Source organism: Zingiber officinale, chromosome 8B, assembly GCF_018446385.1.
Source record: "Zingiber officinale cultivar Zhangliang chromosome 8B, Zo_v1.1, whole genome shotgun sequence".
NCBI lineage: Eukaryota > Viridiplantae > Streptophyta > Magnoliopsida > Zingiberales > Zingiberaceae > Zingiber > Zingiber officinale.
The window spans coordinates 46,879,781-46,951,869 of NC_056001.1; the positions used below are offsets into that span (position 1 = coordinate 46,879,781).

At 35.6% G+C, this 72,089-nt stretch overlaps 5 protein-coding genes across 5 annotated transcripts; 3 read left to right on the forward strand and 2 right to left on the reverse strand.

The window, feature by feature from the left end:
• The first annotated feature begins 6,422 nt into the window (after window positions 1–6,422).
• LOC122016718 (chloroplast envelope quinone oxidoreductase homolog) lies at window positions 6,423–11,877 on the forward strand. Its single transcript, XM_042574107.1, has 4 exons — window positions 6,423–6,574; window positions 7,024–7,165; window positions 8,425–8,516; window positions 10,942–11,877. Exons 1-4 carry the CDS (start codon window positions 6,500–6,502, stop codon window positions 11,626–11,628), a joined length of 996 nt encoding a protein of 331 aa, XP_042430041.1. The 5' UTR covers window positions 6,423–6,499; the 3' UTR covers window positions 11,629–11,877.
• Window positions 11,878–19,136: 7,259 nt separating this feature from the next.
• On the forward strand, window positions 19,137–24,904 carry LOC122016803 (chloroplast envelope quinone oxidoreductase homolog). The gene is made up of 4 exons (XM_042574203.1): window positions 19,137–19,507; window positions 19,951–20,092; window positions 21,178–21,266; window positions 23,786–24,904. Exons 1-4 carry the CDS (start codon window positions 19,433–19,435, stop codon window positions 24,479–24,481), a joined length of 1,002 nt encoding a protein of 333 aa, XP_042430137.1. The 5' UTR covers window positions 19,137–19,432; the 3' UTR covers window positions 24,482–24,904.
• A 9,267-nt stretch (window positions 24,905–34,171) lies between these two features.
• On the reverse strand, window positions 34,172–35,780 carry LOC122013405 (E3 ubiquitin-protein ligase COP1-like). Its single transcript, XM_042569678.1, has one exon. It carries the CDS (start codon window positions 35,409–35,411, stop codon window positions 34,593–34,595), a length of 819 nt encoding a protein of 272 aa, XP_042425612.1. The 5' UTR covers window positions 35,412–35,780; the 3' UTR covers window positions 34,172–34,592.
• Window positions 35,781–36,507: 727 nt separating this feature from the next.
• LOC122016972 (cis-3-alkyl-4-alkyloxetan-2-one decarboxylase-like) lies at window positions 36,508–51,321 on the forward strand. The gene is made up of 13 exons (XM_042574415.1): window positions 36,508–36,793; window positions 36,869–36,923; window positions 36,990–37,045; window positions 41,149–41,249; window positions 41,382–41,451; window positions 42,826–42,895; window positions 44,886–44,942; window positions 45,022–45,089; window positions 45,179–45,259; window positions 45,401–45,478; window positions 45,550–45,705; window positions 50,280–50,432; window positions 51,099–51,321. Exons 1-13 carry the CDS (start codon window positions 36,677–36,679, stop codon window positions 51,174–51,176), a joined length of 1,140 nt encoding a protein of 379 aa, XP_042430349.1. The 5' UTR covers window positions 36,508–36,676; the 3' UTR covers window positions 51,177–51,321.
• A 1,187-nt stretch (window positions 51,322–52,508) lies between these two features.
• Window positions 52,509–66,877, reverse strand: LOC122013762 (trafficking protein particle complex II-specific subunit 130 homolog). The gene is made up of 11 exons (XM_042569990.1): window positions 66,695–66,877; window positions 64,563–64,792; window positions 64,277–64,458; window positions 63,864–64,047; window positions 63,637–63,727; window positions 58,663–58,823; window positions 58,531–58,599; window positions 57,481–57,605; window positions 56,338–56,414; window positions 52,885–52,988; window positions 52,509–52,746 (listed from the first exon to the last, which is right to left on the reverse strand). The coding sequence occupies exons 1-11, from the start codon at window positions 66,756–66,758 to the stop codon at window positions 52,705–52,707; spliced, it is 1,329 nt and encodes a 442-aa protein (XP_042425924.1). The 5' UTR covers window positions 66,759–66,877; the 3' UTR covers window positions 52,509–52,704.
• Between the last annotated feature and the right edge of the window lie 5,212 nt (window positions 66,878–72,089).

Consider the following 72,089-nt stretch of genomic DNA (forward strand, 5'->3'; position numbering starts at 1 on the left):
AAGTGTATCATGTGCTCATCCAATCATAAGGAACAATGTAACATAATTAATTTGGGTACTAAGCTTCCTAGTCCTTTGGATTCTTATCTTGGCCGAAACCCTCTTAGGTGCCAATTTAGGTTTTAAACAACATCCAAGCATGTACAACCTAATTCATCCACATATCATTTTCATAGGAAGTATTATAAACAAGATTTACTTGGACTCTAAGTTCTCCAAGTCCTTAAACCTCATTTGGCCGAACCTTAACAAGTGTGAAACAAGGTTCTAAATGACATAAAGCATGGAAACTTTAACCATATTTATAGCATTTGTTTCAAGGAATATGGTAAGCACAATTGAGTTAGTTCCTAAATCCTTTAAGCCCTTAAAATTATGTCATGGCCGAAACTTACAAGTACTCATTTAGGTTTTCAAGCAAGCATACAAGCATGTGAACTTACTCTAACATCATGTATAAATTTATAAATGGCATCATACAAGTGGTCATGGCCGAAACTTCCCTTAGCATCAATTTAGGTCACTAACAACATATAGCATGTGAATTTTTAGCTTTCTACATTTCATATTCCATGGAGAGTGACATGAGCATGTTCAATGTAAGTTCTAGGGTTTCTAAGGCATGTATCCCTTCATGGCCGAGACTTTAAGATGTCCATTTGAATCATAGTTAAATATATAAGCATGTGAACACAATCAACATGTTATCTTAATTTCATAAGAAGCATCTTTAACACATGAGGTCTAAATTTTAAGGTTTCTAGGTCTTTAAACCCTACATGGCCGAACCTCATCAAGCATGAAATTTGTTCAAATCGCATAAAAGCATAGAAAGTCATAACACATTTCATAACATGTATAAAAGTCAAGCACTATAAGCATACATTTAAATTGTGTCTTAGGTTTCCTAGGTTTTTTCTTTCTTTATCTCATAGCATATGTTTGGCCGAAACCTTCCAAGTCTTTAAACTAGGTTTTAGGTGGCCTAAAGTATGGAAAACCTAAACAAGTTTTATGGCAAAAATATCAAAGAAACTATACATATAAGTTTGGTTCACAAACAAGCTAGGACCCTTGTGGTCATAATTATCATATATCATGCAACCAATTTTCCTATACTCTAATTAAGTATGGGAGCATCAAACAACTTTCATATCTTATTGTCATGGAGGTTTTGAGCATGTAAAAAAAAAATTTGTTTAAGCTATTCTAAACCATCCACCTTATCATGGCCGAAACATTAAAAGTGATGTTCATGAGTTTCTATCAACATACAAGCATGCAACTCTTTAAGAAACTCTATATTCTATCATATAAACATGGTGAGTTTAAATTCAAAGTCTTCCTAACCCTAAACCCTTCCTTGGCCGAAACTTGTGAGTGGGGTACTTTTGGTTCCAAGTAACCTTCAAGTATGAAAACAATAATGGATCCTTAACCATTTATTTAAAGGGTTTTGTGCAAGTTAGGTAAACAAATAAATTCCCTAGCCCTTATAAAACCTTTTTGGCTGAAACTCTAGGGTTAGGTACATCTCTAATCCAGCATCACATATATATCAAAATATGAGAGAAAACCTTCTTACAAAGCATAGAAAAATTATTATGAATCAAGGCTTATATTAAACATTCCTAGGATCAACAAGTCCTTTCTTTGGCCGAATTTTCACAACTTTGTTTCTAAGTTTTAAAATCCTCATAAAATCCAAAAACACATTAAACCCACTTGTACCACAGGTGAGGGGATACTTACATCCTTTTCGCTTGTGGTTCTAAAGTGTGGTGATGGAAGAAAGGGTCTCTTCTTCTTGTTCTCCTCCTTTGATTTCCCTTGGTAGCCTTCCTTGTATCCTAGGAGGAACCTTGTTTTGGGGGCCGAAAATGGAGGAGAGGGGGCTGAGGCTCTCGGTGATGGAGAGGAGAGAATGAGAGAAATGAGAGAAAAATAAAATCTTCTCTTTACATGCTCCCTTTTATGTTAAGGGGGAAGAGGTAGCAAAATTGGTTTTTGCTTTCCTTCTCCCTTAGCCCCCTTTTTTTTTTATTTATTTATTTGTTCTCATCATTCATGATGAAACAAGGGGGAATGAATCCCCTTAATTGTCCTCTTTAAGTCACGGCAAAGGGAGAGGAAGAGGGAGAGAAAAGAAGGAAGGCAAGTTGTCTTTCTCTTGCTCTTTTCTTGCTTTCTTTTGGCTAGCTTTTACTCTCATCCTTATCATGAGTTTCCCTCCTTTGCTATCAATATATTATTCCTATCCCAACTGGTTATTACCCATTAATCCTATCATTTACATCATGAGAGGTTCAAGGTTCAATCCTTGACCACTCCCTATTTTTATTTCTTTTTGGTTCAACATTCTACTAATATTTTTCTAAGGCAAATTCATCATTCTCATATTTATCTTAAAAGCTTAGTGGGTGTTACATTTACCATGGTAAAAACTCAACATAATATTGTTATTGAATGCTTTTGATGTGATTTGGATGGTGAATATATATCTAATCTTTTTTCTGAATTACTTACCTCATATTGTACATTTATCAAAATTCTTGTACTGACACTCTTAAACAAAACGGTATTGCTGAAAGAAAACATAGACATATTATTGAAACTGCACGTTCTCTCCTATTATCTGCATATATTCCTAGCGAGTTTTGGGACGAAGCTATTCTTATTGTAGTCCATTCTATCAATAGAATTTCATCTTCTATTACATCTGGTCTGTCTCCTTTTGAAAAACTATATGATTATGTTCCTGATTATTTTGTCTTACCACATGTTTTGTCCTTCGTCCTCATGTTGAACGTTGTAAGCTTAGTTCTCAATCCGCTCTTTGTATTTTTAGTGGCTACGGCAAAGTCCAAAAGGGATATAGATGTTATGATCCAGTTAGTCAAAAACTCTATGTTTCACATCATGTTATTTTTCTTGAATGCATCCCATTCTATTCCATTCCTTCCGAGACTCCTACTCTTCAAAAAACTGATCTCACTCGTATTGATCCTGTTTGCACCGACTCTGATGATGTGTCATCTCATGTTTCCCCATAATTAGATCACCCTAGCACTTCTTCTTCTAATGATGCTACTTGCAGGATTGCCACTCATATAGATTCTGATCTTCAACTCCTCGATGATCCCTCTGCGCCTACTACTTTCCATGATGCTCTTGTGATAGCAAATCCTCCTTCTCGTTACCCTCAACGATCTGGTAAGTCTACTCATTTACCTAATTTTGTGTATTCTACTTATTCTGGTTCTTTTTCTTCTTTTTTAGCTTCTATTCACCAATTGTCTGATCCCTCCTCTTATGGAGAGACTATTCTTGATCCTCTTTGGTAGCAGGCTATGGCGGAAGAACTTTCTGCTTTGTATCAAATAGGTATTTGGGATCTTGTTTCTCTTCCTTTAGGGAAGTGTGCGATTGATTCTCGATGGGTGTATAAGATCAAAACTAAATCTGATGGGTCAATTGAGCAGTATAAAGCTTGTTTGATTGCTAAAGAATTTTCCCAATAGTATGGTACGGATTATGAGGAAACCTTTGCTCTAGTTACCAAGTTTGTTATTATCCATACTCTCATTGCAGTTGCATCAGTTCGTCAGTGGTCTATTTTCCATATAAATATTAAAAATATGTTTTTAAATGGAAATCTTTAAAAAGAAGTCTGCATGGTGCTTCCATCAGGTGTCACTCACAACCCTAGTAAAGTTTGCATACTAAAAAAGGCTCTTTATAGCCTTAAACAAGCTCCTCGAGTTTAGTTTGACAAGTTCTCCATTGTGATTGGATTCTTGTCTTTCTTCCTAGCTAGCATGACTCTGCTCTTTTTGTTTGTTGTACTTCGTCAGGTCGCACATTACTCTCTCTTATGTTGATGACATGCTTATTACAAGGGATGATTTAAGTGGAATAGAAGAGTTGAAATTGTATTTGGCTCGTGAGTTTGATATGAAAGATTTGGGTCATCTGCGTTATTTTTTTGGGACTTAATGTAGCTTATTCTCCTCGTGGCTATCTTCTCTCGCAATCTAAATATATTGGTGACATTTTAAAGCAAGCTCATCTATTTGAGACTCGCACTATTGATACTCTAATTGAGGTTAATGCTCGGTACTCTTCTATTGATGGTGTTTCTTTACCAGATCCATCTTTATATTGCACTCTAGTTGGCAGTGTAGTATATCTCACCATTACTAGACCTGACATTACTTGTGCTATACATATTGTCAGCCAATTTGTTGATTCTCCCACTTCAGTACATTGAAGAGCTGTGTTTCACATCCTTCAATATTTTCGAGGTACCCAGTTTCAGTCTTCTTTATCCTTCTATTTCTACCTTAGAGTTGCGGACCTATTCAGATGAAGATTGTGGTGGTGATTCTACATATCGTAAGTCTACCACAGGATATTTATTTTCTTAGGAGATTCTCTAATTTCTTAGAAGAGTAAAAAGCAATGTTGTCTCTCAGTCTCCTATCGAAGCAGAATATCGTGTTATAGCTTCTACAACTGCTGAAATTGTTTTATTACGTTGGCTACTTGCTGATATGAGTGTTTTTCTCTTGAACTATACCCCTATGCATTGTGACAACTCCAGTGCCATTCAAATTACTCGCAATCCCGTCTTTCATGAGCGCACCAAGCATATCGAGATTGATTGTCATTTCACTTGTCATCACTATCAGAATGACACCATCACTTGTCATTTGTCCCATCTTCCATGCAAATTGTAGACTTGCTCACCAAGGCACATTCCATGCACGATTTTAATTTCTGATTAACAAACTCTCAATGCTTTCTATTGGTATATCGTGAGTGGATATTAGTATATGATAAATTATTATTATATAAGGGTAGATTAGTCTTCTATTATTATTTTTATTGTCTATTTATATTTCTTTTTTTTTTCTTTGTAAATTTAAGATTTTGTAATCCAATTTGCTAGCCTCCTTTTTTTATTATGGTGGATGGGGCGGTGGCTGGAGGGATGTTCTGTTCCGGGAGGTGGCGGCTGCGGCTGCAGCGACGTCGGCGTTGGCATCGGCGTCAACGTCAATGCCGGTAGAGGCAGAGCGCAGATTGGAGGGAAAGGTATTTGGCAAAAAAAATTTTTGGGTCACGGGCACTTTTTTGAATAAGTAGAAAGTACGGGGCGCCTATTGGAAATATGAAAAAGGGCTCCCTGACAATTTTGCCAAAAACACGCTCCAGCCGGTTGTTTCTATAAGGGCATCTCCAATCCATCACCAAAACACCAAATTTGGTGTCAATTTGACATCAAATTGCTCCAACCCATACACCAAAACCCATCCCAAATATGGTGATGTGAATAGTGCAACACCATATTTGGTGTTGCACTATTCACATCACCATATTTGGTGATGGAGAGATTTTTTATTTTTATTTTTATTATATTATTATAAAATCAAATGTAATTAATTAATAATTATTATTTTCTTTTTCTTTATTTATAGTATAATTAAATGTAATTATTATTTATTATAAATTTAAATTAAGTGCATTTAATAGAATATTTAAATTTTATTATGTATATTTGTAAATATTTAATTTATTAAAATTATTATTTTAATTTTATTTAATATATTTTAATTATAATTACATTTATAAATTATCACTAATTTCATAAACATAATTACAATTGTTGCAGGACCTTCACGTTTCTGACAGAAAAATATTTTACATGATATACTGACATCATGTATTATTATGCATAATATGATAATTGAAGATGAACGTGATTTAAATGCACCAATCGTGGAACACTTTGAGGTGCCGACTCCAGATGTTGAGCCCGCAAGAGATGATGGTACTCGATTTGAAGAGTTTCTAGCTCGATACAGACAAATCAAAGACAAAGAAGCTCATATTGCCCTTCGAAATGCATTAATTGAGCATTTATGGGAACAATATAGTAATTCTGAAAGTTAAAGTCTTGTAATATTGTATTTTCAATTAAGTATCCTTGTTTGTTTTAAATATTAAATAGTAAAATATTTTATCCTAATTGTGTGTGATTTTATAATATTTTTAAAATATATTTATGTCTGAGTAATTATATAATAAAATTAAAAATAAAAATTATATATATATATATATATATATATATATATATATATATATATATATATATATATATATATATATATATATATATATATTAATTAGTTGGATACTAAATTTTAAAAAATTTAAAATATCAAATATTAAGAAGTATTAATTTTAAATATAATAATTATCATATAAAAAAATTAATAAGAATTATAAAATATTCTAAAGAATATTTTTTTTTGGTGTGATATGGTGATGATGGGTTGGAGCTAAAATAGTGTTTGGTGTTGAAATAGCACCATTTTAGTGTGAAGATTGCACCAAATTTGGTGATGTGCATTGGAGATGGTCTAAGTAACCATTTCCGTCTTAATTCATTCCTATCTCGCCATAGTTCCTCCCTTCGTTCCTATCTCAACCTCGAATGGCGGCGGAAAAACCAAGCACCATGAAGGCTGTACAGTACGATTCCTACGGAGGAGGTGCCGCCGGCCTCAAGGTAAGCATGCCGCATTCGGTTCTTGTTTAGCTTTTAAAATAGTCCAAATTTTGGCGAAGCCAGTGACAGAACGGAAAATACTTCGTCTGCTGGATGGAGGATCCAAGGACAAAAAGATATTCTGACTCTGCTTGCTATTTACTTATCGATTTCTGACTCTGATTTACTTTGACTGATTGATTAGCGAATCAACTGGATAAAATTTTCAGGTATCGGCAATTCTTGATTTATTTGACTGTTTGGTTGTTCGCCAGATTATGAGCATACAACAGATGGAAGTTATATATATTTTTATAATCATACTCTTTTACCCCGGAAATACCATGGATATTGTTGTTTTGCCGAAGTTTATAGGATCCTTTTTCGTGACCTGTCCTTTGCAGCACAGTTATTGTATATTTTCCTGATTTGCGTTCATTTGCATTTTTGTGTTAATTCTGCTTATTCAGCATGTTGAGGTTCCTATTCCTTCGCCCAAGAAAAATGAGGCTTTGTTGAAGTTGGAGGCAGCTGCTATAAACCCAGTAGACTGGAAAATCCAGAAAGGCATGCTCCGCCCGTTTCTGCCACCCAGATTTCCATTTACCCCTGGTAAGAAATGGACTACTCTATTTGTTTGTGAATATGTGTGTATTTTGGTAGCGATCAAAGGGATTAGTAAGGTTAATCAATGCCCCGATCTATAGTGTGTTTAATTTGAAACTGAATTTGCCGACACGGGATAATTCCAAGATGACTTTTATAAAGGTGATTTTGGAAAACGTCCTGATTTTTGCACCAATAGATACAAGTACTAATTGAGAACAAAGTTGATTAAGCCAACACCATCTATCCAGCCAACCTGGTTTTATTCCTAGATATGATTTATTGGTGAAGGAATTGTGTTATGATGTCTTATCTTTTTAAATCCAGGGACAGTTATTAGAAGGGTTTTTGATGCTCTAATTGTGTCCTTTGAAGCTGGCATGTTAGAGGAGTTTAGCCTATTGATGGTTCGATAAATTGCAAAATTGTCCAATCACATAGGAATGAATGTCAACCAAGATATAAAGATTTTAATGTCAGGTCTATTTATGAGGTTTTTGGCTTGCCCTGGTGGTGGCAATAGTCATCATTGATTTTGTTAATAATAGGTGACTAATTATATTGTTTCAATTTTGGGATGATAAGTATAATGCTGTAGTAAGCAAAGTTTCTTTAGTAATCGTATCTTCCCTGTCATGATGTCGACATAAATGAATCATTGTATTAGTTATTTTCGAACATCATGTGAAGTTTAAATAGTTTGAAGGAGCCTTGGCGCAACGGTAAAGTTGTTACCATGCGACCAAAAGGTCACGGATTCGAATCGTTTCCAGCCTCTTGCAAAAAGCAGGGTAAGGCTGCGTACAATGGATTCTTCCCCGGGACCCCGCATGGCGGGAGCTTCGTGCACTGGACTGTCCTTTTTTATGTGAAGTTTAAATAGTTTGAGAATTATCTTGAGATTGCATAAGTAATAATCAACATTTTGCATTGTCATAGTGTCTGGGAATTACAGTTGACAGTGGGGAAATTGGACTGTCAAATGTTAACCTATGCCATGACATTTGATTTCCTACTATTGCTTGGCTTTTTGATTTGTATAGTTGTTGAGTCTCTCTTAAGGCTGCCCACTTTTCTTGGTGTTTCAGTAAGTATGAAACAAAAAAGTTCCAAGAATTCCATTGTGGATTCTCGTTTTATTTAACCAGATAACAGATTTATTCATCTAATAGTGATTCACATCAGTTCTGTGTAGGTGTGGTAACTGATGGGGACTTACTTTCAATGCTGCATATATAATGACATTTTTTTTTTTTGTGAAACAGTTTCTGATGTTGCTGGAGAAGTTGTAGAAGTAGGTTCTGAGGTCAATTCCTTTAAGAAGGGGGACAAAGTTGTTGGTCTGCTAAGCTTTCCAGTAAGTGCTTGTTGTTCTTTGTTTGATGTAGAATTTTATTTGAGCAAAATAATTGTTGCTAAGGCTTATGACTTTTTAGTAAATCAAAAGAATCCAAATTCTCCAAGTGAAGCTCTTTCAAATAATAAGAAATCTTGAGTTCCAATTATTTAGATTGACTATGAATCTTATGTCATTATTGAATTTAATGTCAGGATATGTTGATAGTAATATTATTCATATCTTTGAAATTCCTCTTAATTTTGTTGAATATAGTTTTTTTGGTCCCTCTTCATTTTTCACTCCTTCGACTCTAATCAAATTAGCTTTCCTATTTACATAAACTCTTGGTCATCTTGGAACTTATCTATATCATCTTAATCTTTTTCCCTCTCATTTAATGAAAATTGTACTCTATCTTGAGGAATCATTACTGGTATTGATGGATATAAAATGTAGATATCAATTGTATTTGATTGGTAGAATAGGTAAAATTGTAATCCTAGAAGAAGTTCAAAGAACAAGAATAAGATAATTCTATTTAATTTATGATATCTAAAATTAAAAACTACTGACCTTTGATAATAATATGTATTATGCTTTATTAAGTAGCAAAAATGTTTTAAATTATTGGGTCTGAGAGGAAGAGGTAAAGGAAACCACCAATTCCTATCCATTCCATAAGAAAGGTTACACAATCCTTCCTCCTTTCATGCATAGGGGAATAGGGATAGTGTGCGGATTCATTTGCTCCCTCTAACTTATCCTCTCTAAAATGATCAAACCAAACCAATTTCTCCTTTGGTGTAAGCATTTGACAAAATGGAGGCTAAATGACTATGGTCCAAACAAAATCCCATTATGTTGAACCTTTAACCGCAATTTAACACCCAAATAATGCTCAAGAGAATGCAAAAATTATAATAATCCAATGCAAGCAATTTAATTTTTTGCAAGAAGAAAACTTAAATAAGTAGTGATGGGCAATTCTTGGAAAACACTCACAATAGCTATAGACCAACAATTTTACCCGTTCATGTCCTTTTATTACATTGATATAATTCAATATTATTTTCTTATTTAAAACTCAATTTTGTACCAGTAAGTTCCATGATATAGTAATATAAAAACTCAATTTTGTACAGGTTCTCGTCAAAATAGCTTTCATTGTTTACTCCAATTTATCTTTTTGAATGTGGAACCTTTTTGACATCACAACAAAAAAATTCCAGAAGGTGGCAGGGCAGTGGGCAGTATGTGTTTGAAGTAGAAAACATGCAGATAGATGCATTAGAATGAATGTTTGATCAGTCCATACTTCATAAACAATGATATAGCAATTAACCCCATGGAAATAATTATTTCCGTTCATAGCTGTGGAAATAATTGATTTTTGGTGCATACCTGTAGCTGTGGGCACATATTGTTGCATAAGATGGTGATTGAATCCATGAGACTGAAACTGCCTCTGAAAGTAGTGATTATACTTTACTCAAGGATTTTTTGTTGCAAACCCCATGATAACGCATAGGCTATATAAGGTGGCAATGAAATCAAAGTTAAAGATACAACTTACCTGACTGACCAGCCAAGATGGAATCTTCTGTCAAATGACCTTCTTCCAACCCCCAGCATTACACCTAGAAATAGCTGACTGAAAACAGAAAAGCTACTGAGCTACTGGTCTTAACACTGACAGAGGATAAAAACAAATGTTAGAAGAAGATAGAAATGACAGAATCATAACTGACTCCATTGGAACAAGGTGTACCACCTGTTGCTCTGGCAGTGATTCTTTTTGTCCAAGCTCTGAATAAATCTTTGCTTCAAATTTTGATTTAGACCAGTACCTGTGATCAGAATAAGATTCTCCTCTTCACTACCTTCGGCATACCCTTTTACCCTATATCAACTAACTGAATCATTTCTATAATCACCTTCTGCTTAGAATGTGCCTTCCCTGGTACTCTTGATGTCCAACTCTCTATCAATTGACATTTCTGGATGCATCTTGGTCCACCTGCTTACCCTCAAATAAACATTGGTTTCTTTCAATCCAAATTATCCATATTGAGACTTAACACAGAATGTTCATCCTCCTGCTCCCCTTACATTTCTGCATAGGACTCCCTATCAGAGATGATCATTCAAAAACTGTTCAAGGCACACTTCTTCTCCCATTCGCAATTACACTGATGATGATCAAGGTTACAATACATCGTTAGTGTTGCAAAATTACACATCCACATTGTTAAATTATGAAAATACTCTCTTGCTCCTAGATCTATATCTGTATAATCGACAAAGCTTCTTAACCTTCTTTGCTAGACCAAGCTTCATGTTTGGTGTTGGGTTTGAGGGATAGGATATGTCAATATCACTTTTTCCTCTCCAATCTGTCATGCATGTTTTATCCTTCTATTGACTTTGATTTTTCTTATTATAGAATGGTGGCGGGCTTGCCGATTTTGCTGTAACAACAGTGGCTGCAATGGCCATTAGGCCGCCTGAGGTTTCACTATCTGAAGCTGCAGGCCTACCAACGGCAGGCCTGACTGCTCTCCAGTCACTGAAGGCTATTGGGATTAAATTTGATACTCCCAACAAGTCATCCAATATTCTGATAACAGCTGCCTCTGGTGGTGTGGGGCACTATGCTGTCCAGCTTGCCAAGTATGCAGGACTCCATGTTACAGCAACATGCGGCGCTCGCAATATAGAACTGGTAAAGAGTCTCGGAGCAGATGAGGTGGTGGACTACAAGACTCCAGAGGGTGCGAAACTGAAGAGCCCATCAGACAAGAAGTACGACGGAGTCATCCATTGCGCCACCAATATTCCCTGGTCCACTTTTGGGCCCAACTTGAGCAGCAGTGGCAAGGTCATTGATATAACTCCCAATTTTACAACTATAGCTGCTTCCATTCTGAAGAGGATCACATTTTCAAAGAAAAAGCTTATACCACTGATGTTGGTACCAAAGTCCGGTGAAATGGAATTCTTAGTCAATTTGGTAAAGGAAGGTAAGCTCAAGACAGTTATAGACTCCGTATATCCATTAAGTAAAGCAGAAGAGGCCTGGGCCAAGAGCATCAGTGGTCATGCTACAGGGAAGATCATTATCGAAATATGAGCCAGTTATAAGTTACCATTCCGTCTCAACTATAGATGTAACTTGGCATGCTATCTAATCTTTGCTCTGGTCTCTTGCTACAACGTTCCACTCTTAAAATCAATGGTGAGTAAACTGTTGAATTTTCTGTTCTTTGTATATGGCTATGCATTAGTACTTTGTGAATGATGTTTATTCAGGCTGTCTAGTATACAGGACACTCATTTCGTTCTTCCTCTTAATAAAACTACAAATGCATGATCTGGCTGATCTAGCTGTGGCAATGTAGCTAATACTACTTTCAACTCATCAAAGTTATGTTGCTTAGTATTCAGCTTTCTGCTCAACTCTTTTAGACTTTAGGATTTAAAAGAACGAGTTGGCGTGCCCAACCCAATTGTTGTATTCCACACATTTGAAGCTTTGCATTCCAGTCATTGATTAGTGGCCTCATGTCTAGAACAGCTCAAAATTTTTCTGGCTCTGCACTAGTCCTTCCTTGGTGCACTATAAAATAAATTCTAGTTATGCAAAACATGATTTATTAATCAATCAATTGCGGAATTTTGCAATGAAAAAAAATTTAAGGAGGTTTTCAATAGTTTCCATGTGATAGGAAAATAAGACCTTATAATTAAGTTATGCCTTGAAATATTTTCCTTGGGTCTCACATTAGTCATCTATACAGCTCTTCTCAAGACTTTTTCCGACCTTTTCCACTGCTCGTGTTTAACTAGCCATGACAAGCTCCCTTAGCCTCTTTATTTATAACTTTCACGTTCATCTTGTAATCTATTGTTCTGCTTCATCCTAGACGGTTGCTCCTTTATTCAATTGACTATTTTTGTGATCACATAAGCTTTTGTACAAAAATGGATTCACCATTCCTCCATTTGCGTCCAGTTGATTGTTCTTGCTAATGAATACTTAAATCAATTGTTCTTGTTCCTAGTCGACTAACCTGCTGATCATGTAAGTCGGTTTAATGACTTTCGTATTCTATTATATCAACGGTCTTCTTCCAACTCTTGTTGAAATTTTAGTAAATTGTCTAGTTGATGATCTAAGTTATTAGTAGACTCTCCAGTCACTTGGAATTTTATGCCAAGAGGTTGTACCTCCAGGACTTGTAAAGTAAGAGGCATCACGTCCTAAACTTTTTGTCATATATCTACCAAGAGGTCTTACCTTTAGGATTTCATCATCTTGACAAGAAGCCTTACTTCTATTTATATGTCTATATAGTATTTAGTTAATCTTGACCAACTTTCAGTCACAAACATACAAGCCATCTTGACTTATTTGGAATATCTTTCACCAACTATTTAGGGACTGTTTACTTATCTTCTTCAATCACCAAGTATTTAATCATCCTTAATATACTTGAACTTAATCACTATTAATATTTTTTGAACTTCTCTTTGTTAACACCTATTAGACTTCTCCAATTATTAAGTATTCAATCAATCTTGATTTATTTGACAAATTATATTAATTTAATTTAAACCTTTGATTAAATACCAAAACTACTCCGTTGATTCTTCCTCTTTCGGGGTGGGTTTACCTCTTAAAAGACAAATCTATCCCTTAAAAATATAATTGTTGGCATTTTAAAGAACGTTCACCAATAATATTCTTAATTGAATTTAATAAAATTTAATATTTTTGGGTGAAATTACTAAAACTCTACTAAAAATAATTGCTTAATATTTCAAATTAATTTAAGTGAACTAAAAATTTCAATTAGTTGACTACATAAAGTATCAATTGATTGATACTTAACTCGGTCGACTGAGTTTGTAAGTGTCCAGGCGGAATTCTCTGGTCCATACTTTACGAACTACAGGATGAACTACAGAGATTGATTGATTGATTTGGATGGACCCTACCTATTTAATAGGTGGAGACCCTACCTGTTTAATAGGTGGGGATCGTCCAAATCCACCAATGAATATAATGGACCATCTTCTAGATCGTACTTTACGATCTCGAGGATCCGCTCTCTAAGTGTTAGCAACCAAATTTTAAAAATTTATTAAAACTTTTACAAGTGTAAAAAAACAATGATATTTAGTATACACACTTGTTATATCAATCTTTATCAACGAAAAACATAATATTTTGTATAGAAATAATTCCCTTTTTTTTTTTTTTGTGTGTTGAAGATTGGCCCAAAGTTGAAAGAAGTTGAAAAACTTGGTGTTTCAATCCGACTTTTGTCTATAAGAGTTTAAGAAAACTTTTATCCATAGATATATTTCTCTAACATTTCCAAAAAAATCTTCAATCATCATCATGTAAACTATTGATCATTACATGAATTCTATAACTTGATGACTTTGGCCTAATTAGATGCATATAACAAGCATGCTTAATCAAATTCATCATCCTACATGTCTCAATACATTGAAACAAATAGCTCCAAGTATATAGTGAGATTAAATACAAATATGATCAAATGTAAATGAAATAATTACTCATCATGATCAGTTGATTGTTCCATTAAATTCGAGCATTGTACAAGTAGAATAGCTCTTACCAATTCTGATTCATCATCCTACTTGTCTCAATGCATTGAAACAAATAGCTCCAAGTATATAGTGAGATCAAATATAAATATGATCAAATGTAAATGAAATAATTACTCATCACCATCAGTCAATTGCTCTTTTAAATTCGAGCATTGTACAAGTAGAATAGCCCTTACCAATTTTGATTTGACCATGAACAATTGATTGTTATTGTTCATCAATCGATTGATGCTCAAATAGTTGAGTGCTGCAACCGACTAAAATGTTTTTTGTTCTTTCCTATGGTGTCATTGATTGTTCAAACTTATCAATCGACTGATGGAAAAATCAATTGAGTCCCCAATTGAATTTTAAACTTTACATCCATTCAAATAATGACATTAGTTAACTTAACTGATCAACTCAACTATCGAGTTGATCAATCAATTTCTTAACTTTCTATTTTCTACATGAACACCAATAATCGACTGATCATGATCAGTCAAGTTGATCATTCATTTTCTACCTTTTATTTGCTACAATAACAATTGACTATTATTATTCATCAATCAAATGATACTATAGCAGAACTATTCACAATCGATTGATATATTATTCACAATGGTGAAAACAATATTCATGATACGGGATATTACGAGTAGACCTAGATATGACGTGGCTGTCAAAATCGAAGTGATGTGACAATCAAAGTCAAGGAGAGGTGGCTGCTAGTATTTCACTCTCAACAAGACTTCACCCCTCATCCATCACTAAGCCCTTCAATAGGAGGATGACCGAACCAAGAGTCACTCGGATTTGAGAGACCTAGTGCTCTACTCCTAGGTTGACACCTAGTATATATCTGGTCTGCCATAACACCGGTCGAACTTATATTTGACTTAACTCAGGGGATCTAGTTTCCCATTCTTATAGCGCAGCTTTTAGCATATGGTTGGTCGGCCCTAGAGCCGGTCAAACTTATAGAGCTCAATGCCAAGACATGTAAATTAAACCCGAACGGTCCTAGAACCAGGCGGGTGTACAACATAGTCTTCCATCGCTACAGTATGACTCTTAGTATATAATCGGTCGAACCTATGAGTCTTCACTACTCATGTGTCTATCCTCCTCCATATAGTCGGTCGGTTATAGTGTTGGTCAAATTTATAGGCCTCAGCATCCTTATCTCCTATGCAGAGTAAATATACAAGGCAACTCTCAGTGTAAACCCGGCATGACTTCCATGTCTCAAGTTATCATTTCAGGGATGAACCTCCAAGTATAAGGACGATCGGCTAAAAGCATCGATAGGGTCTCTCGAGACTCAGTTTCCCATTCTTTAGAAGCAAGTATCCTAGCATATGGTCGGTCGGTTATAGAACCGACCGAGCCTATGGGACTTGGCTCTATGTTGCTTTAATATCAGATCCCCAACTGCACACAATATATAGACAGCGGCCAAAGGGTCGGATGACCTTACGGGATTGTGTTATGCCTTTTATGTATTGATCTGTCAAATGTCAATATAATATACATCTGGTCAACTAAATATCCGGCCTAGATATATTCTAGGAATAACATTGTCAAAGAATCACAATAATCTGTTAAAGAGTAACCACCATTCGTTAGAGAATATTCTTCTATTATTATATAAGCATTCAATAGAACCTTCTCCGAATGTGACTATACCCCTTCCATCCATCACCCGATACATTATAACAACATATTCTCTCAACCGCCTCATTAATGATGTCAGTTACAAAAGAAGTGCACATATGGGTAACGGAAGATTCTTCGGGTGGTGACTGAACATCTCCCAAGATGTACATCTTCCCTTACTCCACAATCTCTGACACCCGACATTCTCTGTCGTCTCATGATTGCGAAGGTTATGAGTGGTAGTATATAAAGGGAGTAATCTCTGTTGGCCAGGTATGCTTTTATAATAGTCTCACTTATGCACACGCATTTACTGTTTCTTTTCTCCAATTTTTGCTCGGCCACTATATTGACATGAGCGTTAAAGTATCTGCGTCAGGGACCTTTTCCCTGGTTTTCGTTCTAACGTTCTGTTGGCTTAGTTTTCCATATGTGTAGAAAGGAGGAAGACGCTCGAAGCCCCTGCTTTACCTTGACTTACCAATGTATTTGCCAACTCAAAGTCTTCACCCACTCAACAACGCAGCCACTTGCCCGATGCATCATCTCCTCTAGTTTTAGACAGGATCAGTTCACAAATGCTAAAAAACCCCTCAAACCCTGATTTATGATCCATCAATTGATATACTCTATTAATTGAGTGATACTCCTATTTCAACTTTATCAAAGTTGAATTTTTGCCTTAGCATCTTGTTGATCTTAACCTACTGGGACTTTCTTTGTCTAACATCAGGTCAACTTTGACTTGTCGAGACTTCTTTTTGTCTAGCATCTGATCAATCTCGACCCATTGGGACTTCATTGTTGCCTAGCATTCAATCAATTTTGACCTGTCGGAACTTCCTCATTACCTAGAATTTTATCAACTTGGATCTACCAAGACTTCATCGTTGTCTAGCATCTGATCAACCTTAACTTATCTAGACTTCTTCATTATTTAGCATTTAGTCAACTTTGATCTGCTGGGACTTCATTCATTACTTAGCATCTAGTCAATCTTGACCTGCCGGAACTTCATCATCGTCTAACATCCGGTCAATCTTAACATGTTAAAACTTTTCATCTCTTGCCTAATATATGATTAATCTTGACCTGTTAGAACTTCACTTTCTCATACCTAACATCTCATCCTACACGACTTGTTAAATTTTTTCGTCGTCAAGTGTCCGACTAACTTCGATCCATTTGGATTTCACCTTTGCCAACTCTCTATTGGACTTCAAACCGTCAATTGTCCAGTTAATCATGATCCACTTGAATTTCTCTATTATCAAATATCTGGTCAATTTTGACCTATTGACTTTTCGCCCTAGTTAGCAAACATATTTATCGACGATTAAATTTTGAATCAATCTTGACCTACTTGACGTCTCACTCAACCAACTAATATATTGATTAAATATCAAAATTAAACTCGAGTTTGCTTAAACTTGATTAATCAAATTTGATCAATGTAATCAATCTTAATCAGAGGTCGATTGCACCAGTAATATGATAATCACATTTCGTATTGTATACGTAACAAATGATGTGGTCATTAACTTTTGAGTAAGAAGGAGTGATTTCCTTGGATGTTTCCTTAATTCTTCACTTGGATGCTTTTTTTGGTCCTATCCTTCTTCTTCGTGTATGGACAGCTACTCTTACAATATCCATTTTCTTAATTACCTCCAAAACATTTGATATCATCGTTAATAAAACATTTGATATCATCTTTATTATTAACGTTAGATATAGCTTTGGATGTTGACATTGTGTTTTGGCAAGTTCATCAGATTTCCTGATTTTACCAATATCAACTATTTTACAAGATGGCATTATTTTCCATCAACGTAGCACCTATAGTCATAATTTCATAGGTTAAAAAATCAATTCTTATGAATGATTTTTCCCTATGTTCATTTTTCTAAATTTTAAATCTTTTAAGACGATCAAATACTTTTGGTAAAAATTACGACTCAAAATCTAGAAAATTTAGATATACAAACTCAAAAAAAAATCACCAATTTACTAATGTTTATTTAATATGAACTAATATCCTACCTAGGTCTAAAAAGTGATAGATTTATTATAATGAGGTAAAGATTAATAATCGACTGAAGTATACCTTCAGTGAAAAACTCTCATCTCTAATTATTTAACAATCAATTATAAATCAATTCTATAATTTAACTCCCTTGGTATAATATGGAGATAGATTATGAGGAAAAGCTACACTTTGATATGAATTAAACTTTATAAAGCTATCAAACACAATTTGATAATTTTAAAGTGCTTAAAATATATTTAAAATACCATAAATAAATTCGAGTAATTCGAAAAGCATACTAGTATAAATTAGTATGAATCTAAGCTATTTTTATCATCAAATATATTTTTAATCAAAAGTATTTAAAAAATATTAGTCAATTGATGTCATTTTTGACTATTTATAATTAAATATTTTTAATCAAAAATAATTTATGATTCATAAAAGGTCGCAAACTTTTAAGCAGTCCGGAGCAAGGACATGGGGACCATACGAGGTAGTTATGAGGTATAAATGGTGTTTCCTGTTCGGATCATCACACCCGAGTGCGCTTTCTCTAACCGTTAGCGTTACAACAATTCACCACTACAGAGATGATGCCGTACTAACGATTGATAAAGCATGTCAAAAATTTCGAAAATGCCCCTACTTTTCCTTTTATTTGCAATGAACACATAATATTATTTTAATTATCTAAAAAAAGCCTCGTACTCAATGGCCATGGTTCCCGGCGTCGACCATCCCGCCGACCACGAGCCCGAATTCTGGCCACCACAGGGACCGCTCCGTGCCGGTTCCGGATCAGGGTCGACGCTGCTCATCTTCTGAAGGTGGTCGTCACAGGCCCGACTCGCCGCCGCAGCCGCCGGCTCAGTTCCTTCGCGGTGCGCAGGGCAAGCGCGCGGTGGAGCTCGTAGGCATGGATGGAGGGCGCGCTTCCGAAGGTGGTGCGCTGGCATTCTTGGTGGGAGACGCGGGGGATCGGTTTCGAATGGTCGATTGTGGTGGAATCTTTCGCGGAGCGGAGCGCGGTGAAGAGTAGTACGAGTCGAGCGGCAGCGGCGAGTACGAGCTTTTGCGGTGCTCTGGTTGGTGGCCGTCGCACTGTCGCAGAGCGCACCTGCGTCGTCTTTCTCAGCACCTACCACCACACCAAGGCCGAAGGCTCTCTCTGAGGCCCCGTCGTCGTCGACGCATCGATCGCTCTGGTGGCCTCGACAGAGTCACCTCCCTCGTCTTCGACGGCCTCCGCTAGATCACTGGCGCAGGAGGAAAATAGATTAGGCAAAGGAGGGAATCCCGGAAAAGGTATAGGCGATGGACCTGAGACAGATACAGGTGGTGCAGCGGTCGGGCAGTTGCCAGTGGGATGGTCGGTCCCGGGAGGCGGCGGCGTCGTCGGTACAGACAGAGAGGAGATTGGAGGGAAAGGTATTTGGCAAAAAAAATTTTGGCACGGGTACTTTTTTGAATAAGTAGACAGTACGGGTGCCTATTGGAAATAAGTAAAAGGGCTTCCTGGGAATTTTGCCAAAACAAGTTCCAGTTGTTCTATAAGCAAGCATCTCCTTCGTAGTTCATTCCAATCTCGCCACTGCTCCTCCCTTCGCTCCTTTCTCAACCTCGAATGGCGGCGGAAAACCCAAGCACCATGAAGGCCGTACAGTACGATACCTACGGGGAAGGTGCCGCCGGCCTCAAGGTAAGCATGCCCGCATTGGATTCTTGTTTAGCTTTTAAAATAGCCCACATTTTGGCGAAGCCAGTGACAGAACGGAAAATACTTCGTCTGCCGGATGGAGGATCCAAGGCCAAAATGATATTCTGACTCTACTATTTACAAATCGATTTCTGACTCTGATTTATTTTGACTGATTGATTAGCGAATCAACTGGATAAAATTTTCAGGTATCGGCAATTCTTGATTTATTTGACTGTTTGGTTGTTCGCATGATTATGAGCAGATAACAGATGGAAGTTATATATACAATGGATATTGTTGTTGTGCTTGGTGCTGTTGAGCATTGATGGACTTATTGTCGAAGTTTATAGGATCCTATCGTGATCTGTCCTTTGCAACACAGTTATTGTATATTTTCTAGCTTTTCGTTCATTTACATTTTTGTGTTAATTCTGCATATTAAGCATGTTGAGGTTCCTATTCCTTCGCCCAAGAAAAATGAGGTTTTGTTGAAGTTGGAGGCAGCTGCTCTAAACCCAATTGACTGGAAAATCCAGAAAGGCATGCTCCGCCCGTTTCTGCCACCCAGATTTCCATTTACCCCAGGTAAGAAATAGTTAGTCTAGTTGTTTGTGAATATGTGTGTATTTTGGTAGGGATCAAAGGGATCAGTAAGGTTAATCAACACCCTGATCTATAGTGTGTTTAATTTGAAATTGAATTCTCTGACACGGGATAATTCCAAGATGACTTTAATAAAGGTAATTTTGGAAAACGTCCTGATTTTTGCACCAATAGATTCAAGTACTAATTGAGAAAAAAGTTGTTTAAGCCAACATCATTTATCCAGCCAACCTGGTTTTATTCCTAGATATGATTTATTGGTGAAGGAAGTGTACGTGTTATGATGTCTTATCTTTCTAAATCCAGGGGCAGTTATTGGAAGGGTATTTGATGCTCTAATCGTGTCCTTTGAAGATGGCATGTTAGAGGAGTTTAGCCTATATATGGTTCAATAAAATGTCAAATTTTCCAATCACTTAGGAATGAACGTCAACCAAGATATAAAGCTTTTAATGTCAGGTCTATTTATGAGGTTTTTGGCTTGCCCTGGTGGTGGCGATAGTCATCATTGATTTTGTTAATAATAGGTGACTAATTTTGTTGTTTCAATTTTGTGATGATAAGTATAATGCTGTAGTTAGGAAAGTTTCTTTAGCAATCGTATCTTCCCTGTCATGATGTCGACATAAATGAATCATTGTATCAGTTATTTTCGAACATCATGTGAAGTTTAAATAGTTTGAGAATTCTCTTGAGACGGCATAAGTAATAATCAACATTTTGCAATGTCATAGTGTCTGGGGTAGTACAGTTGACTGTGGGGAAATTGGACTGTCAAGGACTAAGTGTTAACCTATGCCATGACCTTTGATTTCCTACTATTGCTTGGATTTTTTATTTGTGTAGTTGTTGAGGCTCCCTTAAGGCTGCCCACTTTTCTTGGTGATTCAGTAAGTATGATGCAAAAACGTTCCAAGAATTCCATTATGGATTCTTGTTTTATTTAATAGGATAACAGATTTATTCATCTAATAGTGATTCGTATCAGTTATGTGTAGGTCTGATAGCTGATGGGGTTTTATATTTCAATGCTGCATATATAATTTGACATCTTTTTTGTGAAACAGTTTGCGATGCTGCTGGAGAAGTTGTACAAGTAGGTTCTTGGGTCAATTCCATTAAGAAGGGAGACAAAGTTGTTGGGATAAGCTTTAAAGTAAGTGCTTGATGTTCTTTCTTTGAAGTAGATTTTTATTCGGGCGAAATAAGTGTTACTAAGGCTTATGACTGTTTTAGTAAATCAAAAGAATCCAAATTTTCCAATGTAGTTCTTTTGTATAATAAGAAATCTTGAGTTCTAATTATTTGGATTGGCTATGAATCTTATGCCATTATTGAATTAAATGTCAGGATATGTTGATAGTAATATTCGTATCTTTGAAATTCCCCTTGATTATATCGAATATAGTTTTTTTTGTCTCTCTTCATTGTTCACTCCTTCAACTCTAATCAATTTAGCTTTCTCATTTACATAAACTCTTGGTCATCTTTGGACTTATCCATATCATCTTAATCCTTTTCCCTCATTTAATGAAAACTGTACTCTTACCTCGAGGAATCATTACTGGTATTGATGGATGTAAAATGTAGATATCAATCATATATGATCGGTAGGATAGGTAAAATGGAAATCCTAGAAGAATTTTAAAGAATGAGAATAAAATAATTCTATTTAATTTGTGAGACCTGAAAAAAAAAACTAATGATCTCTGAGAATGATTGGATTTGTGCTTTATTAAATAGCAAGAATGTTTTAAATTCTTGGGTCTGAGAGGAACAAGATAAGGAAACTACCAATTCCTATCCATTCCGCAGAAAAGGTCACACAATTCCTCCTCCGTGCATAGGGGAGTAGGGATAATGTGAGACTCATTCGCTCCTCCAAAAACTTTATCCTCTGTAAAATGATCAAACCAAATCCTTTAATTACTAAACCAAACCAATTTCTCCTTTGGTTGCAAGCATTTATTCGAAAGGAGGCTAAACGACTCTTCCGAATTAACACCCAAATAATGCTCAAAAGACTGCAAACAATCCAATTTAAGCAATTTTAATTTTTTTGGAAAAGAAAAGTTATTTACGTAATGATGGAAAAATCTAGGAAAGCACTCCAATAGTCGTAGACCAACAATAATATTACCCACTCATTCCTTTTATTACATTGATATAACTAAATGTTATATTCATTTTTAAAACCCAGAACCAGTACGCTCAATGATATAGTAATACAAAAAATTCAATTTTGTACAAGTTCTCATCAAAATAACTTCCATTTTTTACTCCAATTTATCTTTTTGGTTGTGGATAATCTGTTTCACATCACAACAAAAAATTTCCATAAGGTGGCTGGGCAGTGGGGGGCCGGATCCTCTGGATCGGAAAATGCGATCCAGAGGATGGATCATTTCATTCATAGGTGGGATCTCATGGACCCCACCTGTTATATAGGTAGGGTCCATGAGATCTCACCTATTAGCAACCCCTGGTCCAAGAGTGGACTAGGGATTGTGGTCCAGAAGATCCCGATTGGGGCAGTGGACAGTATGTGCTTCAAGTTGAAAACATGCAGATAGATTCATTAGAATGAAAGTTCTGTTATGATCTGCCAATACTTCATAAACAATGATATAGAAATTAACCCCATGGAAATAATTATTTCCACAACTATAGTGGAAATAATTAATTTTTGTTGCATACCTGTGGGCACATATTGATGCATGTGGTGATTGATTGAATCTGTGGGACTGCATCCTAAAGTAATGTTCATATTGTACCCATATGTATTTTTTGTGGCAAAACCCATGATAACCCATAAGTTTTAAGGTGGCGATGAAATCAAAGGTAAATATACAACTTACCTGATTGACCAGCCAAAATGGAATCTTCTGTCAAATGACCTTCTTCCAACCCCAATATTACACCGAAAAATTTGTGACTGAAAACAGAAAAGCTACTACTGCTATTGATTACCTACTGAGCTACTGGTCTTGACTACCCCACTAACTGCTCCCTCTACAGACAAAAAAACACTGACAAAGAATGAAAACAAATGTTAGAAGAAAATAGAAATTGCAGTATCTTAACTGACTCCATTGGCAGCAAGGCGTAATCAGAATAAGATACTCCTCTCACTACCTCCAACATACCCTTGTACCTTATATCAACTAGCTGAATAAATCTATAAACACCTTCCAATGAGAATGTGCCTTCACTCTCTTGATGTCCAACTCACTATCAATTGACATTTCTGAATGCATATCTGGTCCACCTGCTTACCCTCAAATAAACATTTGTTTCTTTCAATCCAAATTATCCATATTGACACAGAATGATCATCCTCCTGCTCCCCTTACATTTCTGCATAGTATTCCCTATCAAAGATGATCATTCAACAAAATGTTCCAGGCACACTTCTTCTCCCATTCCCAATTCTACTGATAATGATCAAGGTCGCAATACATTGTTATTGTTGCAAAAGTACACATCCAAATTGTTTAATTCTGAAATGCTCTCTTGTTTCTAGCTCTGTATAATAGACAAAAATATTCATATCTTCTTAAGCTTCTTTGCTAGACCAAACTTCATATTTCGTTTTGGGTTTGACATCACTTTTTCCTCTCCAATCTGTCATGCATGTTGTATTCCTTCTATTAACTTTGATTTTTCTTATTACAGAATGGCGGTGGGCTTGCCGAGTTTGCTGTAATAACAATGGGTGCAATGGCCATTATTCCGTCTGAGGTTTCACCATCCGAAGCTGTAGGCCTACCAATGGCAGGCCTGACTGCTCTCCAGGCACTCCAGGCACTGAAGGCTATTGGGGTTAAATTTGATACTCCCAACAAGTCATCCAATATTTTGATAACAGCCGCCTCTGGTGGTGTGGGGCACTATGCTGTCCAGCTTGCCAAGTATTCAGGACTCCATGTTACAGCAACATGCGGTGCACGCAATATAGAACTGGTAAAGAGTCTAGGAGCAGATGAGGTTGTGGACTACAAGACTCCAGAGGGTGCGAAACTGAAGAGCCCATCAGACAAGAAGTACGATGGAGTCATCCACTGCGCCACCAATATTCCCTGGTCCACTTTTGAGCCCAACTTGAGCAGCAGTGGCAAGGTCATTGATGTAACTCCCGATTATACAAGGATAGCTACTTCCATTCTGAAGACGATCACAAATACAAAGAACAAGCTAATACCACTGTATATGGTACCAAAGTCCAGCGACCTGCAATTCTTACTCAATTTGGTAAAGGAAGGTAAGCTCAAGACAGTCATCGATTCCGCATATCCATTAAGCAAAGCAGAAGAGGCCTGGGCCAAGAGCATCAGTGGTCATGGTACAGGGAAGATCATTATCCAAATATGAGCCAGTTATCAGTTACCATTCTGTCTCACTATACATGTAACTAGGCATGCTATCTTTGCTCTGGTCGCTTACTACAACGTCCTCTCTTCAAATCCATGGTGAGTAAACTGTTGAATTTTCTGTTCTTTGTATATGGTCATGCATTAATACTTCGAGTGATGTTAATTCAGGCTATCTGGTGTATAGGACACTCATTTCATTCTTCCTCTTAATAAAACTACAAATGTATGCTCTGGCTGATCTAGCTGTGCCAAAGTAACCAATACTTCTTTCAACACATCAAAGTTAAGTTGCTTAGTATACAGCTTCCTGCTAAATTCCTTTAGCCTTTAGAATTTAAAAGAACGAGTCGACATGCCCGACCCAATTGTTGCATTACACCCATTGAATCTTTGCATCCCGGTCATTGATTAGGGGCCTCATGTCTAGAACAGCTCAAACTTTTTTCAGGCTTTGCACTAGTCCTTCCTTGGTGCACTATGAAATAAAATCTAGGTATGAACCTGAACTGGCCAAAATGATTCAACCTTTTCCTAAATTCTCTAAACGCCTCAAAAACCACCTTTAGATCTTTGACCTTCTCCTCTCTATTTTTACTCTGACTACCATATCATCAATTTACCTAGTTCTTCATCTTGTTTTGTATTTTGCTATTTGTTTTTACTGGGCACTAATTATAGTTGTAGATGACCAAACAATCACAAGTATTAGGTTATTCATCGCTCCTCTAGCTTCACCTATTGATCTAACCAGTGCTATCAGGGCAAGACCACTCCTCGGGGACTAACCACTAGATCCAAGAAATTATGATGCAAGAGGGCTATAGTATGTATGATGCATTCGTCTTTCTTTGACGACATAATTTTACGGATTAAAAAGATAGGATGAAATATTATGCTATGCATGATAATGATAATTGGTTTATTGTAATAGAATGTTTGGAGGTGTCCGTGAATTGATTTGGTTTGCAAATTAAGTCTAAGAACTGGATCACTAAAATGAAGAAGGCAAAGTGAGTCCATTCAATGACACTAATTGTGGATTATCTTTGGAATAATAGAGGAAGTCGGTCGTTCAAAAGTGTAATGAGATAAATTTATGTTCAAAGTGTAATGAGATAAATTTATGTTCACTAGTTTTTGAGGCGTAGCTGACGGTTGTGAGAGCGTAGCGGTGACTGCGTGTGAAGGACGACACAATGCAATGATAATTGAACTTTATTTTTTAAATTTAAACTTTAATTCATTGATTTATTAATATGATAATTTAAATAGTCTATTAAAATAATTGAATCAAGGATAATATAGAATATTAAATTAGATTATAGTATTACTTTAACCTTCATTATGATTACTTAATAATCATTATACGTGATAATTTAAATGAAACGTAGAGTTTCACTATAAAATACACGACTTTTTGCATTGCAAAACACAATTTATTTAGCAATCAATTGTAGTATTTTGCAATAAAAAATAATAATAAAATTCACGAAATATTTAAGGAGGTTTTCAATAGTTTAACTGTGGTAGGAGAACAATATTTCGTTTGCTTTGAATATTTTTCTTGGGCAATACTTTGTCATCTATCGTAGCTAGCTATATAAAAAATATCTTGAGATTGATTTATTATTAAATTATATAAATTATTTTATGCATTTGAATTTCATGAATAAATTAGCTTGACATCAAAAAGAAAGGTTTTATTTTAATTGTAAAAAAGAGACATCAAAAAGGAAGGACAAGGCAGTCTCCTCATCCGAATCAAGGAGCAAATTCGAAAGTAGTTTCACAAGCAAGATGATTCATTTTGTGAAGAAAATAATGAAAAGGAGTTTCACAAAAAACACATCAATAATACCTATCTAATCAGTTTTAAGATATTAAAAATATATTTAAATTAATACGAATATATGAATTTTCAGCCTTTAACATTAACAATTTTGACTAGACGTGGCCAAAGGGGTGGGCATGTATTTGGGCTTTAGCCCGGGGCGATGGCCATTTTAATTTTATTTTTTATATACAACTAAACCACTTTATCAATTCTAAATTTTCAAATTAAATTACCTTAATTTTATTATTTTTTTGTTAAAAAATATTAGTCGGAATAAATTATAATTCTTGACTCTGTCATTAAACATGATAAAATTGGAAGGAAATTGAAAAAAGAAACAGATATAATCAGTAAGCAGTTTCAGATGTAGTTGGGTTTCAGCCCAATAATTGGATGTTTGAGATCACAAAGGTTTGAAGCACGTTAGCTTTCGGTGCAATAGTGTAATGGTTAAGTCCTCTAACCCATAATTAATGAATTTAAGGTTTAATCTTATCTACGGTGTATTATATATAAGAGAAGACCTAAGAATATTGATCATCGGGATGAATCTTCATTAGTGCTTCTCGATTTATTCTGATGATCGATGAACAATTTTCATGAAACTAAACCAATCACCTCCAAAATTAATTAGCTCAAAGTTAGATTCATTGATGCTCCCTCTTAAGCTCCTTTTTGAATTATGCTTAGCAGGTCCACCAGCAATCAGATTTTCAAATAAAGTAGATCGACTGTAACCAACTTCTGGTCACTACTGAAACATGAGCCCTACACATTTTCTTTTTCTTTTTAACTATATTGCAATTCAGCCTTTTGAATACCTAATACATATTTTCCATTTTAATTAGTTTTCAGGGGACCAACTACATTTCCACAAATCAGTGTCCTCCACATTAGTGGATGCTGAACGTGGCTGAAAAAGTTAGCCCAACAAACCTGCCAAGCATCCTTTTAATGTTGCAGGAAGGAAGAAGACAGAATAGCAGGCGACTTTGCACCTCAGGCACAGAGCCGCAGCGAGGCTCGCGACGCTGTTCAGAAAGAACTGACTGACTGGGTTGAATGGTCCCCGTACATTATTCCACTACTAGTTATGAGATGGACACTGCTCCATGCTGCACTGGACCGTGCGAGATTTGATGAGGACTGCAATTAATTAATCTCCCAAGCAGCTGCCTATTCCAAAAATTAAAAAGAGTGTTCTCAAGATAAGACAGAAAAGTTTAACCTTTTGACAATCATTGATGGTCAAAAAAAAAAAAAGAGTTGTTTTTATTATTATTTTTTATCAAAGATCTTGTCCCTTCAATTCAATTTAATTTTTTTTATTTTCACGGATATTTAGTTGACTAGAAGACAATTTCACTATAATAAATCAAAGAGTCAATTGCTCTCAAGGAAAAAGAAATTATCTCACCTCCTAATCATTTAATAGTCAGTTATAAATTAAAATCATGATTTATTTTTATCACATAACTTGAAAACGGACTATGAGGATCATTTATCCTATTGGATAGGGGGAGCGAAGGTTCATTAATGGAAGGAGAAGAGAAAGAAAGGGAAAGAAAAGTAAAATATTTATATTCTCCTTTTTTTTGGAGAGAGAAAATGTTTATTAACGTAACATATGTTACTGTGTTAGGGAGGATAATAAAAGTTAAATATATAAAATTATCAAATTACCCTCACCTTGTAAAATATCATTTAAACTATAGAAGTCATTTTACAATTTTAAAAATCATTCAGCATTATTAAACCTGTGGCAATTTAAAATCTGTTGTATTGACGCACTAGTTTTTGTTGCTTCTAACTAGTAGTAACTTTGTCAGACTGCAAAAGTGGCAGATTTGGACAATCAAATTTAAATTTTAATAACAGGTCGACATTATATTCATTTTTTTATATTTGAATTGCTTGCATTTGTGTCATCTCTAATTGATTAACAACAAATAAATCATCCAAAAAACACAAAGTACATAGCATCCAAAAAATACAAAAGGCACAAAGTATAGATAAATCATCCAAAATCAAATAACAAGTCTTACATTGCATAATGATAATCCAACAAACATTCAAAATTTTCCAAGTACGTAGCATCCAAATGCATAATACATAGCATCCAAATATAATTATCCAAATTTATATCTCACATAACAAGCAAAAAAACTAATGTCTTAGATTTTCTCCATCCAACATTTGAAGTAACAAGTCTTTGCGATGTTCAAAACGACATCCAAGTAAAACTCTCAACATCTTCGAGCATTGAACAAGAAACAAATAGCATGTAGAAGTTATATATTGCTCGACGCCTAATTGATTCAACAAACTCCACACTAGGAAGTTCATTTGATTTAATCATTTCATGTATTGAACTCATAATGGCTTGAGCCACATGGTCAATTGCATTGCTTATTTTCTCATCATCAAGTTTACCTTTCTTGGTACTCTTATTCTTTGATGATGATCCAACAAAAGAGTCAGCTTGAAATTTAGATGGTTGAGTTGGAATTTGGGCATCCTTATTAACTGCATCTGAATTGTCCAAATGGATTTCCTGTTGAAAAATCATAAATTCAACTTCATGGTTTCAAAATTATATTCACTAATATTATTCTCTACTTCTATGTTAGCTCTTCTTTTTCACATTTCTGATGCAATTTCGGTATTGTCCTGTAGCCCTATCTTTTCCATATAATTGAACTAACTTCTCAAAATTTTGAATAGGCTTGGTCTTCCATTCTACAGTTGCTGGTTTTATCTACAAGTTACAATATAATTACATTAAACATTCATTTATAGATAGTATCACAAAAGAAAAATCAAATATAGTTATCGAATGCATATTATGAAACACACCTCAATTAGTTGTTGCCAAACTTCAGGTTCAACAATGAATAATTCTGTGATGGGATCCCACCCAAAACCACTCATACTGTTCTTGAATATATCGTAACATGAAAACTGACATCTTTTAATATGTTTCATGCGATTTTGAATCCTAACCTTATCAATAAGTCTGTCGAAAAATTTTGCTTTCAATTCACTCACAATATTTTCAAATGCATGTGTAGTAAAGGTTTCACCAACCCTATTGCCTATATTATGCTTATTCAAATATGCATCAATAAGAGCATCATCTATTACTTTAGTCCAGACACACTGACTATTCGCCTTGCTTGCACTAGCATTTTGCAAGTCCTTTTTTCACATCCTTAAAAATAAAAATATATTAATAATCAAACACACAATCACACAAATAGTCATATGATATAAAATTCAAGTAACATAATAAATTAAAATGTCAACATTCATAGTCATCCAATTACAAGAGAATTTGTCCAAAATAAGTAAATAAATAAATAAACATAAATATCACATATTATAATTTAACCACATAGTTGTAGCTATGGAATCCCTAAGCAATTCTCCCATTCTTGCATTGCCACTGTCATCTCTATTAATATGATTTTCCTCCAACCTCAACAAGCAAACCATCATCTAGATAAGCATTAATCAAGTAATTGTGTAAATACAACAACAGAGAATAATTTGTTTTTGTGTTTCAATTCCATAATGTGGCTCCATTGAACTTCTTATAATAGCAAATCTTTTCTTAACGACTCTGAAAGCTCTTTCAATTGCATTGCACAAAGAAGAATGCCGAAGATTAAATAACTCTCGAGCATTTCGTGATGAATTACAGCTATATTCTTTCAAATGATAACGTTCTCCTCGATATGGTGTAATAAAACAACTTTTTAACATGAATCCAACATCAACAAGATAGTATTTTCCTAACAAAAAAAATCATGTATTATTAAATTGTAAAGGTAAGGAAAGTCTAATCACAATATATGTCATTTAATTTGCCTTCTAGAATTTTAAGGCAATCTTGTCTGGTTAATGTATTTTTTATTATTCTTGAGTAGGATGTTATCCCTTCCCACTCGACTAAGACATAAGTGAATTTCAAATCAAATGTGCCTGCTACTAAAATATTTTGAGTTGGAAAATCCTTTTGATCATGAAACTTTGGGACATCAATGGGAGAAACTTTAACATAAATATGTCTTTCATCTATTGCTCCAACACAATCCTGATATACCATATCTAAATTATTAATAATTTTGAAAATATAGATATGAAGTTATACTAGTCAAAAATAATAAAAATATTTTTACCTTAAAAAATAGGTAAAATCGATTGCTATTGAAGATTTCTAAAGGAACTTGTAACCCATGCAGTTGATTGAGAAATTTATCTTCTAATGTCATTATAACTCTTAAAATATTTTGGAAATGACGACTCACTGTTTCTCCCGATCGATATAAAAAGAAGCCAAGTGCACGATTTGTAACATTATGACCTAGCAAATAGAGTGATTTTGCTACTTGTTCTTTCACAGTGATTCTCGTTGTAGGTCGTAAACCACCTTCTTTGACTAAAAGATTACACAATTTCACAAATGCAGAAGGACTTATTCTAATAATATTACAACATTGATCATTAATTCATTTGGTACACGTTCTCCTTCTAACTGTACAACACGAGGAATTTAACTATTTTGCTTATGCCTATTTTATGCATACCAAGCTACAACTAAACAAACAACCTATGTTGATGCAACTTAATGAAATCATTGTGTTTACCTTTTTCATCACCCATCTATAATCAAATAAATGAAAATAAATAAATTATAAGCAGGTAATATATATGCTTTAAACTATGACAACTTTAGTCTTACCTCAAAAACACATCAATATAAGCACACATACAAAATAGATAGAATAAGCACACATGCTACCTTTGCTTGACTGTTGGATCAATAGTTTCATAACTCAGTTTAATATTTGAAATTAAAGAAAAAGAATTTGTCTTTACTGATGTGGTATTAAGTTTAGTGCACAAAGATTCATTAACCACTCATGCCTGAGCCAAGATAAAAACTTGAAGATCTATCTTGAAGGGAAGATGACATCTTAAGATTTATGGAAAAACAAATCCAACAGGTTTAAGGCTATGTCTCAGGCTTTACTACAATTTCCTTGGGAGTCGACATGATGACCTCATTCTTGGTTGTGTTGCTATTAGATAAATCAGATATTTTTTAGAACATACTGTGTTTTATTAATGTGGGGCTCTCATTGTTCCTTATTTCAAATTTTGTTACCCGTTTTGATGTTTATTACTACCTCCTATTACCCCCCCCCCCCCCCCTTTTGTTATATTTGTATGTTAAGATCCCTCTTTAAACTGTATTGTATGCCACATATATGTATCTTCTTCGTATTTGATTAAGATTTTAGAGGTAGGTTCGCTTCCTCAAAAAGATTCAAATTACTTTTAAATTTATAATGTGTTTTTGACGTTCCTCTTTGCTAAAGTTAAGCATGACTATTATACCTTCATAAATGTGAATCTTTTAAAATTTGACTTTTTGGATTACGTTTGATACGTCAACATCAAAATTTATAAACTTTTTCATGTTAAGTTTTTGTATGTATAATTTGTAAGCAAAGTACATGACTATATGACATGATAACAATGTGAACTTATATCATCGAGCATTGACCATCAGTGAAAAAGTAGAAGAAGCATAAAAGAAAAAAGTGTTACATAGTAGAGAATAGAAGTAGTAGAAGAAGAAGAAAATATTAGGGTTACCTGTCTTTGGAGAGATATGCCACAAGGGTCGGCACCGACACCGATGCCATGGAGTGCGAGAAGTTGTGTGTCTCCTAGTCAGGCGGTGGAATGAGGAAGATGAAGCAACGCTGTAACAAGAGGAATAAAAGAAATCTAAAATAACACTTGGGAATTAATATTATGAACAGAGATAAAATTGGAATAAAAATTTTCTTAATTCCCCTTACCCTTCCTTACACCCAAATTTGGGGTGTAAGCAAATCTTCTATTTCATAGGTAAGGAAGGTTAAAACTTACCCTTCCTTATCTTTCCTTTCTTTAGCTCACCCCTTAAGGTTAAAAAAATTTCTCCCCTTTATTTCCCCTGCCCTCACCTTCCCTTACCTACTCCCAAACAAATGGTCAAGGTGAATGTAATCATCACCTTTTACTATAATTTATATTTTATATAATTTATCCCTCACGGGGTACTCAGTTGGCTAGAAAGTGACAGACTTATTACAATGGGATAAGAGATCAATTCTTGGCAAATACATATTATTATAAAAAAACTCATCCCACCTCCTAGCCACTTGGTAGTCGGGTATAAGCTAACCTTGTGATTTACCTTACTTCACATAATTTGGAGATACACTATGAGGGGCGTTTGGGGTGAGCATAATAACCTTTTACTATAATTTATATTTTACGTAATTTGTCTCCCACGGGATGTCAGTTAGCTAGAGAGTGACAAATAATGAGGCAATAGATCAATTTCCAGTAAGCTTATGCTCATGGAAAAAAAATTCGTCTCATCTCCTAGTCACTTGGCGGTCGGCTATAAGCATTACCTCCCTTCACATAATTTGGGGGCGGACTATGAGGGGCATCTGGGATGAGTGTAATCACTTTTTCCTACCATTTACATTTTACTCATATTTGTCTTTAATCCCTCCTTATGTGTTGTTATTGTTGAACGAACCTTCATGATTTACCTCTCTTCTAGACAATGGGTGGTCACCCTGGAGGGGCCGCCGAGGTAACGGTTTCATCTTTGCTGCCAATTTGTATTTTACTTTTTTACTGCCACAGATTGGTACAATTAGTACCTATATGGATGTTTGTTCTAATATGTTTTGAGATCAATTTTCAACAGACGTAAAATTCATTGGGTATCTAACCTCCTCCATCACTATAAAAAAATAGTATTTTGGGACAAATTCTAGGATGAATTTCTACAAAATTTTCATTGCAAAAATTTTTTGAACGAATTCTATGATGAAAAATATTTTGTCCCAAAATTCTCGTTGCTAAATAATATTATTGTTGCCAAGTTTGCAACAAAAACAATATTCATCGCAAATTGTTGCAAAATTGGGGACGAATTCGACGATAAAATTGGTAACGAATTATAATTTTGTCGCCAAATTCGTTGCAAATTTTGCAACAAAAATAATATCCATCATAAAATTGTCATACACAACTCTGCAATAAAAATAACTCTTGCGAGAATAATATTTTTGTTGCATAATTTAAAATAAATTTGGCGATGAAAATAATAATATAAAAAAATTATTATATGTGATAAATTAATTTTCATCCCAAATTTACAACAAATTTGGCAACAAAAAAATAATAAAAAAATTTATGATTTGCTACAAATAAATTTTTGTCCCAAAATCTGGGATGAATCTATGAATTCATCTCACATTCTGGACGAATCTGTATATTTGTCCCAGAACTGGGATAAATTTTGGGACGAAAATTAATTTGTCGCAAAATTCTGCACAATCACACGTCATAAGTTGTGTAGCGTAATAGTATATTATATATATAAATAAAAGACATTGGAAATCCAGATATCTCATTTTTAGAGCATCCATATCAGATACTTTATTCAAAAATTTTACCTTAAATTTTGGATAGGGTACCTAAAAATCTTGACATCAGCTACCCTATCGATTCCCTAAATTATGCATTTATGAATAATACTTCTCTAAATTTAGGGAATGCATTCCATTCCCTAAATATTATAGAGGAGAGAAAAGAAATAGGGAAGTTGATATATGATGTATTAAAAAATGGATATCCAAATTTAATAAAGTAACTTTTTTACCCTAAATTATATATTTTGGATGAAAAAATTGGTATGGATGATCTTACAATTTAACTATTATAGAAGATGATCAATCGGATCATCCATCCAGATAAATCAAAAACACAGATGAATGTTCCAACATCACAATACATTCAAATTTCTCAACTCTAATACACTCAAACTCTCATTGCTCGGAGAGTCTCTTCCATCATTTACCATTGCCCTAAATCCTTCCATCACTTACCATTCCACCCTGGCATATGGGACAAAGACATCTCTTTTACAATCATTGATTGCGTGGCTTGCCTACCTGCGTCTAGCGAGACAAACTGAGACAGCCACACTGTCCAACTCATTTACTTTGACTTTTGTACTCTGTATTATTTGTTACAGCAACGTGATTAGTCCTTTAGTCTGAAGAAGAATCAATGGCGCAAAATTCTCGGGATTCCCGGCACAGACAAAATACGGTTAAATAATTGGTCTCATGATTGCTGACGGCGTGGGGAAGAAGATCTCAGGAACCGGCGCCGGCCGGAGGAGGGAGGGGTTTTAGAATATGTTGAGGATTTCCAGTATGTGGTCGTTGCAGAGCGGGCAGCTGCCGCGGTTCACCCAGAGTTCCCGGGAGCATCGCCGGCAGAAGGTGTGGCCGCAGGGGATGAAGGCCGCCCCCTTGAGCCGCATCATGCACACGCAGCAGACGCGGAGTGCGCCGCCGCCGTCGATGATGTCGTCCAGCGCCGGTTCGTCGTCGTCCGGAAGCAGCGGAGGGGAGGCGGCCTCGACTCCGTTGCTCCACTGCGTGTCTGTCTGCTCCAGCAGCGACATCAGGGAGACCCCCGCCGCCGCCGCGGTAGCCGAAGCCGGCGGCCGGAGGTCGGAGATTTCTTGGCCGCCCGCAGGAGGCTCCTCCGGCGGCGATGCTGCAGTGGAGGCGGACGCTGTGGATCCGCGGAGGGAGGTGGATGCAGGAGAATTTGAGCCGGCGGGGGCAGGGAAGGGGAGCAAGCTGGCGTGGCCGGACGACGATGCCGCCGCGACGCCGGCGGTGCCAGCTCGGCGGAGGCAGAAGCAGGCGACCAACGACCTCCAATTGACTCCATTGCTAGAATTACCACCCACAACGATCTCACCCGCTTCCTGCTCCTCCCGCAAGATCTCCACCAGAGTCCTCCCTCCGCCGCCGGCGGCGGCGGCGGCGGAAGACGCGAAGCTCCTCGCGCACGCAGCGACGGCTGTCAAGGCGCTCATCTCGTCCGCGTCGTCCCTGATCATTAGTAGCTCCTGAAGCTTACAAGGAGCTTCCTCAGCCGCGAGATGATCGGAGAGCGTCGCGCTCCGGCGGTGCTGCCTCCCCCTTCTCTCCATACCCCCAAAATCGAAACTTTTAGCCAAAATCTCTTCCAAAATTCTCTTTTTTAGACTACGTTTCTACAAATCCCCTAATCTGCGCAAAAATTACAGGAATTCCGAGAAGCAGCAAGGATCCGCACAAACCGGGCGCCTGTCGCTCAAGCTAAAAGATCTGGCCTTTTCTTCTTCTTCTTCTTTTCTTCTATGATTGATTGAAGAAGAGGAAAAGACGCGATCAGAGCGAGAACTCCAAGCAATCCAAGGAACAGCGTGAATGACGATGACAAAACAAAAGAGGAAATGGATCTCGAGAGAGGTGGCGATCGGCAGCGTCGATGAATGAGCTCATGATCCTCTTTGTGCGAGAGAGGAGTAAAAAGAATCGATTTCAACGCATTTAATATTTATAGATCTTTGAAATCAGTTCAACCATTGAATGGGGCCACAAAATTTAGTGTTACTACTAATTATTTTAAATGAAATAATAATAATAGGTAAAGGTGAAAATTTGACGCCAAATTTTAGGTCGATCGGATTTGAAAGCTGGGCTAGCTCGATCAAAATTGACCTCTTATAAACAAATAATTATGATAATTTTAAATATATAAATAGTGGTTGATCAAACAAAACTATTTAGTTGACTAAATGGTTCGGTCAACCAAACATTTTAGTTTGGTCTACCAAAGACTATTTTAGTTGATTGAATCCGGTTTTAACTTTCTTTTCGAGTCTCCCATAGTCGAAAAACAACTTGGATGGTCCACTAAGGTATTTGAACAAAGCAATTGAGAATTCATTCACAAGCTTTTTGGGTGGATCTTTTAGCGCCAATTCTTCAAAGAAAATATTTCTAATCTTCCTCTATCGAACCTAAGTGTTAAATGAAATACCAAGTAGCATAAGTTGAGGTTCCATTTTTGAATTTATTCCTCTTCTCTAGTAGAATTAAATAATTTATTTATCGGGTGAATTTGAATTTTTTACAAGTTTTTTTATTATATTGTCTTAAAATTAGTCGGGCGAAATTTAAACATCTATTATTATTATTATTATTATTATTATTAAAACTCTAGCCATAATAAAACCAACAAACTAACCAGAGAGCGGACTCGCATTGCCTTTTATGTGCACATCTTCTTGCATGCTTGTTGTTCGGCTTGCTAGGTCGGAGGCGCAGCGAGAGCCATGGAAACCCTATCTTCTCTGAACCACCGGAAATTCATTACCACTTCCGTCGAATTCGATCGCTCGCTCTTCACTCTCTCTGTATCTTGCTCGCCATGCCGGTTCTAACCACCATCTCATCTGTCGGCCCTCTCCTTCGGCTTCTCCCTGCTCCTTCTGCCCGCAGCAGGAGCCTCCGGTTTCGGCGTAGGTCCAGCTCCGACAGTGACCAGGTATTTGACTCTTTTCTTCTTCTTCTTCCTTTTACTATCGTCTGCGTTTGGCTATAGACTGCCGTCCGATTGCAGGAGTATTTGGTGGATGCACCGGAGTCGGTCGGTGATGGGTTCTCCTTCAGCGGAGGTGTGTCTTTCTGTAAATTTAAAACGTGGTTGTTGGTGTATGTGGATAACATGGTCGTCGTTACAGGGAAATACTCGGACGGGCCGAATCGAGCTGATGAATGGCTCGCTCTAGGGAAAACGGTAGGGCAAAACTTTGGTTAGGAGATTCATTTTACATGTATGAAGTCTGTTCTGCGGTCTATGATTTTGGCATACAATTGCAAGTCAGCGTTTGTTGTCATAGCGTTTCCCTTGTCTCTCATTTCTCAAGCCTTTTGTTTTCATTTAACACAATGGAATCTGAAGGGTTTTGAAAATGTTGCAATCAACTTCATCTGTTTTGGTCCACGAACATCATCAGTTAACAGTCCTCGAATGAAATACCATCTGTGTGATAAATTTGTTAGGTTTTCTTAGGATCTAGTTATTTCTGTCTGAAAGTATGTCTAGATTTGTTAAAAGTTGCATGATATCCTGATAGATTAGTTATATTTGAAAGTGTGTGATAGATTTGTTAAAAATTACAGTTATAGATACTATCAGTTCTCATCAAAAGATGCACTGTGTGATAGATTAGTTATACTTGTAGAACTTAGCAAAACTTTTGATGTTCAAAGAATATCTAACAGTGCAATGATACTATCAGTTACCGAAGATGACTTTTTAGCGTCAGGAATCCAATCGCCCTAGGACATCCAAATGGTTAAATATGAAATGATAACATAATCACAGAAGAATGGATGAAAATATCTATGACAACCAAAAGGATCTTATTTGCACAATAAAGTGGGGCCCTACAAGTATAGTTTGTGATCCAAAACTCTGTAGCAAGTGTTTCCTTATCCTTGGTTCATTTTTGTCTACAAGCCTTGGTAATAAAACTTCAAAACTCTTGATTCAATAATTTTACCTGGTGGTTTATTTATGAACTTCAATTATTTATTGGGTAGGTGGTATGCAACTACTTTACACTTTGCTGAGCATAGTGTATTGTCTGCATACTTTAGATGTAATTGATGATGATGGAGGATATCTTTGTTCTGAAATTTTGCTTTGGAGTTTTTTTAATCAGTAAAGATGAATACAAAGTGTGAACTTCTTTAAAAATACATGGGGATGGAAAACATGTGATGCTAAACCATGGAAGAGAGGAAGCAAAGAGGTAAGGGAGGGGATCGAGAAAGAGACAATAATATTAATCAACCAAAGCTACTAACTCATTGCAATATGAAACGATGTAGGATTGATGAATGAGAATATGAGAATGAAAAAATGGGGACTATAGAGAATCATATGGGTCAGGGGGGTAATTCAATATACACACACATAGATAATATAGTTCTAAATTAATTTTATAAAAGTGAAGCTTTAAATGATTAGGTATAAAAAATCTAAAATATAAATTGAAAATTTTGAATAAATCATTATTTTTTAAATATCTTAATTTGCATTTTAAAATGCCATATTTTTATTTATATAACTAATTATCCAAGAAAATAAAGATATTTAATTTTACAAAAAAATTAAATATTTCAAACATTACTTATATTTAGAATGATAGTTTAGGAAAAAAATAGTAATTATTTAAAGTTAGATAAAAGATACTTTTTAAATAAATAAAATTAAATTGTAAGTATAATTTGTTCATTTTTAGTAGGATAAAATCAGTTAAATATATGAAATTTCATATATTAAAGCTTTTTTTAGCACATGAACCTAAAATAATAATACAAATCAATTTTTTAGAACTATTCAAATTTCAACTAATGCTATTATAAGATTGAATCAAAATAAAAATTTATATCATTGGAAGTGATTTTGTAAACTATTTTAAAGCAATTCTATTATTTTATATATACTTGCTCACTTGTCGGATATTTAAGGGGGACATTTTGAGGGAGAAAAATGTGTGAATTAATTATAACTAATACATAGCCTATTAAACAAAAAGCAAACCCCACATGATTTGCTTCTTACTTGTGGTTACTATAATTGCGTAGAGCATGATTGAATGCTCGAGGTGTACCAGAGTTTTGATGGCCCACTTGAATGATCCGACTTTGGTATGTATCAACACTAACCTGAATGATCCAATTTTGGTATGCATTGGCATTGTGTGTGTTTTAGTTGTAGTTGTTTATACTTGAGTAAATCATTCATCTTGATTATTCATGCAATCGATTGAATTGTCAATAAATTAATGAGTACTTATAATTCTATCTATACGGTATAAATTTATTTTCTATCTACTAAAATATTTATGACTGAAATATAAGTTAGATAACATTTTATCAAAATAATATCTTAGTTACTTATTCATTATAATTAAATTATCATAACTTATTCAGTGTTACTATAACTAATTTACTATTAATTAAGTTATAAATCTATAAATTATAACTAGTATTATATCATATAATTCTATAAGTTATATAATTATAATTTATATTCTAACATAACATATAATTACTACTGTTCGAGCTAATCTATAATTATAATATAAGTTATATAACTTAGATAATTATAATTGTAAAAGTTTTATAATTAATTTTTATATTCTAAATTATAAATTCTAATCATGTGAAATGTGCGATGATGGAATCACGCATGCTATTGCACATGCTATCACACATTAGTTGTTGCTTCTCAACAACCAAACCGAAGGTGAAGGAAGGAAAGGATGAGAAGTTCGACACGATCTTGTTGAATCCTAGTTCTTTGGTTGCTTGCTTGTACAATCTCTCTTAGTCTCTCTTGACATTGCAAACTTAAAAACATGAAGAAGAAGCCTTGCCGACATTGCTTGCTGACATTGCAGACCACTTGTGTGACCTTGTTGACACCAAAAAACCCATGTATGACCTTCATTGTGGTTGTAATTTGCAAAATCAAAGTTGTTCCACCTTTTGGTCAACAAGCAAAATGGTAAACTGGTTCGCGTTGACTAGTTTGACTTGACATTTAAAACCCATTGAAGGTTTATTAAGATTTATTAACATAATTATGTTTAGTAATTGCATACAATTCAGTGCAAAATGTCTTCTATTAGAATAAATTCTAATAGAGAAAATCCATTTGAATTAATTATAAAGAATATATAACCTATTAAAGCAATAAAGCAAATCCCTCGTGATTTGCTTCAAGGGATATATATACACACACATAGAAATGATATCCTGGGTGATTTATCTTGCACAACCATGGGTGACATCCCACGTGGATCATCTCACGCGGCCAAAACTAATTTTTTTATTCTCCTCTCTCATTTGCATGCAATTTTCTTCTCTCTCTTGCATGTAAGTCTCCACGTGGTGCTGTCGTTTTGAAAAAAAACAGCACCAACGTGGTGCTGTCGTTTTGAAAAAAAACAACACCAACATATTGTGCTATTTTTGAAAAAAGCACCATGTTGGTGCTGTTTTGTTTTCAAAACCGCAGCACCACGTGGAAACTTACATGAAGGAGAGAGAAGAGAATTGCATGTAGATGAGATAAAAGAATAAAAAAAATTAGTTTTGCCATGTCAGATGATCCACGTGGGATGTCGAGCAGGATAAGTCACCCAGGATATCATTTCTGATGATACCCTGCACACCCACAATGGGCGACCACCATGGGCGCCTCCGCGCGAGAGAGTCGTCCACCGTGGGTGTGCAGGGTAACCTTGTACTATATATATATATATATATATATGTGAACAGGAAAGCATTAATTTTTATATCATATTAAATTTATAAATGCATAAAATGTATATTGCTCTTGACAAACTGTAGACAAATTGTAATCTAAACCCTAAATTTGTATATAAAATTGAATAGAAAAAATTTAAACAAATCTAAATTTAATTTGTTAAACATAAAATGATAGAAAAATCTAGAACTTTTTAATTTTAACATTTTCTAAATTAAAATTTTGAAAAAAATTAAGATATATATTTTTAAAAATATATAATTATTTTGTTTAAATTTATGGAATTAACTGTGTGATGTGAAACACTAGTTTAAGGGATATTTTTGAACATTTCAAAAGATTCACTCATGGATTCCTGAGAATTGCATCTTTTTCTTGTCAGTGACATATCATGCATGCAATGGTGTGATTCGAATTTTAATGCATTTCTATATTCTAGGGAATTTACATATATTACTTTTTTCATTTGCAAGAAATTGTTTTTTTCAAGATCTACAATATATATATAATTATATAATTCAACCGTATCTAATATTTTCACATCATATATCTAGGTAAAAGCTCATCCTGTACATGGAGGAAAGGGCAAAGCAAAGGATCCAATTTTTGGTCTTACACTGGGTGCTGGTTCACAGTCCTCAGCAGATGTGTTCAGGTGAATTCAGCAATCTGTTGATTTGAAGGCTATCAAGTATCAACATGTACAAGCCTCATCCTAGTATTTCTTCAAGCCGTAGGATAAATTCCTTGCCTCAACCTCTAAAAGACGTGTTTTTTCTTGCTTTAGATGGTTTTGTGTGGAAGCAGGAAGCTCCTTGAACTCTCCAATTATTTTAGTTCACGGCTTTCCATCTCAGGTAAGTTCCTGTTTTGATCTATTCATATAATCTTCAGTGATCATGTAGATGTACTTATGTAAAAATATCTACTAAACTATTCTTCGTGCGAATAACATTCAAAAAGATTTGGTCTTGCAGTAAAATGATAAGAACCATTTTTGGGGTGATCCGGTCAAATCCTCATCTGATGTTTGACATGAAAAACTCATGCGAAATAACTTTTAGGTTAAGTTGATGAATAATCACTCTGAAATAACTAGGGCATTTCTTCTCTTGATCCTTTTTCCTTGAAAGAAAATTTTGTCATTACAGATACCAGTTGGCCACATTACTTAAAGGTGGTCTTTTGTGAGATCTTATGGCATTTTGAAGTGGGAAAAAGAGAGATGTGATGTCATGTTTAACAAGAAACAACAGCGTATGAAAGCATTGAAGGAAAGAAAATTTATTGTTTGACATTAATGAGCTTTTCCTCAATGGAAGAGTTGATGGCATCATTCTAGATGTTGGGAAGAAAATTGTTCTTACATTGCATTGTCATATACTTTTATGAAACTAATAATAATGTGTTGTTCTTTTATGAACACAAGGTTTAAAATCTTGACAGGAAAATACTTTTTCGGTATCATATCAGCGTTCCAATATATGGTGCCAGTGATGAATTGAATGTTGAAAAAAGGAGATGGAGGAACAGAAGAAGATAGAAAAATTATACATTTAAATTTTGACTTTGTATTGACGCATTGACATGACATTAATAAAATGACAATATTATCTCAGTTCTTCTTGATCTGACTTGTAGCATGCCAAGGGATGTCGAGTGTCAATATGACTTGAAAAATGACACAACAACATAAGAGATATTGCCCGTGTTGTGAAATTTTGGTAATTTATCAGAATGATACATTTTGAGTGTGCTGCCCATCAAAGTATGAGATTTCAAAGTATATACGAGCTTATAATATGTACTTTGAACTTATCTTAAGATAAGCCTTAGCTGTCTCAGATATGCCTAAGCTATCTCATATATGATATATCTAGATTTTTTTTTGAGGAACATTATGTTTTTTCTGATACAGTCACTCAATTCTTACTAATCTATTTAAAAGTAGTACTCATTATGAGCAAGAGAGGGAGAAGGGGATTCTAATGTTCCTAACATCTCCAGTGAAATTAGAGAGATTTGAATGAATTTCCTTTTCTTAAATGTTTGGGATTTAATGACATTGTTTGAATATGAATCATGATAACTGTTATTTTCCTTAGGATCTATGCTTTTCTTGATTTTCAAATAATATCTTTCAAGTTTCAAATTTGAATATGTCTCACTATATGTATGAAATGAGAAAGAATTTCTTGTCTTGTAAATATTTGTTTGATTTTGATTGACAGGCATATTCATACCGGAAAGTTATTACCATGCTATCAGAAAATTATCGTGCCATTGCTTTCGACTGGCTTGGTAGCCTTCTGTATTTATGTCTTTGAATTTATCAACTTAAATGTTTATGTATTTTGTTATATAATTTGCATTCTTATAATATAAATTTCTTATTCTTTCTTCTGTTATAATGAATTCTGTTTAAGTCATATTATATGAACCACTAAGATTGGGGTGGGATTTTCTCTTGCAAAGCCAAATACAAAGAATAATTGCAACGAAATAATAGAACTAATAAGAGAAATCACAAGCTAACACATGATTTTTTGAAGTTTGGGTTCTTACTCACCACCTAGCAGGCTAGCAATCTATTAGGTGGATCAAGCTCAAAATTCTCACTATGAAAGATTCCTCACAGAGTATCTTCTTAGAAACTTGAAATAGGCACATAGAAGATATTACCAAAAGTGAGCAATCAAAGCCTTAGAATGAGCAAAGAGAAGTGCATACATGTTGTGTACGAGTTGTATATTCAAGTTCTCCTTACACCCCTATTTATAGTAATGAGAGGACATTTAAATAGAGGATAAGATAGCTCATTCGAATAGGTTTTGGTTGGAATTAGTTGACTCAATTGTTAAATAAGTAACTGGGTAACTTATATCTAGACAAGTAACTCAATTTAGTCAATTAAGTCTTGCATCTAGTCAACGAATACATTTTCAGTTGACTAGGTTGGATATGATCATAAGCCTATCCACCAATGATTTTTATCTTTAATTGACTCCACTAGTTTCCTGTCAACTCAACCATGATTAGTTGTCATACCTATGCAGTCGACTCAAGTGGCTGATACAATATGCTTATCTTGAACAAGAATCACATTAGTAACTCAATTGGCAACCAGTCGACTCAAATCAATCAGGGACCAAGTCCAAGCTCAAGCACAAGATTCTAATTGTCCAGCTAATTGACTTAACATCCTAGTCGACTGAGACAACCCTCAGTCGACTCATTCTCCATTTTTGTTCTCATTGTGTGGGTATATGCACAAAATGGTCAACAAGCTTAATTCAAAATCAGCTAGCGGCAACATTTATATGCTGATATTGAAACAAGCTGGTTTCAATATCAGCTTCTTAGGGGCAAAGTGAGTTGTTTAGGATCTCATTGTGTGTGTATCTCCAAATTGCACTTTTAAAGTGGAAATAACCAACACAAGTGAAAATGTTCTCACAAGCTAATTTGACTATTTTCTGCAAATCTTCGTAACCAAGCTGATTTTGAAATCAAATTATTTGGACTAAAGTGAGATGTTTAGGTGCCATTAGGTTATACGTAATCCCTAAAGTGAAGATTTATGTGAAAATGAACTCGCATAAAATTTCAAATGGAAACAATCTCACAAGTTGACAAGCTAATTTTAAAAAAGCTTGTGATCATCCAGTTAGAGGGAATTTTAAAATGAAGGGTGTGGGAAAGAAAAAAAGTGAGGAGCGTGTTTTGGTTAAAAAAGAAAAGAAAATAAGGATGTTTTTGTTAATTCTGGAAAATCAGAGACGTGTTTTAGTAAATTGCTTTAGGAACTGTATCCTTTATGGATATGTCCATTCAGTTCCTAGGTAAGATAAAATATCACAATTCTGAAGAAGGTGTTGAGTTGACCTTAACCACTTGCTCTTAACGGGCTATACCCAACTATTTTTGCTTCACTGGAAAAGCTACTATTGTTGTGTTCCTTTCAAAATAGGCATGCGAGTGATATGGTCCTGAACAATATGAAATTGGCTTCTTGAACCTAAATCCCAGAGAACATGCAGCTGAGTCAAAAGTTTATTATGCTATCATTTCATAGTTAACAAGCATTAATAGTTGCATTACTATTGTGTCTCATCTTCATTCATGTACTACAGTTACCTGTTTGAATCACTATTAGTTGTGAAAAATCTCAAGATTTCTTTTAAAAAAATGTAATTAAAGCCAAGATATGTTTTATGCTTGACTAGTATGTCTTTAATATCAAGTATCATCTACCATTCTTACTAGTAATGTATTTTTTACTCTTTTACAGGTTTTGGATTTTCTGACAAGCCTCAGCCTAGATATGGATTTGACTATACTTTAGACGGTAAAACATTCAAATGTTTCATCTTTCCTTATGGATCACATATACGATTTTTTCTGATTATTTAATTTATAAAATACAGAATATGTGTTAGCTTTTGAATCCCTAGTAAATGTCCTTGTTCCAGGTAAAGTTTCTCTAGTTGTTCAGGTAAACTACATGTTTGATTCATTTATCAAGCTGGGAATGCTGATTTTGATCTAGCTGAAGAATAACAGTTACTTCTGCATATTTTGCAGGGCTACTTTTGTCCTGTGGTTCTTAAATATGCTAGCTGTCACCAAGAAAAATTATCAGAGCTTATACTCGTAAATCCCCCTGTAAGACATTATCCAACACAATGAATTTTGATTATTTTTTAAAACCATGCTCAATAATTGTTTATCTGGTTGCTACTTGCTATTGTTATTGTGCCTCTTTTATCTCTAACAATTGAAACTGCTACATTTGCACACTATAAGCTGATGGAGAAGCATGCAAAGCTGCCTTCATCTTTGGCACTATTCAGCAACTTTTTATTGGGTGAAATTTTCTCCCAGGTAAGTAGAATTAGTGATGACCTTTGCTTTCCAACCGTTCCATGCAAGTCCTAATAATTATCAATTGTCAGGATCCTCTCAGAGCTAGTGATAAAGCATTGACGAGTTGTGGACCATACATGATGAAAGAAGAAGATGCTATGGTTTACAGAAGGCCATACCTCACTTCTGGTTCTTCTGGTTTTGCTTTAAATGCAATAAGCAAAGCAATGAAAAGGGACTTGAAGGTAATCTTTTGTTCTAGGGTCATTTATTTTTGTTTAGCTCTTCAACTTCATTTAGGGTTTCTGTATGCATGTGTATCCTATAATATCACTTTCTAGAATAATGCATTGCATCTTTCAAGTTGCAACCTCTTATTAAAGAATTATTGCTTCCTCGTGGCACATCTCTCCTAGTCCTCATGAGGATTCCTTGTGTCATCCATGGCATGCAATTTAATTGATTCTTCACCTATCTGTCCATACCTCACTCAGTGGCAATTTTTTTTTTTTTTTTGCCTTCAATGTGTATCTTATATGGTTTATTTGGTTTCATGCTCTTAAATTTGTTGTTGCCTTATGTATCAATAAGAACTGCAATTCATGCTCCAGTTGACCCCCTCCTCTCAGGCTGTGACTGAGTCCACTTAGGCTCTGGTTTCTATGAAGGAAGATAGCAGTTAGGGAAAGAAAGATGGTAAGAAAGAAATTGTTTGAAAAAGATTGTTAAGTATTTTCCATTTGATCATCTACTTTGACAGAAGGAAAGAGGTAGGACATTTAAAACTTATTTCATCAAAAGGAGAAAAAACATAAATAAGAATATATCTGAATTTTTCAAAAGATTTTAGGTTGGTTCGATGTGAAAGTGAGGGTTTTCCCAAATTGAATGTAACCAATTCAGATAAAATTTGGAAAAGATAAAGAAAGAGAAAGTATAGCTGAGTTAATCTTTCTCTCATCTTATATTCTTCCTAGTTTTCTTTCTGCTTAGGAAACACACTTCTGTGAGTCAATCGTTAGTTACTGTGTGGATTAAATGGAAAAATACAACCTCAATCTTAATTATTCACAAATTTAGAGCATAAATAAAGATATATGGATAAAGAAGCTATTTAATTATTGGAAAAGTTAAAAGAATAAATCAAGTACATTATGTGCAGTTAATTAAAACAGATCTATTGAAATGCACATTAGCGTCTCATCCCAGCCCCTGCTCTGGAAGGATCTAGAAGCCAAAATAAAAGGGGCCATCATTAGTTTGGAAAGCTCGAGTGGAAATGCAAACAATGAATGAGTAGAAATAGTAGGAGAATATAATAATACAAAGTTTGAAAAATGGTTCTGTTCCAGTGACATAGGTGAAATTATTGTTCCACCCACTAACCGGCATGTGAAACCTACTCGAAACCAAGATAGGAACTTATGCCATTCCATTAGTGACTTCTTTCAGCAACGACTTCATTGAGCGATGATGACTTCCACAAGTGATGGCAAATTCCATCAGTGACCACAAGCATGAGAGATAGTGTTTCTATAAGCATCCTTTATGTTCTCCCCTTTCCTTCAAATCTTCTTCTTCTTCCTCTTCCTCCCGGATTGGCTGATTCATTCTACCTCCTTGTTCCTTTGGCATCATGTGTTAGCATGACTGATTCAGCATTGGCATCGACATTGTAATGTTCCAGCCTGGATTGAAACTTTGACTCAGAATGATATTTCAAACCTCACAATGCATAGATATATCAAAATAACAGCCACTACTTAGGCATTCATGTTAATGCCACTTAATTCACATTTTATTAAATTAGGTTGAGCACCAAACCTGTGGGTTTACTCTTGCAATCCAATGCTATGACAAAGTACACTGCTTAAACTCAAACATAGGTACGGCTGCCTCATTTGTTGTTTGAAAATGCTCACCAATAACCAAAGTGTAATATTTGTGTATCTGCTAACGAGGCAAATTTAGGTCCATATCACAATCATTCTCATTGAAGGGGAGCCTTGGCGCAACGGTAAAGTTGTTATTTTGTGACCAAAAGGTCACGGGTTCGAATCTTGGAAACAGTCTCTTGCAAAAAGCAGGGTAAGATTGTGTACAATAGATCCTTCCCCGGGACCCCGCATGGCGGGAGCTTCGTGCACCGGTTGCCTTTTTTATCACAATCATTCTCATTAGCAGATTCCATCTAGTAAAATAAGGCTTGGTTGTTGTTATTGTTGCTGCTATATCACAATCATTCTTGTTCCTTATGTTTTCTGTGTTCACAGTCAAATAAACTCAATTTGTAATTCAATCTTCGTACAATAGTTAACTCTATGTTAAACATTGTTTGCTAGATCATATATTTTTGCTGAACACATGATGTGAAATAGCAAGCAAAGCATATCCATGATATGAGATCACACGGTAGTTGACTTTATCTTCAAACAATAGTTAACTCTGTGTTGAAGAATGTGGAGATCATATATTTGCTTAACACATGATATCAAATACCAAACCTAGCAAGCAAAGCATATCCATGCTCTCTTGACCAACTACCACAATATATGTGAATCGTTAGTAATTTAAGAAGCCAATAATTTTTATTTAAGTTAAGAAAATAATAGTAAAAGATAAGTTAGGGTTACCTTGTTAACTAAAATTTCAATTGTGATAATACAACTCAACTTCTTACTATAAACCTCACTAATTACAGAAAGGAGTATTAATAAGAGACTTTGAACCTCTCTTTTGATGACTCAACTATGGTTTGTTATGTCTTCATGAGGAAAGGTATCCACATAGATCATTGTCATTGTAGGGTGGAAGCTCCCCCTTTGATGCTGTGCCAACTATTTCTCCAGACGATTCATTGAATCTGCAGAGAATGTTTGGTACTAATTGATCAGAATCCAAGATTTGAGGAGTTTTGCCGAGATCAAGGGGAAGGAGGAGAAGGGGGATGGTGGTGGCATAGGATGGAATGAGAGAGAGAGAGAAGTGGTTAAACTCACTTTGGTTGTTGCCTCCATTGATTTTGGTACACTACTGCACTACACTCTGGCATGTTATTAAAAAGGAACATAACTGTAAGTTTGGCTTGGTTTATAACACCAAGTGCAGTCATGCCTCACCCTCCTGCTTCCCATGTTGCCCTGCTCTGAACCAGTGCCCTGCATGCTGCCTGTCACATTAAGGTCCACTGCCACCCTGATCAAGTAAAGTAGCCTGTGGCCTGAGGCGAGCCCGCATGTGCTCCTGCTCCAAGATCACTGAGATTGCCATGGTCAGTCTTGCTAGCTTGCCCAACAACTTCTGTATAATGACTAGTTTGATTCTGATATTGATCGGAGATGAAGTAAAAATGATGTCTATTAAGATGGTGCTCAATGTGGGTTTGCTTGCAGGGGAGAAGAACGGTTAGGGATGCAGCGGAGGGAAGTGTTGACGTTTTATGGAGCAGAAACACAATGATGGAGGGAGGTTGGTATTTCATGTAGTTCTTGTTGGCAGAAAAGTGGAGAGACAAGCGAGCAGCTTGAAGGGTAGGGATGCACATTGCCTTTTCAACTGGGGGGCCTGATGTTGACAACAAAAAGAGGAAGCATTAGAAATGACAATAAAATAAATCTTCAATTGTGCTATTAATTGTCTGATTTCAGTTGCTGGTGAACGACACCAATCTGCACCATGAATCTCTTGTAGGGAGCACCTGAGCTCTCCAACTTTAAACGAGGGTTATTTACATTTAGGCTACGTTTGGTAGGAGGTAATCCGTCTTGTAATGTAATCAAGATTACATTACAATATTGATTACTTTGTTTAGTACAGTTGTAATGTAATATAATCTAGATTACAAAAGGTAATAAAGTTTTGTAATCTGGATTACAAGGCCAACACCATATAATCCGATTACATTACAAGGTCACCGTTTAATTAAAATTTAAATGTCAAATATACCCCTAATCCATTTTCGGCATCAACCGGTCATCGATGTTGCTTCCCTTGCTGCCGTTGATCGCCGACCACTGCCACTCACCCCTCCGGCCTTCGTGTGGACTGCTGTCGGCCGCCCTGCCAGCCGCCACCGACCACCTCCGGCAGAGGTGCGGCGGCGGCCGCCTCCAGCAAAGGTCATAGGATATTTTTGTCATTTTATTATAATACGAATTACAATACTTATAAAAAATAATGGACACCAAACAAAAGAATATAATCACCCTTGTAATCAAATATACATTACATTACAAAGCTTATTTCATTACAAGCTTGATTACATTACCCCTAACCAAACGTAGCCTTTGTCAAATCAAACAAATTTAGCTGTCAATCAATAATATCATGCAAAAGTTCTATCTATGCACCTGGTCACGGTATTGTGAAGGAAAAAGAAGAAAATTTTAAACAGTTTGTCCTCTCCTATGCCCGGAGCTAGCTGTGTATTGTTCATAAATTTTTGTTCAACTGCAGCAACCATGCTTCCATAATTTCATGCCATTACAAATGACATTTGCAGACTAGTTTCTGTCTTGCTTCCCTTGGAATGTCAACTGGATTTTGGCACAAACTCATGTCTCATATAATGCCATATCGAACAATTTGTATTTTTTTTGTAAAAATCTTCAACCTTTTTGTCCTTGACAAGGATGTCTAGCCTTAGTCTATGTGATAAATGCTTCAGTAATGTTTGTAATGCTTGACAAATTGTTTTTTTTTCCTTGTTTCATTTTTCCCTTTTAGTAATTACTAATGTTTGCAGCTTTTGGATTTGTTCAAATTCTGTGATATCCAAAAAAATTGTTGGTGATTATTGACAATACTTTTTTCTTAGCAGGATTATGTCAAAGCCATGAGGACCACACTAAGTAGTGAGACATGGAAAATTAGCACAACTATCTGTTGGGGAATGAGAGATCGCTGGCTAAGTTACGATGGCGTGGAAGAATTCTGCAAGGCTTCAAATCACAAGCTTGTGCAGCTTCCTATGGTTTCCTCTCTCTCATACACATACACATGCTTGCTCACGCTTTTTAGTTTAGTTTTTATGAATTGGTGATTCCATTACGATTCAAAGAATTTTCTCATCTTGTTTATCGACATTAATGTTTTTATCACCATATTACGAGCTAGAAATTTCAAGGATGGAGCTTAGTTATTAATCCACTTCAGAGCTCATGCTGTTTCACAATCTATTGTTGACATGGAAGTAGCTGTTATTGCTAGAAGCATATTAGTGTTCTTGGAATATACGCCAATCTATACGTTTGACCTATCTGTTTATTGCTAGAAGCATACTAGCTTTCTTGGAATGTTCACCTATCCATATGTTTAAATTGTCGGCAAGCAAACAATGGCAACCCTAAAATCTCGATAGTGTCTGGTGTATGGTTTAATGCTTCAATACTGATCATATCTTGATTCTTGAGGTCTTCTAATTATCCACTAAAACTAGTTTTAGACTAACTAGTTTCTCCATTATGGTGTCTGAATGAGGCTCGAGCTATGGCATTTAAGAATAACGTGAAACTAATGTAGCCATGCACAATTGTTATCCTGAAGTGATTAATAAATGAGCATGCTTGCACAATCTATTGAGTTTCTTGCTTCAGTTGATTGTAATTATGGAACTGAAACTCTTTGTGCATTTGACCAGGCAGGACATCATGTGCAGGAAGACACGGGCGGGGAACTTGGTAGGATCATTTCACAAATTCTCAGCAAGAACAAATAATTTGATACATTCATTGTGATACATGACCATTTTATTTGATTTCGCTGATGGGTGATTCCATGTTTCTTAGATCACACAATGACTTGTACAAAGCTGAACTGTGAAACATAGTAATGTGGTATCGAGTGCCAGTGGATTATTGGAAGATACCTGTGCCAAACAGTAGAAGATTAGTGTAGAGAATACAGAAGTAAAACAATAGAAAATATTTAGAGCCACTGATGCCCAAATGGTACCTAGCAGCAGGTCATTTGATGAAGGTTAACTCTTAAGACATAAAATGTGAGACTTGGAGCATTTGAGGGATCTTGGTCTATGTGCAAGGCATTAGAGTTTCTTTTAGCTTGGGCATTTTTTTTTTTCACCTTTGATCTTTTAATCCCACTTATACCACTTCAATCTAAGCACTGTCGTCCATCTTAATCGTGAACAACTTTGGCAAATTGACAAAAAGTACACTCGTGTGGGCGAGCCACAGTGGGGGTAGATCCCAATTCAATCAAATTCTGCCCATGCTCAACTTTCTATGTTAAGCTTCATATTTCAGTTCTGGACGCTAGTTAAAATTAATTGAAATATGATTTAGAACTGCTACAGCATATTTGACTATGGGAAGTTATGGTTGGTATTGATCGGTATGGAGTCAAGAAGGTAAGGTCAATAATTCATGGCAACAAAATGCTTGCCAGGTTCCTGCCCTTCTTATTCAATGGTCACTCTTCAAAAGGTAAAAAAATAATTTATGATTTATCTCTCTACAAACGTATTGATAGAATTTACTTGGCACAATGAAAAGAATGTTGAAATGGTAGGACTATTTTGGGTTGGTAGGGGTAGATGTCTTAGAAGCTCTATAGTCAGGATAGATAAGCATGAGAAACAATGAATGCACAACTAGAAAAAAAAACTCCATGTGTTTGATTAGAGAAAGAGAATGAATGAGCTAAACCAAGAGCTAGTTTAATTGAAGATGTATGGGGAACATATGGTTGAAAAAAACGAACAAACTAAACTAGTCAGGTAAAGAGCTAGTGCGTAGGAATATCAACCAAGAGCATATGGCACAAAGGAAAAAGAGAGAGCAATCTTAGGAAAAGGAAAACTATACACGATGAGAAAAGTAGCAATTGTGGTTTGATGTAGAGCTAGGCACGAACAAAATGCATTCAAGGTGTACAAGAAATGGGTTGGATCTATTTAGTTTGTTTTTTTTTCAATCCTTATCAAGTAGGCTAATTTTACTAATCACCGATATATCATGTCTTTTCCCAACTGAATCATAAAAGAAATGAGCGAAGAACCACATGAAACAACTGAATGAAAAGACGATGATAAAAAGACAACATAGCGAGCGAACTAGATTGCCATAACACATTAGTTCACTAGAGTTGCAAGAAAATTCATCTATTTCCACACTAAGTATCCTGACGGATTGCGACTATTCACACTAATATTACTACAGATTACCGATTACAGAGCTGAATCCACAATTACCTAAACTATTTTAGTAATTTGTTCACAGCCTCCACTATGGTTCGTCGGAACCTTTCAGCCGTGCAATCAACTCGTCCTGTAAAAAAGTTGAGGTTTCATAAAATAAGCAAAACAAAGCACGTGTTAAACATCAGGATATACACGCATCTAATTTTATAAAAATTTGGGATGATTAGGCTTTCAGTTGCGTGGAAATACAGAAATAAATCCTTGCCTTTCTCCCTTTGGGTGAGAACCCTCTGTCTTTCAGAAGTGTACGCAATCTTTCTACAGTCATCGTCTGAAGAGTTCTCTCAGAAAATTCAGTACTTGAACTCCCTTTCAAATAGAATTTCTTAGCAGAAAATATAGCTCGCGTTTGTTTCATACAGGAGGCCAAACTAAACAACCGAATAATTCAAAATGTTTGAATTTCGTTAGTACGATTGCTAAAGGATTTGAGTTGAGAATTCCAAGTCGTGTGACAAAACAAGTAAATAAAAAAAATTGATTTTGACGAAAGAACTTTATCAGTTTATTTCGTAGCATATAAAGTATGCACAGATGGATGAGTTTGAATTATTCAATTTCATATGGTATGTTGATACCTACCTGAGTTCATACCCTTTTATCCAGCTTACATATGCACTAGGAAACGGTATACTTGGAAGCATCTTCAATGTAACTAAAAATGGTGTAGTGCCAGAAAAATAATGGATAAATTGTGCATCAACACAAGTCAGTATTTAAGGTTTGGAATATGAAATAGCTACATAAGGTTCAATGTGTATGTTTTGGTGCAGAAATTTTGATTCTCAATATTCTTGAAATAAAACACATGAATGAGATGGAAAAGAAATTGGAATGAGATTAGTAATGGAATGCAATAAAAAAGAAGAAGAATTTATTTCATTCTTTTATTTGGTTGCAATAATAAAAATGGTATTAACTAGTATAATGCTTCAATTTATATTTAAGCCTTTTGTTTGTCTAGTTCTCCCGATCAATTAGACTTATATGGTCCATCAGATCTCTTTAATAATGCTTAATTTGACTCATCCATTAGATACATCTGTTTGACCAATCCACATAACATTCTTGGCTCAGTTGGTCTAATCAACCCGTCTAGTCCATTCAGTTCATATCTATTAGGCCCAACTGGCTTGGTCAATTTGTCCTATTTGTATGTTTAACTGACCCACAACCAAAATGTGTCATCTTGGCTCATCTGACCCAGACTGTTCCACTTGGTCAGCCCAACCTCGCTGATTTACTCAGTCTGCTTAGCTGATTGGGGTCACCCAAGAGGCTTCAGTCCTCTAAATCCTCTTAGCTTGCTTGGCTCACGCAAGCCACCAAGCTTGTCTGACACATTTGATCAACCTAGCCTAATCAGGCTAGCATAATCAATTTTATTTATCTCAATTTCAATTCTACACCAATCTAGCTTGGTATGTTTTTTTTGTTACTGAAACTCATGCTTGACCTTCCATGTTACTTGATCTAGACGTAGATACTTATATTTTCGTGTTCTTACCCGCAAACCATATGATGATACATAATTAAATTATCATAATTTATGCTAAAAGAATGATTTGAGTTAATCATTGGGACTAACTGATAAGATGTGAAACCAAAATACAATAATATGGCAAAAAAGAAGAATTAAAGTAAAATAATAAAATGTTAAATGGAAAAAAATATATCAGAAAGTGAAAGCTCTAAGACTAACCTTATACTAGAGTTCTCATACACAGGAGGATGTGATAGCAAAGGGTTACCCGTAATCAATATTTATTTGCATGATAACGTTATATTATTGTATACTACCCGTGAGGACTTTTAGCCCATATGTCAAATGACATTATTATGCTCTATGGATATTAACTCGAGTGATTCACTTCTTGTAGTGAATTTACTGATACTAATAGTTAATTTACCCAACTTATAATTAGTAGCATTTATATATGCTGATTATGTTGATTGAATAATGATAATTAAAAATTATCTTAATTGGTGATAAAAAATGATAATGATGTAGAGTGATAGTATTAACTCTACATATTGATAAACAACCAAAATGAATATAATAGCTTACTATAAATATATTTATATAATTATATATGTTAAAATTAAAGAACTCAAAGAAGAATTTAAATGTTGTTATATAAAATTTAGACTTGCTTGATTTCTTAACCTCTTAAATAAAATTAAATTCATTCATATTTTTGTGATTTACCCACTTAGCAAATTTTGCTTCTTGTATGCTTTCTTTGACCTCTAGTTTTGCAAGCAAAAACACTCTTTTGATATTCTAGTGGGTTTCAGCTAGTACATAGAGTAACTTAAAGATCGACCTGCTAATTCCTGATTTGGTTTTATGTCAATAAATTTTTGTTATATTAACATGATCTTTGTTTTATACGTTCTCATTGTACTTGTAGAAAAAAAAATACATAAATAAATATATAAAGTTTATTGAATTTCTCAGTGATCCTGAGTTAGTAATTGTTAGTACGACTCTTGGTTCCCTTTTATTATATAGTTATCAAGTAGGGTGTCTCCAGGTCAGTGGGGAATTATACTCCCGAGGCAGGCTTGACTTCTTCTAAAACTTAAAAAAAATCTGCATACAATTTTGAAAACATATATCTAATAATACTAGTGAATATTAATTAGTTAAATCTTACCTAATGCTATCCTTATTATTTTTACATAGTGAAAAAAATGAAATATAATTACTACTATTAAAAGTAACCAAATGTTCTTTTCTTCTGTCATCTAGGTTATCCCAAAATCCATTTTGACTTGATCATTTAATCCTATTAGGGAAACACAAACACTTATCATTCCCTGCAAATTATTTGGTTCACATAGTAGAAATTGACAATGAGTAGATTATTTTTTGTGAATAGAATAGATTAGGAATAAAAGAGGAAAATGTATTCATGGAACTACAATTCAACTATATCAGAAAAAGTACTAAATTTGATATAAGAAAAAGCTAAGCACTAGGAGGGTATAACAATTTGTCACTATTGGTATTCCAAGTTGATTTTCAACCAAACATATAAACACTTGTTTCATGGAAATTTATCAAAGAATGGAATAGCTATTCCGGTGAACAAATATGTTTGAAATATCTGTATATTCTAAGTTGGTAATAATTAAAGGAATCCTATAAACTTGATAGACAAGATTCTTAATCTGAACTAGACATAACAAAGTGAGAATTTTTTGCTATTTTGCATCACCTATGAATGCTAATGTCACTCTTTGCATATCAAAAGCTCCTTGCATCACCTATGGGCGACAAGCTCGTCGTATAAAAATCTGATTAAGCTTTATTGCTATGTGGTTTAGGTATGTGGTTTAGGCACCTTTTCTGTTGATTATCAAACCATTAACTCTGATAATAAAAAAGACAGATGAAAGATAACCCACAACAATTAATCAATTAGTTTTAGGGGGCTTAAAATGTGGGTTCATGCAAAACCAAATCAAGTTTATTTTATTTGATTGTCAACCATGTTCGTTCTTATGCAAGGATGATACACAGAGTTTCACTCATGCAGATAAAAAAACACACAAACATACCAAAGGGAATCACAAGCAAGTGCAATACATGTTTTGAGCCACATCAATTGTTCATCATTCATGTCTACAGAACTAAATCATAATCAAGTACCTTGATGACTAGTAGTAGACACGGAAGTATTCTTCATCTTTTTTGGAGAGACCCTCCCTTCTGAAGTTTGAAAGGATCTAGAAATGGAGAAAAAAAATATAAATGCAGTTCTTCACTAGTTCAATAGGCCATATTCTGTTTAACTCTACAGAAGAAAATTGAAGTTAAACCCCCCAAATCCTAATGTGTTCTCCAAATTTTGCTAGATTGAAATTTATACCAGTAACTGGAGACTGTGGATTACCACCACAGCCAGCAGCCTTCTACTACTGAAACAAGGATATAGACAGTAAATTGTTTAATATGCTACGCACAATAATGTCTTGCACAACTAACTGGAGTGTAAAACAGAAATTGGAAACAAAAGTGCAATGGACATCTACTATGCTAGCAAGCAATTTCAACTGGAAATTTACCGACAAAATACAAATAAAAGCACAAAAATAGAGATGAAAGAAGACTAATCAAATTGCATTTGATACATTGAAAAGCTATGTTATTCAACTGGGTATGATCTAGGTATTAAACACATCATCTCCAAGTCCAAAAGCATCTCTTTATAACCATACTTACAATTAGTACTTCTAATCTTAAGCACCACCTGAAATAAATCATACCTTATCTTTACATTTGTTTTCTTAACTTGAAAAAAGGCAGGAAATTACTAAAACAGGGAGTGGGATGGAGAACGTTGATGCAAACTTCATTTTCATATTCTGGGTACAATTAGTACTTCTAATCTTAAGCACCACCTGAAATAAATCATACCTTATCTTTACATTTGTTTTCTTAACTTGAAAAAAGGCAGGAAATTACTAAAACAGGGAGTGGGATGGAGAACGTTGATGCAAACTTCATTTTCATATTCTGGAAAAGGCAGGAAATTACTAAAACAGGGAGTGGGATGGAGAACGTTGATGCAAACTTCATTTTCATATTCTGGAAAAGGCAGGAAATTACTAAAACAGGGAGTGGGATGGAGAACGTTGATGCAAACTTCATTTTCATATTCTGGGTATTCCACACTATCTTGTATTGCAAGGAAAAATTTAAATACGAGAATATTCAACTGCCAGTATGTAGAAAATGAAGTCGCAGAGGCATGTGATTTGTAAGCAAAAAAAAAAAAACAGCGAATGATACCTTTTACTAATGCAGCCATCTGTTGAAGATTTGATAGTTACATTCTTTAGATTATTGATTTGGAGAGCTCTTATCAATATGTTTGTTGTGTCGGCTGTCTCGATCACTTGACCCTCTAATAGACAAAAAAATTAAGAATGAGAAATCTTAACCTTGTGACTACCTGAAACTGTGAGAAATAAGAAACAAAAAGTATTGAAAAGGATATATCGATGCAGTAAAAAACGTTGTGCAGTAATAGTTAAGGAAAATATCTATTGTAGATGGTTTCACTTTTTCCTACTAATCCATATATCGAAGGACATAAATCCACAGTGGATCAGTAGACATTTCTACACTTAACACAAAGAGGCAATAAAGTATGAGCACAGAAAATGAAGAGCAATAAAGAGTTGCTGCAAGAAAATATAGAAATGTAACGTAAATATGCTCAAAGTACCAGCTTGACCAAGACTGCAGTGCAACTACATTTCCCCATTCAAGAAAAAGATCAACCAAATGTCAAGTCCAACTAAGCTTTGTCAGAATTAAGACTTAAAAAAGGATTATATTGCACATTTATTCTGATGTGATCTAGTTGCAATTCTGAGAAAAGGCGAAATGTGAGATCAAACCAGCGAACGAAAGGATGTAATAAAGTAACATATAAGCATACATAATTTGTTAGAACTGATAGCTAGAGGGAGTGGGAGTGGGTGAATAGTTCCTTCCGCATCGATTGAATCTTGTGTTAGTCTACAACACGTAGCGGAAACAAAAACAAAACACTACAAAAGAAAAGGCAAGCACAAAGACAAATTAATTTTACTTAGTTCACCACCTCCCAAGGTGGCTACGTATAAGGCCTAGTCTTAACCACTTGAATATCAAAATAAAACTACAATGCAGCAAAACTATTGACTATAGCAACTCAATAGAAAAGGAAGCTGTTGTTCTAAAAAAGATGAATCATCTAAAAGAGAAAGGTAGTTTGGTACAAAAAAGAAAACACCCAAGAATAATTTCCATAACAAGCTAAAAAAAAAATAATCGTATGCTTGGCAATGTCACAGATGCAAAAATGGAATCTTTCTTCAGTTCTTCTCGGTCAATCATCAGTGGACAGTTTGAAAATAATCTCTGTATTCATGAAAAAAAATTGAAGCAAAAAATGCATATAAGTGTAAATTCTAATGTGCAAACCTTCACTTGGCGTGCAAATAAATATTGTCTGAACTCAAATTCTCTGAATGAATCATCCTGGACAATTTGAGATAAAGGTTTGAATCCAGGCTTCAATAATGCAGCCTGATCATCACCATGTTCCAATCCTCCAAAATCCCTTTGTTTTCCAGGAGTACTAACTGTATTTGCGCAAAGAACAAGTCAGATAAGTTATCATGCAGGGCTATGAATAAATGAACTGGATATTCCTACATAATATAGAAAAAACAATAGTTTGCAGTGCATACTCAAAAGTGAAAAAGACAGAACATAAATAAGCAAAGACAGTGCGAGGAGACAAGGAGAAGTTATTCTCTGAAAAAGAATTAGCATAAACCAATCTTTCTTCCTTGTAGCTCATATGAAAAGATAAGCACAATGGAAGAGAGAATCTTTGCTTTCCACAGAGTTCACAATCAGAAGGAAAAAAGGGATTAGAAATACCACAGTACTAAACTGCCATCTTGGTTATTTTTGTACTGGAATCCTGACACTACTACACCAAAACAGTAATGAATTGGGTTGGAGCTCATTCCATCCTAAAGTGACTGTTCATTTGGAAGAGAGATAACCTCTTAATTTTAAAAGATAATGGATCAATGCACTTGTCCATGTGAGACTAATAAGCTTGCAAGATCTTAATTTCAATATGCCGTGTCACACCCATCACTCAAAAGGTAGGGTCCTATTCCAATAACACGTTGAATTAAGGTGGAGCTCACTCCATTCGAAAAAGATTAATCATTTGGGGCGAGGCATGGATCACCATATGTTCCTGTGTGGCTAATGGGCATATTGAGCATCCTAGCATCAATAGAAAATATCAGATATTTAGTGATTAACAGAGGAAGTATTAAAACGTGAACATGGGATAAAAGACAATTCTAATAACCATTGCAGTTGAAATACTCTTGAATCCAATAAGTTCATGATCAAAATCACATAAAGATGCACAAATGCAAATATAAATTCATAGACAAACATACTAATGAAATGGAAAAGAAATGAAAATGTTGTACAAATGCACAAACATAATGATATAGGAAAAAATGATGTGTATAAATGGCAAATGCTGTTCTATTTTTATTCAATGATTCCTTTTTGGTGTATACTATTTGCAAATGGTAATATGTTAATTGACAAGAGTGTAATTAGATTAAATTTAAAGATTTATTGATGGAGAAAATCTTAAGAAACCTTAGGTTTTTAAGATAAGTATAACAAAAACTGAATATATGAAATGTAGTTTCAGTCATGGTTTCAAATCTTGAATCATGTCAGTTAGCACCAGCAAAATTATTCATTCTGCTTGCTAACCAACACTTGAGAAACTTTGTTGCCCTGGTATGAGTTCTTTGGCAATTCTACCTTCGTTTAGATCATCTTTGGCAAGCTCGAGAGTCTCCTGCAAGGATGAAACCTTTTGATCAAGTTGCAAGGGTCTTCCACCTTTGTCGCGAGAGGTCTAAGTGTCTTTAGTCATTCAACAACCCTCCACCCAAGCCATGAGCTTCTTTTTTGTAACCTAATGCAAGTATCCACCCAAGTAGTGACCTCCTTCCTTAAACAACTCATTTCATGACCAAACACAACACTCCACCCGAACCATAAGCACCTTTCATGACCCAACAAGACCTTGTGCCCGAGCTATGAGCTCCTTCTGCTAACCAGGTAAATTTCCTTTACTCATTTTCTGCTTCCTCTTCTTCTTCTTTCCTCTCTTCATCCTCCTTGTTGACATGATTGAAATTGAAAGGCATAATACTGAAACCAAACCATTCAAGTTAGAGATTGAACTCCAACACAGGTCAACATTTTAAGCTTAGGTTTTAGTATCAATAAAAAAATGACAGCGTTGTTAGGATGGTTGAACCTGAAACCTATAAGAGTTCAAAAGTACTTTATCTATTATTCAATAGAAAAGGGATATTAATCATTAATTGGATGAAGAATGAGAGAGGAGCTTTTGTAGTTTTGTGTGATAGTTGTGTCCTTAAATTAAAACAAAAAAAAATGATAAAATTATGGTATGACCCATCAAATTATATAAATCAGTTGTTGACATATTAGGCAAAAAAATAAGTAAAAAGTTATTGTAGCAAATAAGAAGAAAACTCTAAGATGGGTATGAAGAAAAGGATACAACAACCACCGAGCATTACTCCACTAGGTGGGATCGGCTATATAGATCATTTTACATTATTGGGCTTTATCCCTTACTATATCATCATCTATATTTAAATAAAATTTATCTTGTTTTATTGTTGCTAACCAAATCCTTTTTGGTCCTCCTCCTCGTTTGATGTGCGTGTTTGTCGTAGTTTCACATCACCTAACTAGAGCATTCATTGGTCGTCGTACATGTTCATACCACTTAAACGTATCTCTCAGAGTTTTTCCTCAATAGATGCAACTCCGACTTTCTCTCTAATGCTCTTATTTCTTATTCTGTCTATTCTCGTATATCCACACATCCACCTTAACATCCTCATCTCTGCAACTGTCATTTTCTGCTGATGTGCTCAAGTCATAGTCGAATATTTAACTCCATATAACATAGCAGGTCTAACTGCGATTTTGTAGAACTTTCCTTTAAGTTTTAGAAGTACTTTATGATCACATAAAACACCCGACACTCTCCTCCATTTCAATCGCTTGTATTCTATGTAAGACATTTCTCTCAATCCTCTATCGTTTTGCAAAAATAATCCTAAATATTTAAAGCTCTCACTTCACAACTCGTCATCTCCTATTTTAACAATTGTCTCATTACGTATAATATTCTAACTTAAATTCCATATATTATGCCTTTATTTTACTAAGTCTAAAACCTTTCCATTTTAATATTTCCTGCCAAGATTTCAATTTAGCATTTACTTCTTCACATGTTTCATCTATCAAAACAATATCATTTGCAAACAACATACACCACGATATTGTGTTTTGAATGTGTGCAATGAGTTCGTCCATAATTAGTGTAAGATAGAGAATTAAAGTTGATCCTTGATGTAACTCTATCTTTATTGGAAATGCTTCGGTTACTTCACTGAAGTTTTTACTCTAGTCATTACATCCTCATGCATATCCTTAATTGGTTCAATACATGTTACTCCGCCTAAAGTTATTGGAAAGGATAAAATAAAAATACTAACATTTAAGACCAATTAAGTGTAGTTCTAATATGTGATAAAATGAGAGAAATAAGGTTGAGTTAGTGCACACCAATAAATTTTATAATTAGAAAGTTGATCATATTAGGGCTTAAAGTGAAATAAATAGGAGACCAAAAAAGATATTAGCCAATATAATAGAAAATATTAATTAATTACTAGTATATTTTGTTGCATAAAGCTTAATAGAGGAATACAAGCCATGGATTTAAATTTCATGTCATGTCGGTCAACACAGGTGGAATTTACCATTTTTACCACTCGTGGTGGCGCAGAGGGTATCATGACCTCTATAGGGATGCAGAAGGTGTCGTGGCCTCTGCAGAGATGCGACACTTGCGGCGGCAACAACCAATTTTTTATTTTCTTAATTTTAATTTTAGAGAATAATTTTAAAATTTAATAAAATAATTTAAAAATTTTAATATATATTGCAAATTGAATGAGAATTTTAAATAATCTATTTTTTCAAAATATAATTCTTAAACATTTAAAATAAAATTTAAAAAATTAAAAATTTACAAATACATTTAAATATTAATTTAAGACATTCAAATAATTTTACAATTATCTTTTAGCCTTCCAAATAATTTTATAATTTTAGATTTAGTTTTGAATTTTGAAAATTAATTATTTTACTTTTATATCTTTTAAATTTATTTTAAAAAATAAATATTTTTATACATTTAAATAATTTTTAAATTTATACCTTTCTATAGCTGTTGTAAAAATTTAATAGGAATCAAACATCTTATGAACAAAATATCGAAATATGAAATCAACACCTCAATAACTGAAATATAACATCAATAGTGAGCATATATAGCAATCAAATATTAATAAAATAAATTTTTAATTAATATACATTTATATTTAAAAATTAAAAAGAAAGAGAGTTTTGTGACTATGGGAAAATTGTTATCGGTTCGAGTCGCTAAAATATCCTCTTGAAATGTAAGGTAAGAATGCGTACAATAGACCCAACGTGGTCGATCCTTCTTGCGGCCCGCATTGACAAAGAACTTCATGCACCGAGTTACCCTTTATTTTAAAATTAAAAAAAATATATCGAAATTGTATCAACATAGAACGATAGGATACCGAAGCTGTTGATTTGGGACCGAAACTTCGGCACAACTCAAAATTTTAAACCTTGATACAAGCTAAAGCCAAATAGTCAGGACCAAGGATTAAAATTTCATTTTGTGTTGATGGACGAGAAATATTTTGTTTTGCCCACTAGCTGACATATAAAAACAATTCAAGATGATGAAATTGATCAAAATCCTCCATGATGAAGGCAATGCAACAAAGGCTTCCCTGAGCCATCTAAGATTTCCCATGATGTTATGTAAAGTTGGACTTTAGTATGCAACCATTCCACAAAGATAGCAATGCAGCAAAAGGTGGCCAAAGGCGGCAACAAGGCTTCTACAAGAAGGGTGACAAAGGTTAGGGTCTGGTACTCCTATTCTCTTCTTCCTCTTCGTTCTTTAATCTTCTTCCACTTCTCCTATTTGATTATTCTTCTCCACCCTAGTGCTCTAGCATAGCAAATGGATACATTTCGCATGACATTGCAACTATCTCATTCTGTCTATGGACATAACCTGATTTAGAACGGGATTTCAAATCTTAATAGGGACCGGCATTGTTTGATAATGATGATGATGATTCACTTGTAAGATTATTATGCAGAATGTATAGAAGAATATTATTCCTAACCTTAGCATATTAGGTAGCTAAAGTATAGTTTGCTAAAATGAGAAAAATAAAAAATAACCTGTTTCTATATAGCAAAGTTCAAGCTCATCGTATTCACGTAATGAATCTTCATGGAGATGTGCCATCTCAAACATGAAAGCCAAGCTCTCCTGGAAGAAATAAATATAAGGGTCGGATGCAATGAGAAATTGCAAAACAAGAGAGATAATTTTTAGGAAAATAAAACATAGCAAACAGTTTAGTATTCCATATGGATATTAATAAGATCAGACTCAAGTGTGGTACCTTCAAAATAAAGAAATTACAGAAGTTCCAGACTGGCATTAGACGTTGTTCACTCATTTTCCTTATTTCCTCTTCATAAAACTGGACACGTCTGTCTAATGTATTTCTGATAGATTCCACTATCTTGAAATCAAAGTCCTCCCAGAAGCTTGCATCTACTCCATTTAAGTCCAATTTGCAGCACCTGAGAAGAAACATAAGGAATCTCCTCATAACAAGTAGTTCAAATAAGCATAGGTAAAAAAGTTTTAAGACATTTTGTTTAAGTTTCATGCAGACAATGGGGCTTCATCAAATGTAATAAATTAGCACTGACTTCAATCATGAATCAAGCATACAACAACAAATGAATTTTGTATGTTGTAATATGGATTTCATAAGGTCAACTATGTATATGGAAAGCCATGACACACCTTTCTCTTTTTCTGGTGTTAAAATCAACCTCCAGTCTTGCATAAACCTTCTTTGCATTTTTAGTTGCTTGGTCATTATTGGGGTGTGCTTTTGATACAAAGACAATAAACCATTCGCGTTCCTCATTTTGCACAATTAACTTCAACCTAGGCTTTAGGATCGTCTTGAATTCATCAAGGTCCTGAAAATTGTAATCACAACAATCATAAATTTAAAGAATAATTAACATGATTTATCTGTTTGAAAAAGAATAGAGTCGTCTGCTATCTAGACTTGAATAATTACCTCACAGCTAACTAGAACGATGGTTGCATATGGTTCTCGAAACCAAAAGAGGTACTGTTCTTGGGGAAAACGGCTACGCAACCTTGAATCAGTGGTTAATATGAACTCAGCCTGAAGATTCTCCACATAGACAGGATTCCTTGTCTTGTTATTTAAACTGGCCTTCTTCAAAGGCAAGCGTTTTTCTAAACCTTCTTTTACGCTAGGCCACAAGTCACTCACATCTTCAACTGGGAAAAGAAGAAACCGGGAGACTTTATCAATAAGAAAAAGTAAATAAGTAAAAGTGCATGAGAATCTTTAGGTACCACAACAGGACAAGGCAATATAAAATTGTTGGGATTTCCATTTTTTTCTATGTGCCCAACTACTAATGATTGATGAAAAAAATTCAAACCAGTCCTATTCTTGACAGAAAAATAAAAAATAAATAAATAAATCAGCTCTATACGCCAACCTGGTCGCTCATCATTCCTTTCAGTGTAATACTTTTCAATCACTAGTTATTTAGCCAAATTCACTTCTACTTGACAAAAAAAAAAAAGAATTTAACTCACCTAGTTAAAGTTACAAATTAACTTAAGTTCAAAATTGAAGTATCTGGCTTCTAATCATTTTGACTCATCCTTAAGAAATCCTTTGCTCCATGGAACAAGAAGGCAAATATAACTAAATCCTATTGGTGTAACTTTTCAAAACTTAAAATTATGAAACACAAAACTTAGGAGTTAGTGGCTACCTACAATTATAGAGTAAAGATGAAAAGTGTGATATCTGAGCTACCATTCGCGTTTGTGTCAAGATTTCCAATGTGCTAAGTGTGCCTAGGCGCACCCATGAATTTGCAATTAGAAGTTGATCAACACGGACAAGAGCATCCTAACATGTTATTGGCATCCATAAACTCCAGTTAGATCCTTATAAGCTTATAAATGATTTTATCAATATGGCTCCAAAAGGATGTAATACAAACATGGAAAGCTGAATGATCAAAAGAAAGTACAGGTAATGGCTTGAGTATTAGGTAGTGTATTTAAAATCTGACTCAATGATCGGCTGGTTACGATAGAAATCCAAGGCCGTAACAGTTCAGGGGGAATCATGGATGATCCCTATTGCATTGGAGTCTATGCTTGTTCATCCAGAAAACCATGAACTGCCAGGACCATTTATTCACTGGTTGGTCCCACTTCAAAAACACTGGTTCAAAAAAAATTGATTCAAACTCCCCAGCCAACAACACACCCATTAAAGTGGAAGCTGAAGGGGTTAATGGAAAAGGAGGTGCATAGTAATAAGCTAACCAGAAAGATTGAACTCAACAATATAAGAGATGGAAGCTAGAATGCTAGAATAAATATCATTCCTCTACAAGTAATGTCACACCATTTAACTCATCATACCCAACAGTAATACAGAATACATGTTATCAATTTAGAGATTAAAGGTAGCATTCACCAGCAATTTGGATCACAAGGTTAAGGAGCAAAGAGGCAAAAAATTGAACACTCTTCTATCTTCAGGCACAAAATTTTTCATTGAAGGGACATGAGTAAAAATATATGCATTTGGAATTTAGAAATATCACCAAAAGTGTTCGAGATAAATAATTAGTCTCTACTAGACAGATCTACGTAATTAAAAGAGGTGGCCAAAGATTGCCAGACTGGATTTGGGCAATTTGAAGTTTGAACTCCCCTAACAATCAATAACTCCGTAATTCCATTTTATTTTCACCAAAAAATGACAGACCAACCACATAATTCGAGTACAAACTTGATGCATCAGCGGAGAAAAAAATATATTGGATTGTAACTATGCATCAAACTTTCTACAGAAAATAGAGGCGAAACAATGAACTCGAAGCTAGATTTCTCTAGGTACTGAAACCATGATCACTAATTATCTAGTTGAAGAAAGATCGAAGCAGATTCCACCATAAAAAACATAAATTTCATAGGCAGACTAGGCCTACAACCCATCAAACGTATCGTGGCTCTTCCAATTACCAGATTTCAAGCAGGATCACTATATTAATCTCCAAGTCGGTGCTAGGAACAAAGATAAGGGCGCAGATCTGAGCAGATCTAGGGTTTTCATAATTCGGTTACAGGAAGAGTGAGATGGGGTACCTGCCACGACGAGGCGATCGGAGGTGTTCTTGATGGCCTGGAATTGGGCGAGGTAATTCGCCATGGCGGCGGACGGCGGCCGTCACCAGGCTCACATTCACCGGCTTCGGTGTCGGAACAGCGAGATCGCCGGCAACCGCGACAGCGAAACACAAATATAAAAGAATGGGCGGATAATCTTATATATGCCCTCCGGAGATTGATTTTCCTGAATGTCTCTTTTAATTCGGGTAGGGCTATTTAAGTAAATACGTACATGAGAGTGAAAGAAGGAGAAGACTATGGCCCAACAAAGGGCTTGATGGAACCCATGAAGAGCCCAAAGCAAAGGTGCAGAGGAGGCCCTCAACTATTAGGAGGCTTCCCACATGCTTCGAAGAGTTTAGCAAGACTTTGAAATATATATTTTGAGCCGTCGCAAGAAGGCTTCAAGCGTGCCTCAAACGACTTAAGAAGGAACTCCTTAGAAAGAACAGCAGAAGGCAGAAGGCAGAAGGCAGAAGGCAGAAGGCAGAACAGCAGCAGCGGTAGCTTCCGCTCCTGCTGTTAGTATCTTGTCCCCAAGTGTTATACTTGATGAGCTCAAGTCAACGAGCCATGATCAAAATAACCAATATTGTATACTGGATTAGCTAGCCGAAGTTATTGATTTATTGATTAAAATATAAATATTAGAAATAATCTTTTATAGACATGCAGTAAAATATGAAAATAGACATCTAAAAATTCTAAATTTTGAGGAAAATTCTATCAAAATCTTATTGATAAAAAAATTATTAAAAATTAATTAAATAAATATTAAATAGTCTTAAATCTTACATCTATAAAAGACGAAAATACTTTCAAACCCTAACTCGATAAAAGATAATAAAAAAATTAAAATTCTTCCAAGTCTTCGAAAATTTTTAAATGATATTTTTTTAAATTTGAAATCAAGTTGTTATGAGTTAATTAATTATAGATTTATAAACGAGATTTAATTTAATATATTATATATCTCTAATTCAACTAGAGTAAAAAATATGACCTCTAAAAATTTGCTCGGCTTTTCCGCATCAAACTATAACTATATCTCCTTATCATGTTTAGATTCAGCCTCCAACCTTCTTCATTGTTGATCCTGTCTAAAAATATAAAAGATGGCAAGATAGGGGCGTGGCTATGGAGTTGACTAAGTGGCGACTCCGCACGGTCCTGCAACACAAAAGGCGTTAGTGCCTGGCCGAGAAGAAGTTCTCAACGTTGGCCTTTGATGCTCAAGTCAGTTTCCGGCACAGTGGAAAATAATAAGAATGTTGTAGCAAAGAGCGTGTAAAGTTGCGTATACCTCCACCTGTAGATGGGGAACCCTACCCCCCCTTTTATAGTGTCATTGTAGTGTTTGGACATGCATTCCAAAGTGTATACATATTTTCCAAAGCGCCCTAGAAAAAGACAAGTCAAAAATTGTCTTTGGCACATTTCCTTAAGTGAACATGCAAATCTCTGATGTGATAGACGGGAAGCTTATAAAGTATAATTTATTTGCTGAACATGTTTTGTTATCATTGGCACTACCCTCTAAAAGGATACGATGAGATATATGGTTGGGTCCCACTACAGACCAACCGGATTCTACTCGGACTGGTTGTCCCAGTTCAGTCGTGTCGTTCAGAGCTTCTGGCTTGCCCCCCTCTCTACTTCTCGGTTGTCGGTGGTTACCTTTGTCCGACCGGCCATGCTGCACGATCGGCAAGGACTAGCCTATCGTGAATTGTCGATTACCTCTTAACTCCAGTCATCGCTACTAGTGGATGACCGTTTATCATCCTCGCCCGGCCGACATGGAGCTCTCAATAGTCTAGTCCAATTAGCCAGCTAGGGTCTTTAACTATTTTTGACCTTAACCTCCGCGTTAGCAGGCTTTTTCCCCATTTGACCCTTCTTTGGTGGAACTCCTCTTCATCACTATATCATAAGTCTTCCCCTCAAGTCTAGTTGAAGGAAGCGGTAAGTTCGACTGACTGGACTTTTAATGTTATCTGTAAACACTTTCGCCAACCGGACACACTAGGGTTTAGAGTCGTCGATCGGCTATCACAATCAATATTTAAACTGTTCTTCAAGAAGCTGCTCTCTTTTCGGCCTGGCGCTTTAGGTTTTAAAGTCGTTGCTCGGCTATGACGCTCACTCCTCCTGCCACCTGCCATTTGTCGAGAAGCTGCCTTTTCTCCTATTGGAGATGCTAAAGTTTAGAGCCGCCGCTCGACTATGATAAACACTTTTAGCCATCTTTGTACTTTTTCTTATCAATATCCTAATCGGCTATTCATATGTCAAGGCTGATGCCACTCGGATCTATCATGGCCAACACTTAATCATTTTTTAACTTCCTTATGATCTCTGGTTCGACCATTTACCCCCACGTAGTGTCTTTTAATTGCTGCTGACATCACCATAACTTCTCGAAAACCATTCAAATCTCAAACCGTTAATGAAAAGTATGTTTGGTCATGCCCTTTAATCATGCGCTCTCCCTCCTCATTAATGCCACCTGTAATCGAATATCACGTGTCGCTTTTCCCTATCACCGCATGTGTAATGTGACAGGCAACTGTTTGGATTTGATGCGATGACTGCCTTTTGAATTCAACGACTCAGATCACGTCTCATCTTCCAAAACCCTTGATCGGACGACCTGGGAACGTCGTGCTCAGGGGTTTTAAACCCTTCATCTCCTTCTTCCTTCCATATTGCCTTTGTCTTCCTCTTGTTCATTTCCTTGTTGTCGGTTCCTTGCTTGTCGCCGGCGATCCTTCTCTAGTAAGCTTCCTCTTTCTCCCTTTCAATCTTTGATTCCTATCTTTTATTTCATGGCACGTTCTCCTTCTCCCCCTCCCCCTCCCCCCGGCTATCCCCGGGCTGTGGTACACCTCCACCGTGTCTAATTTTAACAGTGACGAGGTTGATCAAATGAAACTAACCTACTACATTTTCGACGATTACCAAATCGTCATTCCCTCTGCTGATGCTCACCCTCATACACCTCTAGACGACTTTCTTCCCTTTTTCAAAGACCAGTTCTTTGTCGGCTTACTCTTTCCCATCTATCCCTTCTTTTCAAAAGTTGGTAGATACTTTCACATTCCACTACATAAATTAGTGTTTAATTTCTTTAGATTACTATGCAGGGTTATAGTATTATTCTGTCTATACAGGATTCCCCTTGTACCCCATAGGTTTCACAATTTTTAGTATCTAAAGTTGTTCGAGCCAGACACTTTCCTTTTTCAAGCTCGAGTGGGCGCCATTTATTTTGACAAAATGCTCACCTCAAATAAACACTGGAAAGAGCACTACTTCTTCATTCGTCTCCTTGCTTGGCCCGTCTTTCTGACCAACTGGCAAATAGAATTGTCGAAGCCTCCTCTACTCAGGAGACACCGAGGCGAATCAGCTTACCTCCAAACAACTGTGAGTCTTGCCGGTTAGAAGCATCACATATATAGGTTTCTTTTGGAGGGAGTCTTATATGTATTCGGGCTAAGCCCTATCTAAACACGGTTGTTTGTCCCTCTAGATACGTCATTTTTCTTCCTGTTATCTTTGAATCTAATTGATTTCTCTTCATTTTTTACAGATCAAATCATGAACAGAGCGTTACTAAGTGGCAAGTGTAAGCTTGTCGATGTGGAGATCAACATTAAAGGAGTGGTCGAGATGGAGAATCGCGGATTGCTATCGGTTGAGCATTCTGAAGAGCTGACAGGTGAAGCAGGGGGAAGCGGCCAATGAAGCAGCAGCCAACACTGGCGAGTTGTCGCCCGAGCGCCCCTCTATGGCACCGACCATGGTCCTATCAGAGTCGGCCACCTCTAGCGAGCTGTTGATCCAGCACCGCAAGAGGCACCAAGCGGAGTCTTCCTCTAGCTCGGCACCGCGTTCCCACAGCAACTCCTCGACCTCCATCCGAGCGAGGTGAGACTTCTTCCTCCGTAATTTCTAAGAGGGAGGTTGTCCTACAGACTCCTCCTTCTTTTGACTGGACTCCCTCTTTGTCCGGGTTGCCGATCGAGACAATATTCGAGTCGCCGATCTCCTATCTGCCATCTCTGCGAGTTAGCACAGAAGCCCTCACTTCCATTATACGTTCCTCCCCCATGTCCAAGTCCAAGGGTCAAGCCACTTCAAAGCCTTCAGATCCGAGCGACCACCGATATATCAAGGTCATCATCTGCTTGCCAACCGATGAGTGGCACCATCTAGATGACGTCGAGTCATGCTCCCCAGAGCACCAAATCAAAATTCAAGGTCCCGTGGCACAGACCTAAGCAGACACCAGGCCAGAGCAGTGACCATTTCGCCCAAGGAGCTTGTTGACAGTTATAGTTTTGGGATAAATTTAGCTGAATCTTTTCTTTACTTTTCCCGTTCGACACTAACTAGTTTCTTTCAATTGTAGTTCTAGGTGGAGAGTTTGGTTATATGCCAGAGGCTGGCCTTCCTGGAGCATGAGAACCAACAACTGCAAGCCCCGGTCGCGCAAACAGACACCTCACGAGCTCGAGTTGAGCAGCTAACTGCGGAGATGCCCCAACTAAAGAAAGATTTAGACACGAGCTTTGAGCAGCTACTAGGGTCCAAGAGGGCGCTTATGGTGGAAAAGAATAAGTATCATGATCGGGCTCTCCAACTTGACTGATTAACCAAGCAGGCTCATCACTTTGAGTCAAAAATTAATTCTGCCAATGCTAGGAAGCTCTAAGCCATTGAAGACCTGGATATCAAAAATAAAGAGGTTTGGGTCTTGGAAAAGAAGCTTGAAGAGGCAGAAGCTGCGTTAGCGGCCAAGCAGGTTAGCCGAACCACAGAGCGGATGGCGAGCGAGCTCCAGCTCGGAGAGCACAAATGAATAATTGATGAGAAAGACACTAAGCTGATCACACTGAAGGTTGAGTTGGAGGCGTCCAAGACTGAATTCAACAAGTTTAAGGAATTGCCCAATCGGTTGGAACCTTTCAGGGTGAAGTACCTTCGCTCCCCAGATTTCAACCAAATGTTCACCGATCAAACTCTCCGTCTCTTTGACTACAACATTAATGGAACCCTCCAATAGCTGAAGGACGACGACTACCTCTCCACCGAGATGTTGACCAAAATTATAAAAAGGGAGAAAATCATGGATTTGCTCCTAAACGACATGCTTAACTACATTGCATAGTTCTTTCTATAAGTTTATCAGTAGCTTCTTGTACTCACCAAAGGCACACTGTAAAAATTTTCTAAGTATGAATCCATGCACATCCGTTCGACCCTTTTGAGTTCTCTGTTCTAGAGTCTTGCGATCTTTTAACTTATCCTTAGCGTAGGAGACTTGACTTTTTATATTTGTCTGTATAATATATAGAACAAAAGT

Coding starts and splice junctions, on each gene's coding strand:
- LOC122016718 (XM_042574107.1), top strand. CDS start 6,500: ATGGCGGCGGAAAAACCAAGCACCATGAAGGCTGTACAGTACGATTCC. Junction 6,575..7,023: donor GAGGTGCCGCCGGCCTCAAG/GTAAGCATGCCG, acceptor CTGCTTATTCAG/CATGTTGAGGTTCCTATTCC. Junction 7,166..8,424: donor CAGATTTCCATTTACCCCTG/GTAAGAAATGGA, acceptor TTTGTGAAACAG/TTTCTGATGTTGCTGGAGAA.
- LOC122016803 (XM_042574203.1), top strand. CDS start 19,433: ATGGCGGCGGAAAACCCAAGCACCATGAAGGCCGTACAGTACGATACC. Junction 20,093..21,177: donor CAGATTTCCATTTACCCCAG/GTAAGAAATAGT, acceptor TTTGTGAAACAG/TTTGCGATGCTGCTGGAGAA. Junction 21,267..23,785: donor TTGTTGGGATAAGCTTTAAA/GTAAGTGCTTGA, acceptor TTCTTATTACAG/AATGGCGGTGGGCTTGCCGA.
- LOC122013405 (XM_042569678.1), bottom strand. CDS start 35,411: ATGGAGAGAAGGGGGAGGCAGCACCGCCGGAGCGCGACGCTCTCCGAT.
- LOC122016972 (XM_042574415.1), top strand. CDS start 36,677: ATGCCGGTTCTAACCACCATCTCATCTGTCGGCCCTCTCCTTCGGCTT. Junction 44,943..45,021: donor ATTTGACTATACTTTAGACG/GTAAAACATTCA, acceptor TATAAAATACAG/AATATGTGTTAGCTTTTGAA. Junction 45,706..50,279: donor CAATGAAAAGGGACTTGAAG/GTAATCTTTTGT, acceptor TTTTCTTAGCAG/GATTATGTCAAAGCCATGAG.
- LOC122013762 (XM_042569990.1), bottom strand. CDS start 66,758: ATGGCGAATTACCTCGCCCAATTCCAGGCCATCAAGAACACCTCCGAT. Junction 64,459..64,562: donor TCGTTCTAGTTAGCTGTGAG/GTAATTATTCAA, acceptor TACAATTTTCAG/GACCTTGATGAATTCAAGAC. Junction 52,747..52,884: donor TCTCACCCAAAGGGAGAAAG/GCAAGGATTTAT, acceptor ACTTTTTTACAG/GACGAGTTGATTGCACGGCT.